Raw genomic sequence first — 72089 nt, forward strand, 5'->3', positions numbered from 1 at the left:
CCACCTCATCTTAAAGGATCTCAACGCATGCTGGGTGTGTCCACAAATGTGCAGCGTTAGAAAGTGCCTGAGCTGAATTACTATTTCGAGTTCTATCTAAAGCAGAGTTTGTCTTTACATTTCACTCTCTCCTCTAATTACGTGGGTCTTTCAGACATGTTTCCCCACAGAGTGCTTTCTGACAGAACAAAGTAGAAATTCTTTCCCCTCGGAGGCAGCCCTCAAGTGAGAGTCTCCCATCGTCTCTGCGTACAGAGAGGCGAAAAACTGTGGTCCTGTGGGGGCTGTCTGCAAAAAAATAAGTTGTACTAGCGAGTGTCTCACGCAGGAAGAGAGTACAGTTAAAAAAGAGAGAGAAAAAGGGTAGTGTAATAGAAAAGGACTAATTTTTCTGCTGATTGCTGACAGTGCCACCACTCCACTCATCTCCAGTCATAATAATCACACTAAAAATGGAGGCAAGTACTCAGAAAGATTAAGTTAAATGAGCTTGATTGAGTTAAATGTGTGCACTTTGTTATAGAAAATGTAAAGCTGGGACACATTATATCACCAGTGCATAAAGGAGGTTTAAATAAGGCGAGGGGAGCATCCATCGTAGGTCACAAGATGATTCTAACATTTATCCTTCATTCGCTGAGAAAATTATCTTGATTTAAATAGTACCATGAGACACCAAAACCTCCAGTTTTAGGCTCACCTCACCAGCCCTCTGCTAAGTCCTCTGCTTTGTAGTCCAGACATCATGAGGCTTGTTTTGGTGTCATGCTGGATAACAAAAGCCAGGGTTGGAGGGGGGACGATATTTAAACAAGCCGAATCTACAATTTTTAACCTTGCTGTTTGAAAAACACGGCTTGTGACGAATCCTAAACAGTTCATCGTTGCTGAAGTTTGGAAGTCCCCCATGAATCTGGATTAGTTGGTTTCACCTAATCATACACCCACCTGTAGTTCACAGGCTGGGAAACGACAGATGTGCTTTCCAAGTAACGCTCGAAGACGACGAGTAAAGCAACTGAGTGGAGCTGAGGTGAGTTTAACATAGAAAACGGTGTAAAGGCAAAAAGGAGGGTGATTAGAGTGAGTGGTGAGCAGATATCCACGTATTTACTGCAGACAAGTGACTGAGCCTGACTGTTTACTTAGCACAGCACACCTGAACATATAGTGTTGCAGTCACCCAGCAATGAATGTATGGGCACCTAACATGGACATAAAGGGTTAAAGTTCACTGCTGCAGCAGTGACGGCTCTTCCACTGTACGTGGTATTACTTCTGCAGGCGTCCGCCTTCATTATGAGTGACACAAAGACACAGCAGAGTAAATCTCCATCAGCAGAGTAAATGTGAATAAAACTACACAAAGTTTAAAGAGTTGTGCTTTCTTTAATGTGCAATTTGTTTTCCGTAGTGTCCAAACACGTTTCTTTGAGGCTTTCCTCCTCCTACATGACTCCATTTAATATAATTTTGCCTGTTGGTCTGGTGTGTTCTTTAAATTCTGCTCTGTTTATTTGTCTGGCTGTGTGTATTTATCATCTAATTCACTGTTTATCTCTCTTTCCCTCTCTTTTTCTTGCTCTGGCAGCTTCTGTAACTCTCTGTCTCGACGTACATCATTTCTATAGAAGTCAACACTCCCGCTCGCCCATCAACATGCCAACAGACAGCTGCACAGTCCGTGGATGCCACTTCCTTTGATATGGTAAAGCAATATTGTACTTCATCTCTCCTTTTTTATTTGTCCATTTGTGAAGGAGATGCCATTAGCAGTGTATTATGCTCCTCTGGCGAGGAAAAAAACATCTCCAAAAGGAAAGTTGGCGGCTGCCCGCATCCTGCAACGCCTCATTAGTGCATTGCCTTCGAACAAACGTATCAAAAATGTTCTGAGCTAATCAGCTTTTATATTCCCGGGCTATATGTAGAAAGAGACAGAGCTGAAGGTCACGGGTGCGTTTGAACGCAGCAAGTGGCTCAGTAAGGGAATGATTTATCTGGAATTATTGCTGTGCTTTGCTCTTGAGGGTGGGCTATTGATGTGTGCGGCTGAAATGGCTTCTTCAAGAGGAGGGATAGGGGGCTTTAGTGGTGACACACACACGCACATATCTTTGCTATCATCGGCCGAACTAAGGCACTTGCCTCTGCACTGTTATCCAGCTTGCCATTTCTTTCATGTCTGTTGCACACAAGGGTGCTCAGATATCGGTAGTTAGGAGGGAAAACTGCCCTGTTACAAAAGCAATAGGGGCTTAGGTGTATTTTTTATTTTTTTTTTATTTATCTGTGGAAGCTGTGCACCAATGTAGTTCATTTAACTGACTGAACGAGCAACTATTAATAAAGTGGACAATTTTATTTTCCTTCTCATAACTTTCCTTCAAATTTTTTTGTACTTAGAATTGGACAATTTTTCTCATATTTTGACAATTTTGTCTAAATTTTGACAGTTTTGCTTCATAAATATGAAATGTTTTGTCATAAATTTGAGAACTGTCACCGACGTCGGCTTTGGCAAAATGGAAAAATCTGATGCCCCAAGAATGTCTCAGCATAAAAGGGAACTTAAGTGAAAAATACAACATACTTAATTTATCCCATATTTCAGGCTATGAATGAAAATGAATGTGGTGTTTTAACAAATAGTGTAAACTGTATAATATAATAGCACCATAAACAACAGCTCTCAGCATCAAATTTATGCCGTCTCCAGTTACCTCAGAAGTCAGATGTCAGTCGGTGCATTTCAGTATTAAAGATAGAAAAGCGAGAACAAAGATTTGTTTTGCTTCATTAGCAAGGTTGAGAAATTCATGCATTACTTGTAATACATAATAATCTGTCATGGATGGAGCCTGGTTAGTCTTCTCTCCGTATGGCTCCGTAAGTCAAAAATCACTACCGTTTCCATTCACTGCTGCCATCTTGTTAAGTTCTGGTTAGTGGGGCTGCTCTGACTTTCCGAGTCGAGGGGGCACGCCAGTTAAAACTTTTGACTGGGAACTGAGAAATTCCAATTTACTTCAAAATACACAATTAAACAGTGGTACTCAAGAAGGAGAAGCAACTGACCCTGAGGTTCAGGATTTATTTAGCTCATGTGCAACAGATGCGAGCAACTAAAACAGCTAGCAATCCGGTCGTTAAGTGATGACGTGACGAATCCTACTTCCGGGCCTAAAGTAGTCTGCTTTTAATATGGCTTTTGTGTTGTTAACATGTTTAATGTTTTGTATTTTCTTCTATTTAATCTCAAAAAGCTCCTAAAACAGTCAGTGATCACTGTTAACCTCCCTCGGCTTTTATTACCGCTAATCATTTATTTAAGCTCAGTTTTTAAAACCTTAGGATGTAACTACTAGGGGTGCAACGATATTCGTATCGATATTGAACCGTTCGATACAGTGCTTTCGGTTCGGTACGCATATGTATCGAACAATACAATTTTTTTCAATTTTTTTTTTTCAATTTTTTTTTCAATTTTTTTTTTTTTTTTTGTGTCCCGTTTGGATCTATAGCCATCAGAATTGTTGTCTTGAGGCCAAGAAAGATGCCAAGAGGATTTATTTTAAGTGGATCATCATATTGGTCCATTTGATTGACCTTTATTATAATTATGAATTTATTTTATTTTCAGTTGCAAACGGGACAGACATGACTGTGGGATAGGACAGGGGGAAAGAATGAAAGAAAACCAAAGGGGAGAAAAAAAAAAGAACAATACAAAATTTGTAATTTATTTTATCAACTTTCCTTCTGACGATGCTGTCTGTGTTGAGCGCTCAGTGAATCTGCATTTGACTACTCCGCCTAGGCTCGAGAGTGCAGCCTAGGCGGAGTAGTCGAACGCAGATTCACTGAGCGCTCCACACAGACAGCATGGTCAGAAGGAAGAGCGCAGGGCAAGCTAGCGAGACAGAAGTGGACCTCCCCACCCTCATTCAGATCTGGCGTTTGGAATTATTTTGGTTTTCATGTGACGTATGACCCTGAAGGTAAGCGAGTCATGGACTAAAGTAAAACAGTATGTTGGATGTGCCATGCAATGCTCAATTACATGGGTGGGAGCTAGTGTGTTAGCGCAGTTAGCTCGTTAACGTGTTGGCCGTCTAGCCCCTCTGTATAGGGTAGCTCGTTAACGGAGATTTGCCGTGTTGTGGCGTTAAGGTTATTTCAACGAGATTAACCTGAAAGCACTAGTGGGAACACAACGAATATGACTGCACATTTACACCGACATCATCCTAGTGCAAAGACAAAAACAACAAGCATGCATGCTACAAACTTTAGCCGAGTCATTTAGACAGCTGTTAGCACAGGATTCTCCTTATGGAGACCTGATATGTTTAATATGCTGCTGAGAATATAGCCCAGAAGAAGCGGATAGTATAGCTTTTATTTTGGAAAGAGACATTTCTCTGTAATAAACTCTCTTTTCCAAAGATGAGTGATTCCTCAATCAGATACAGGGCTCGCAATATCGCTAGCCCGACGTCCCGGGGCTATCTCTGCCCTGCCTGTCGAGCTATTGTAGGAAGGAAAAATATATGTCAATGCTTTTGCATTCTTTCAGAAATGTAGCTGGGTAATTATGTCATTGGGTGAGCCACTGTCAATATGTGACATATTGAAATCGTGTTTGAATTTGCGCTTGTTTTTTTGCTTTCACTTTGCAATCGCGCGAACTGTGTATAGAGAGCGACAGCACTGATCTGTGAGTGATGATAATTTGTGCACCAATTCCTCTGACATCGTCTTATTAATTGTTAGCTTACTATGCAAACATGACAAGTGAAATCTCCCGCAGCAAGCTTAAACATGTGAGAGGTTGATCGCGCAGAGAATCGCTGAATGTGAGTGCGGCAGGATATATATTTCACTACGATGACCTGGATGATTGAGAACCTTCACAGACAGATATATATTTTAGTTCTGCTGAGCCAAATAAGACAGGTCAGGGTGAAGAAGTGACAGCCAAAGAAAAGCTTACCACAAAACGGAGAAGTTATGACAAATCAGACTATAAGGCAAAAAGAAAGTGCAGCTTTATGGTTTCATGGACAAAAGAATTTCTGTGGCTGCAATATGACGAGCTAAAAAACAACACGCACAAGGGTTAGGGTTAAATTTAAAAACTGTACTTTTGTGTTAAAATATATATTTATAATTTTAATAAATGACAAATTAAAAAGGCATGAACATTTTTTTTTTGTATCGAAAAAATATCGAACCGTGACACCAAAGTATCGAACCGAACCGAACCGTGAATTTTGTGTATCGTTGCACCCCTAGTAACTACAGCCCAGCCATGCAGCAGTATATGAATGACTAACCTCGTATTGTGGATGGATTATCTCAGTTGTTCTCCTGGCTGAAGTTTGGTCCGTTTACAGCATCCTGCCATGTGATTACATTTGTTCCTGACCACCGAGAACACTAATGTTAACTTTTATCGAGTGGAAAAAAAGTTAGCTTGTTTATATTATGCTAACATAGCTGTATCGCTAGCGGTCACGTAGCACATCATTAAATACCAGCTAGCCCAACTTCAGTAACCCTACAAACGTCACTGCTGTTTAGTTTTCTGTCTTCATTTATGTTGGAAGTGATAGCAGAGCTGTACGTTTTAATTTGTTTCCAAAAACCCTGCAGTCAGGACATGTTATATTGTATTTAGATAGAAACTAGCGAGCTAACTTCCTGCTAACTTCTAACTCTGTTAAATTTCATAAATTCCATTTTCATGGATGCCTGGATGTTAAACTCAATTGTTACACCTGGTAGAGCAGAACGCTGATCATTTTATTAAAGATGAAAGACTTTAGACAGTTTTTCAACTCTCAGTAATGCCATAGTGATCGTTTGATATATGGACCTGCAGCGGAGTTTAGGCCCAGACACGGCTAGTGACGTCAGACTTAACGACTGGATATGTCAACTTTCTGCAAGGTTCCATAAAACACAGCAGAGAAAAAAGAGGTTTAAACAGGTTTACAAGAAAACACTTAAACCCCCAGAGAGCAGCCATTTGGCGACGAGAAATCGATATCATGGAAACAGGACTTGTCCTTTTGTTGTGACGACCACAAGTTGTTCCCATCAACAGCACCTGTTGTTTGGCTTGTTTTTTATAGGAATTAACTTTTACCAGAAGTTACCACCATTTACCACTGTTGCGATTCAAGAATCCACTTTTTTGTTTGCTATCAAACGCAGATGCTGTCACATTGAGATTTTTTCCACTACAGCTACTGTATTTTTGTACATTTTTGATGGCAAAAACATTCAGTTTTAGGTATCACTTCCTTTTGAATTAAAGCACAACGAAATCTTTCGAAAACCACAATTTTCCGCCAATGTTAAACGTCATTAAGGCATCGACCGTGGAGGAGGCAGAGTTGCCCCGTCTCTTTGTTGGCCGTCCATATTTCAGTTCAACCCCAACATATGCTGGAGTTTGACAGAGATACAGCAACTGGAAAAATTGTCTCTGTCTTTTTTTTTAACCATCACTATTGCTCTCCTCGCCCACACACTTAACCCTCAGCTGAATGCAACAAGTTTATATGTCCTTTCTGTGGAAGTTGTTGAAAGACATGCTTGGAAAATGTAGAAAATCATTAACTGACATGGCAGTAGATATTTCACCACAATGGGGAAAAAAAAAATTGGCACAGAAAATGCTAATCGCTTCACAAAATGAGTCTCGAAATGCATTCAGCACACCCACAGATGAATGTTTAGTTGTGTGAGTCTCGCCACACTTAAGTGTAACTTCCTGTGACGCTTTACCTGCTCGCTCTACGCGAGTCGTCGTGGATACAGGCGTGAGCTAATTGCCAAAAATATAAATGTCTAAAGGCACGTCGCCCGTGTGGAGCGAGAGGTGCAAACACATAAAAACATACATCCCACTCCTCCCCTCCTGATCATTTGGAATCCACATTAAAATGCAATAACGAGCGAGGTAACAAACTAATTATCCCAATTAGCTCACTGTTCATGCAAGCGGGCTTGACTGTATCATCCTACTTTTCCAAAGGCGTCCTCTGGGGATTTGCAGAGTGCTCGTGCGCACCCCACACAGTCGTGACCGCGTTCCTGCGAAACATCTGGCCATGCACGATGGGACACCGAGATTTAAGTGCTCTTTTTATTCTCTCTGCCTTTATAGTTTTGAGATTTTTGCTTCTCTGCTATCAGCGGATCTGTTTTCCTGAAGTTGTGCCGGCTTTCAGGCGTTTTCCCCTCCTCGTGTTTATTTGAGCGTTTGAACGTGTAGTCCTGGTGGGATTGTGGAAGTTGGAGTACTGTCAGGTCTAATTGCCGTGTGGTGTTTGGTAGGGAGACGGGCCTGATTAGGGAGGAGGTGAGGGAAAACATCATGTCCCCACTCTCTTCTCTCACTGTCTCACCTGTTTTCTGTCTCTCCAGCTCTTTCCCCCCCCTTCTCAGTTTTCTTTCCTTGCTCTCTCTCTCTCTCTGACTCTCTACATGACTACACAGAATGATGGCAGTCCTGCATGGCTCATTAACTGGCAGAGAGAGATGGACAGAGACAAAAGGATGGGAAAAAGAGAGAGGTGTAGAGAGGGCAGCCCACAGATTTCTCAAACACAGGTTACCCCGGTGCTCACCTGGTGTCTGTTGACTACATCAAAGACTTTAGATGCCAGGCGAGGGGCAACGTGAGCTGCCAAATGAGTTAGGAATATAGAAGGATCACCAGCTACATAGTGGGAAGAACTACTGGCAATGAATAATGTCTGTGTATAATCTTTTTTTCTCTTTTACCATCGCTGGCTTTACCTCGTATGACTTTAGACCAAATTCTGAAAATCAGTTTGAGTGCCTGCACTCTAATTAGCATCTCCAGAAGTCATCACTACAGTCAGTGTGATATTATAACCAACAAAAAGTGTGACGTGCTTTAGCAGAAGCACCTTTGTAGTGTACAGAAGGTCACGTTGGCTCCATGTGTTATTGACAACTTGTAATTGACAACTCATGTAATCAGCTGATCAGCTGGTTGGTTCTGAGTTGGCTGACTATAACCAGTACTGGCGTCAGATATTTCCAATTCTGTGCTGGTCAAATCACCGCCATGCGGACTGCGACAGCTGCAACTGGTTATTGCACACAGATAATCCATTCAGTAATTTAACTCTAACATGTAACAGGCTGTCATTCTGAATTCCTTTTAATTCCGGTGCTAACACAGTGCTCGCTGACTGCCAGTGAGTACATTTGCCACTTCCTTGCCAATCCATGCGCACACTCGGTCTGTTCCCTCTCTTTTTGCTATTTCTGTTGTGAAGATGTTCAGCATTTTCAGCTGGATTTTATTTTATTTTTTTAAAAAACAAGTTTTGTCCGTAACCTCGAGCACTTTAATTTCACGATGTCCTCTAACCTTGTGCGGTTCTGGAGAAAATGTAGAAGTTATTGAATCGTGTTTTATGATGAAAAATTGATAAAGATTTAAAATTCAAGTCGGAAAGCCAAAATCAGAATCAACCAAAAGAAGGACGAACACCTCTGACTATTTAAAAAAAAATCACTGCAAAATAATGCTTCTCCAAGTATCCTCATTTACCCTGGTGTGACACCATGAGTGCCATTAGCTTAACACTACGGTCACACTGGGGAAAAACAGTAGTGTGAGTTTGCAGCATGACAAAAAATATTACGACCGTGTGTAATAAACTTGCAGTGTTGCTGCCTTTAAAAAGACAGGGGTCCGTTCTTCGTACCTCGCTAAGTAAGTTAGCTGGATTTGATTGTTGACGATTTCGCGTGATCCTGGATCGTTCGGTTCTCCGAAGTTCATCCGGGACTTGCTGTCATAGCAACAGATCCGTAAGCGTAAACCTGCTCGGGAGCAGGCTTAGTTTATGTAAACAAGATTAGATCGCGGCTACTCAGGTATGTCCGCTTCATTTATACGAAAGCAGCAGCGATATTTTACCACTGTTTTACCATAAATAAATATTATCAATGTAACTAAAGATAATGCAGTATTTGATTCTTTTATTGATTCCATACAGATACATACAGGTCATTTCCTAACAAAAAGGGAAATGTACTATTAATCATTCTATTTCATGTATTTGATTATTTCAGATGTAATTGATATTTTAGAGTAGTAATAGTAAATTACTTCATGTAATCAAGATGAGAGATCACGGCTATAAAAGCGAAGGTGGATTTGGGAAGTCTGTCGCAGCCATGTCCTGTCCGTTTACGCGAGCCACCCATTGCAGAAGGTGCAAGATTGATAAGGAGAGTTTTCAGAATTCAGCGTATATTGCGGGATAGACAGGATCCTTTAGCTCAGCGCGACAGTGTGCTCATAGAGAGATATCGATTTTCCCGTGAGGGTATTATTTACTTAACCAACTTGTTGACGAGGGGGTGCAGGACCACCACCTGTCTTTTTGTGCTCTGTCCTTTTCTTGGTTGCTGTTATAAACAAACAAACAGATTATTTCAGGGTCTCTTTCCAAGAGACGAAAAGCAATATAAGTGATAAATATTACCATTCTGTAGGATATTCTTATATTTCACTTTTACTTGTTCCCATGTTCTAGTGGGTCCTGTTGTGGCTCTAATGTGAAAGGAGATATAATGTAATATAATATAATAAATTTACCCTACCGCCTACTGGTGTTGGCCAGAGGGGCCGATGGCGCGATATGGCAGCCTCGCTTCTGTCAGTCTGCCCCAGGGCAGCTGTGGCTACAACCGTAGCTGCTTCCACCAGTGTGTGAATGTGAGAGTGAATGAATAGTGGCATTGTAAAGCGCTTTGGGTGCCTTGAAAAGCGCTATATAAATCCAATCCATTATTATTATTATTATTATTATTAAATTACCTACGAGTTTGATTTGTCAGCAACTTTCTGCCAGCCCTCTCTCCTTGCTTTTGCAGCCTTTGCAGTGTTCCCTTGCGTTTTAATTAAACTCTGAAACTCCTGAAATCCCTCAATCAAGAGTTCTTGCTCTGCTGCCGAAAAATACTGAGCGCGCTCCTTCGACATTTTCGCCGACCAATCAAAGGGTTGCCGATCAATGTTTCTACTATCGATGCGTAGCCCCTGTTAAGCCACCCAGTGATCTCACATTACTTCATCCAGCTATACTAATCGTCAACAACAGGTGTGTTCGGAGAACCGGAATAGCGAGCTCAAAGTTGGCGCGATGATTTGATCTTGGATGTGTCATTTGATCTTGGATGTAGTAAGCGAGGTACGAAGAACGGACCCCAGGTCTGCCACCAAAGGGGAATCAAGACAGTGATAAAACTGCAATAACACAGAGTCATTCTGCTGTCAGTCTATCAGTTTGTGATTTAATGTGTTTAAGCCGCCAGTTACAGACAATCTGTCTGTGATAACACAGTGATTAATGCTAAATTTACACATAATCACAAATAAGTGAAATCTAATCAAATCTACATGCACAAATTCACATTAACTACTGAAATTCAGACTCCAGCCAGAATTTCATAGATTTCAAACAGAAACTCTCAGACAAACAATCACAGACTGTGTTTGGAGACAAGTTGCCCTTAGTGGTTGCCCTGGATGTTGAGGTTATTGCACACTCTGGTTGGTTGCTGCAATTGATCTTTAAAAGCAAAAAAAATGAATCTTAATCAGGTAGCTATTCATCTTCCTTAGCCTCAAAGAAATTGCTGCTCTTTGTTAGACTCTATTGTGATGGAGCTGTGATGCATTATTCTAATGCAATGTCTTGACAGTCTGACCCTGTCTGAGTCTATGCCACAGCCTATACCAGCACATCTTACTTAAATATTTGAAGAAAGAAAAAGTAGGACATGATTCAATCAACAAGACTGAGAGAATCCTACTTAGAAAACTTGTCCCTTAAAGTAGTGGTAGTGCTAGCCTGTGTATAAATCTATAGTCTATGCAGATGATGCTTCACTGTTTCGTTTCATTAGTCCTGAATTCGTGTTCAAAGTTTACTGTTAAGACTTCAATAGGTTTCAAGGTAATGTTCTACAGTATTGAGTCAGCTCTCTGTTCAGTCATTTGTAAAACTCTTCCTAGATGAGAGAAGCCAAGAAAACCCACAAAGATGATATCAGCATGCTTGTGAAATAATCATCACAAGATCTTTTCCTGTTCTGCGTCATGGGGTGAAGGATAACGAGAGACAAACAGAGATGGAGAGGAGAGTGAGGAGGGTTCTGTGCAAGAGAGGAGTGGAAAAAAAGACAGACAGAGCAAGGCTTCAGAGACCAAGGGTGAAAGTCTAAATCTTTCATCCTCTTTCTGGGTTCAGAACGAGAGGAGAATTGTGGGATGGATTATCGGTGCTAAGCCACAGAGAGAGAGCAAAGCTCAGCTGTAGCTCTTCTCCTCTGTCCTGAAGACGAAGGAGTACCTGACTCACTGGCAGACAGAAAAATCTGCAATCATGACTCACTGGCCTGTGAATGGAGTTATTGTGGACCCTTGGGTCATTTAAATTGCCATTTCATTTCCTCCTTGAATAGAAGAATTGGTATCAGTTTCTCCTCCTCATCAGCAGCAGCGGCCCAATAATCATTATCATCATCATCGCTGACTCGCTGAAAACCTGAGCCAGGCAAGCTTTTGTACAAGGAGAAACACACTAATTTGGCGAGATTTTCCGTGCCGTTATCTGGATGGTCAGGCCGCCGATTCATTGCGGCAGCCATCTCGCCACGCTGCTTCTTCTTCAGCTCCTTCATGTTGACGGCGGCCTGTTATTCAGATGTAAGATTCGACACAAGTCCAGGAGAAAACACTTGAAACGCTATTAAGCCTGTAGTGGGTCTTGTGTATGCCAGTTGTAAGCCTCCTCTTGTCAATACGACTGTAGGATGCACACAAGTGCGCTGACTGGATGGAGAGGAAGAGAGAGGGAGGCGCGCTGCAAAAAGTGACGGTCCTAGCAAGCCGTTTCGAGACCCGATCTTCTTTAATCGAGTGAGAAATTATGAAAATAGCTTCAGTCATTGCGGCGGATATAATTTTGTGAGGATTTCTGAAGCACTTTTAGAGGTTCTGGGTCCAATAAAAAGGCAGATTGCCACATAGTTATCTTTCTAAGAAGTATAAAGGGTAAATAATTGGCGAGGAAAGTGGCATTTCATCACTTTAAAGGCATGTATATCGACTTGCTTTCATCAAATCTGCTGAAAAACATGACGCTGACACCCTATCCTGGGATTAAATAACCTGCGGTGATGGATATTTCTTGCAGTGCCGGGAGCGATCGAGTTAGAGAAGAGATTGCTTGTCAGGGCCCTGATTTCACCGTTCTCCGCTGATGACGATAATAATAACCATTCGCAGGAGTGGCGGCGAATGGGGAGGGGAGAGAGAGAGAGTGTAGACGTCTTTTTAAAGAGGCGTACACGCAGTTACTTTCTGCAATCAAAACACAAATTTCTGAAGACGACTCGGAGCAGATAGAGCACACACACATACACATACAGGCCCAGCATAGACCACAGTGAACACATCCTGTTGTTTGCCATTGATAGAGGATGTTAGCCTGGTATTTTTGTACGGTAATCAGCAGCCCCTCGACATACTAGTCTTGAGACAGAGACATCTGAGGAAAGATTGTCTGGTAATCAGCCTATGTGGTTTGGGGGGGTGGCTTGGAGAGTAAAACCTGGTAACTCCAATTATTTTCTAATGTTGTGAGGTGAAACATGCCCACTGTAGTTGGAAAACGATTCAAACCAATCACGGCGTCTGTATAGGAAGAACATCCTGTTATTACCAATCAAGGACCAAGACTCCTGACTCATACCTTGACATATCCTACGCATTGTATCCCTGCGTGTTTTTGCAAGCAGTAACTCCCCCTGTACAAACACGCATGCACACTCCACACTGTGTGACTGCATTTCCTGTTGTGCTGTTGCCTTTAGAAACACCCCCTTCCTCTCATGATCCCCCCCTTCTCCCACCGTCTTGTCATATGCATGATCACTCCCTCCCCCTCTCTCCTCCTCACTCTCCATCCCTCTCCTCCCACTATTCCCTCTCGATGCTTTTAATCTTGGGTTGATGATACTTGGTGGAAGCACTTAAGTTTCTGTGCCAGGTGTCTCCCCGTACTTAACATCACGGGCTTAGCTTCTCGTTTCTGCAGTTCCTTCGCCTCCCTCCCCTGGCTCCTGAACACACACACACAGAGGCATTAACATGTATAGCTGCTGATTCCACGCACACACACTCTACATGCACATGGAGGGAAGCGCTCGGATATCTCGCATAGATATTTACTTTAAATCATGCAACTTTTTTGCTGCTGCTCCTTCACACACATTTAAAAGAAAAGAAAACTGGTCTGAATATTTAAACCTCTTCCCAATTCAGTTAGTTTGAAATTAGGATCTTGGGCTGGAGCCTCTCCCAGCTGTTTGTTAGCCCTAACCCTATAAGGATAGCACACAGAAACAGACAACCATAATTCATCACATTCATACTTACATCCATTTTAGACTCAATTTATCTAATATGCTCATCTTTGGTCTATGGGAGGAAGCCTGCCACACAGCCACATGGAGAACATGCAGACTCTGCACACAGAGGCCCCAGATCCAATCAAAGCCAGGGCCAAACTGCTGTGAATCAACACACCAACCACCAAAATATCTGACAAACATTTTATCTTTGCATTACTTGGCACAAATAACCACCTCTTTATATCAGTGTGACCAGTTCCCTTCACTGCTTTGAAATTGATACTGATATCGGTGTTGGATCGATACTACCGTAATAGTTCAGTGTGTAGCCCACTGAACTGCCTTCAATTAACTTTTCTTTTAATTAAAAAATATAACTCAAACATGCACAATGAAAAATTTCTAAACTATTTTGTGTTGACTGTCACATTTATTATTTATTTTTTATTTATATAAGTGCTTTAAAGAAAGGCACATTTATATTCCAGATCTCCAAACAACCAAGTTTCAATATACGTAAAAAGCTTATCATGTAAAAAATCACAGTCATTGAAATGTTTTCAGAATTTGAAAACTGCTAACCACGCACAAGTATCAGTACTGGCCCAGTATTTACCTGGTATTAGATCGATACCAAAATTTGCAGTATCTTTCATGCATGCTTTATCCAAACTGTTATGCACTTTATATCTGTGTGCTTAAAAATGCATTATTATTCAATCTGGTCACTTAAGTCTCCAAAAACCAAAGAAGTTGATGTTAAACATTCTCAGTCTGAAGCTCATAAACCAATAGGTGATCTCCACCTTTTATGTGAGATGTGATCTTTTAAAAACACGGAAATGTCAAAAGGAATTTGGCTGCATAATGCAAGCATCTGCAGTTACAGCAAACATGCCAAGTCCCACAGCTACTGTAGCACTTGCTGAGTCATATATAGATCTCGATTTGCATCGAGTGTACAAAATGCTGTTTACAGCTAGCATATTGAGATTTAGGCGATGCGAGGAGAATTTGTGTGCTGAAAGAGTTTGCTTAGTGTTGCTTTGTTCTTTAAAGACAGACAGCACAAGAGGGGAGGAAGGAGACAGAGGCATGAAAATGAGAGGGAGATGGAGAAGCAGAAAGATAAAGGGAGCGATAGCTCTCATGTGTTTATGATATGTTTGTTTGTGCTGCCACGGGGACCTCTTTTCCCCCACCCCCTCCCCTTGTCTTCTTTCTCTCTCTCTCGCTTTTTTATTTTTTTTAGTCTGAATATTTTTTGCCTTTCTGTCATGTATCTGCCGCCTGTCCAGGCAGCGCTCTGTTTCACTCTCGTCTGATGTCTCAATTAAAATTAATGGGTTCAGTCTGCTCAGATAAAGAATAAAGAGGAGGAAAAAGCCTTTCCAGGAACAATGGCAGCTTCTTGCATATTGGTAACCAATCCTTCCATGTCTGGGCCCACGCTAATGCTTCACAATATTGACAGCTCTAATGGCACAGTTCCTCTAAAGGGGGATTTTTTAAAAATCCTGGGGCCAAAACGAGGCGCAGCACATGGATTTGAGGTGGCTTTTACTTTGGAAGGGTGGTTGATTTTTGTGACGTTTGGCTCAGATCTGAGGAAGCGCAGCCGTTGCCTTCCTCGGTGTGGGGTAGTCGGACAGAAGGAGACTACCCCTACTGCTCGTCCTTGAGACGTCTTCATCCCCGGGCTTGGCGGCTTGGCGGCGGCGCCCCTCTGCCCCTTCATCAGGACAGAATGCTGGTGTCAGCACTGCCGCTCTCTTCCTCCTCCCCCCCTTCCTTCCCCGCCCTCCTGCACCTTTGCCTTTATCTGTCGCTTCTTCTAAAGATGCTCTTTCCATCTCCTGTACCCCAGGGGTCAAGCTGGTGGAAGAACAAGCGGGAGGGAGAGATTTTTTTGTGAGGGGGGAGGAAAGGAGGAAAAGTGGGAAGCAAAAGCAGTTGAAGGGAAGAGGGGGAAGAAATGGAAAGGAGGGAGAGGAGCACCTGACTCGGAGGCAGAAAGATAATTTCGGCCAGGCGGCTCTGTTTAAGGTTAAAGCCTGATTTGCATTTCAAAAGCGGCGGCCGGTCGTGTTGCCACCTCAGGGACACCATCGGACCAACCAGCGTGTCATTTAATGTCACCAGGCACCGGGGCCTTGATGAAATTAATAGAGCAGCCCATGATTGATAACGGCGCCGCTCGTCAGCGCCGCCGTCATGACCATCCGCCTCTCTGCTCCCGTCTCTCCTTCTCCTTCTTCCTCCAACAATCCCGGACGTCCACCGCAGCAGCTTCAGAGATCCCCATCATCCCTGCGCTTTCCCTCTCATATCACCCTTATCTGAATGTGCCTGATCTGTCAGCGGCATCTCAGCGAGGAGATCATCTTCTGTCTGACAACAAGAAAATAGAGAAAAAAAAGTAAGTATCTGTGTGCTTTTAGGTAACCAGGGCAACCTCAGTGCAGTCATGGGATAAAGCACCTGTGCCTTAAGGCACCAAAAGCCCTGAGAGCTCCTGGTCTGCATCTAAAGCAATGTGTAGTATCTCACTGAGAAAAGGAAGTGACTCTCCAGAACACAGTTACGTTATTCACCGGCACAAATATATAACACATTCAGGCAACACTGTTGTGCACCAGTGACAGCATGCAGGTTCATGGACTTCAAGCATCCTGCTATGGTCCAGGCTAAAGGGAACCTATTATGGGGTTTTTTGTGCTTCCAAAAAGTAAGTTGGATCTTTTTAAAATGCTAATAGAATTGTAACCAAGTAAGTTAGAGCAGCTACACTTACTTATCATGAATTCAGAGCTCCTTCCTTCCGCTAATGGGTTTGCAGAAATCACAGAAAAAATCCCACACTACAATAACAATATAATTTAGACACGGGTGCTTTATCGATCTGATCAGCTGCTCACAGCACTTCCTACGTTGGACTATACATATCACGTAGTTTTGATAGGTGCCACTAACTGCAATGACAGGAAGTGACGCCATTTTCACAGGAATTGTAGCTTTTTTTTCCCCATCAACGCCTATCAAAACCCTACTGAAAAGCGATGTTTGACTTTGTGCTTTGTGGACTTATTACGTACATATTATTACATAAAGGTTGTATTGATGTATAGCAAGTTGAAATGCCCCCCCATCCCCCCAAAAAGGAAACCAGCGTGTAAAAATGTAAAGACAAGGTCTGGCTGACTTGTTCTACGGTACTTAAAAGGTTAAAGGAAGACTAGCTGAAGACAAATAAGGATTATTTTGGACTTTGAATCATGGTAAGCTACTGTAGCCCAAGGATCAAGATATGAAGCTAGAAGTTAGTTTAACGGGTCTCTTTAACGCTTTCCCTCATGAAGATTGGTAGTTCGATCCCTGGCTCCTTCAACCTGCATGACTAAATCTATATATAATATTGACTGCAGTGCTGTGAATATTTAAAATAATTTTATGTGAAAAAAAGCTTTTTAGCAATATAGCGTTTTATATATATATATATATATATATATATATATATATAATTTTTTTTTTTTTTTTTTTTTTTTTTTTTGGCCAACCCAGGTATTGTTATGCTTTGTGGAAGTTGAGGGGAGTAGAAGAACTGTCTCAACTAGGTGGTATTACCACCTAATGGAAAAACCTAAAAACTGAGTCGAGTTGAGTAGGTGCTGGTGGAAGGGGGCATTATATGATTGATTCTCATACATTCTTGTTGACAGTACTTTACATGTACCTACATATGGCTTGTTCAGATGCACAAATAATGGGCATAGCACAAGCCTAAACACCACATGTCTGGGTATTAAAGTCCACTCTATGTGCATATGCCCCTTTTACTTAAAATATCCCTGTGTGATCAGATTGTTACACTGAAATGACAAGAATCACTTTAACCTCCAACTACAGTGTAACCCCATTACTCTCTGTCTGCTCAGCTGACCGTTTGTCCGCCTTGGTGATTGGCAGCAATTAAAAACACACACCTGAAGCTCAGAGCAAGCCGAGGCCGTTAGGGAACAGGCTGGGGTCCGAGATCGAGAGGCCCAGCGGGAGGTGCAGGGATAAAGCTGTTAGCCCCCGCTAATAGATGTCCTGATCCTTGAGGCCAGTGGTCGTCGAGGTCAGACTCTCCACACATTACGCCTTCGAGACAACCCTCCAAGGCCTCTCAGTGTGGACAGAAGACAGACAAATCTAGAAGAGAGGCCGAGATATAGGGAGAGAGATGGAAAGGGGAGATGAAAAAAGACATAAAGAGCAGAGAGAGAGAAAAGTGCCGGACTGTGTGGGGAGAGTGTTTTCAAAAGAAAGGCCCAGGGAAGCGAGATGAGAGTGAGAGATCTGCTTGTCCTGAAATGACTTGATATGTTCTTGTCAGTCTTAATCTCTGGGCGTTGTGGAGGAGCGAGTGGGAGGGAGGGGTTCGCGGCGCTTAGTAATCTCCTTCACAAGCAACGTACAGAGCTCGCCGTTTCTCAGCCTCGCATTCAATTCCACAGTCATCTCCAATCCACTTCATAAGAGCACGTTATTTTGCACACATCTCCTCATGAAAAAGCTGGAACAAGAGGTAGACGAAAGGTGATTCACATCCTCCTTTCTCCTTCCCTTTCTCTCATTCTCTCATTTACATCAGCCATTATCTGTGTATATTGAAAGCGGTGAGATAAAGAGAAAAGGGAGGGGGGGGAAAGAAAACAAGTGCCAAGGAGGAGGAAAAAAGAACAATAAAAGGAGGCAGAGGAGGTGCAGCAACGTTTGAATCAATTACATCCTAAAGAATCTTTCATTTGCATCCGTATCTGTTCAAAACCTGAACAAATGCCAGATGCTTTTGTGTGTCCAGTTATTTATAGTGGATGTTTTTTTTCCTCTGGTAATTGTGCAGGAAATATCAAATTTGCATAGAGTGATTATTGTTGATTGTTTATCTAGCCGTCAGAACGTTTCAATATTCCAAGGCTGACAGGTTGTCAAGTACTTAAAACTCATTTATTTGGGGAAATTTGCATGTAATTTGGCGATAATGAGGGGGATGTCTGTGGTCATGGATTAGATGCCGGAGATGCTGCAGGGAAAAAGAGGGAATCTGGCAGACTGGCATTCCTCGACTTGAAACGCACGCTTTATCCTCGGCTCGGCTGCCGCGCGCGATGCTAACACTACCTAGTGCTGCTCACCCAAACAACAGAGGATTGTGTACACACGCTTGGCATAGCTGCGGACTTCTTAATAACAGAAGCAGAAGCGGGCCAGCATGCAGCGCTACACAGGACGAATTGTGTTGTGTTGTGTCACCCCGCAGGCCCTCAGACGGAGGCAAACACAATATGCTTGTAAACAGAGGACTTACAGTATTTCTCAACACAGCAGATGCTAACTTGTTTTGCCCAAGAATCTTCATATACTGTAATTCTTCAAATTAGAGGCCGTATGAAAATGAGGGTCTCAATACCAAACAGAGCCAGCCCGTGCAGCGCAGTGAAAAAAAATAAAGGAAATGTACAGTCTGTGGTTACAGTTAAACTATGATGATGCCTTTTGAGGAACAAACTATTAGCCTATTACGACCCACAGCCTATTCGACACAAAGCAGAGGTGGGGGGATCGATCCAAATATCCATAGCATTGATACCAACGCTGGTATTGGTATCGGATCAATATTAGCGCGATAGAATCGATACTTTGATCAGTATGTATCCCAAGAATATATTACAATAATAATTTTGGGGGAAATGAAAAATTATTCCTCAAACACGGTATGGAAAATATCATCTATAACACATTTAAACAGCAAAAGTTGACCCAAAGTGATTTAGAGACGGGCACATTCTAAGCCTCCACAAAGAAAGAAGAAAAAAACAAGTTTCAAAATACATGTAAAGATGAAAGCTGAGTTTTTTTGTTAGCTTATTATTGTGTAGTAATCATAGAGATGTGTTCAGAATTTTCAGATTAATGATGATCAATCTCATAAACATTGCTCTCCGCTATGTAAGCTGGTTTTGTAGGTTAAAAGTATCAGTGTTGACAATACTGGTCTTGTATTTACTTTGAATCAGATCAATACCAAAACACAGAATATTGCACAGCCCTCCGTAAACAATGGCACCTGCTCAGATGCGTCAGTCTGAACACGTTAAACTGGATCTAAAGCGTGCATGTGCTGGTGTTGCGGTAGTTCAAATTAGCGGCTGAATAGCTGAAATAATAAACGGGTAGTTACGAATGGTTTAAACAGCTGACTAGTCATGAGAAATGTTTAAGCTGAGAGTAAATGTGACGTAGCACAAGAAAAGCTGAGGAAAGCACAAAAATAAAAAATAAAAAATCCAAGCTGTGCACAAAAACTGCCAAGCAATGATGCAATCAGTATTCCAATATTTGGTTTATCTCTATATCTCCCAGCTGTGTCTGGAAACAAAGTCGTTTATTGAACAGTTTCTGACAATAAAAAAGGGGATGAAGTCAGTTTGTTGCATGTTAATGTGCAACTTCAGCAATTTTAGGAAACATAAAAATAAATACTTTTTTAAAATGTGTGCTGGAAACACAAATGTTCACCAACAATTCAGTTTCAGTAACCAGTTTCAAAAGTTTCTGTTGCAGAAACTGTGCATGTTTAGCGTTAGTTTTACCTCAGATGTTTTAGTTCAAATCAGTATGTTTGAAGGAGTTCAGGAGAGGAGGAGTAAAAGAATGAGTGTTCACAGCCATCTGTAACACAGGGTGGAGGCTCTGTCATGGTTTTAGCTGGACTTTAACCAGTGGTGTTGAAGATGTTGTCAAAATTGATGGATTTTGAACACAGAAAAGTACCATCAGATTTTGATCCAACACACAATACCATCTCATAACAGACAGCTTTAATTTTTCAGCATGACAATGATCCCAAACACACTGCCAGTGCAGTAAAAGCATACCTAGATAGAAAAACACACAGTGGAACACTATCAGTCATGGATCGGCCTCCCCAGAGCCCGGACCTCAACATTATTGAAGCAGTGTGGGATCATGTTGACAGAGAACAGAACAAAAAGCAGAAACATCCAAAGAAGAGCTTTGAATGTCCTTCAAGAAGCCTGGAGAACTATTCCTGAAGACGACTTAAAACTGCTTTTTCATACTATATTTCCACATATGTTTGCAAGTTTCTTTAAATCCCCTGTACCTACTTCCCATTTTCTTAGGAAAATACATATATATATATATATATATATATATATATATATATATATATATATATATATATATATACATACACACACACACAGTGAGGACCAGTGTTGCTGTCATGCATTACTCTAATTTGACAGAGTCAGAGCCTAATAATGGGTAAACAAAAATTAAAGAGGAGCAACACTGCCTGTTCTGTAATACTGAATATTTTAAACTCTGCATTATAAACAACGACAGAGTCATGTCATTTGTACAAAGTAAATCCAAGAGATTTTTTCATCTCTGTGGTGGAGAAAATGAAACTTTCTCGGTATTCAGCTCTTTCTGCTTACATTACCAGTCATTAAAGTTGTTAAAATCTAATCAAAACAAAATCCCATTCCCCCCCCCCCCCCCTCATAATCAGTGTTTTTGCTCTCATTGCAATCATTCCCAACTTGGATGGATAACTCACCTAAACCTTTCCTCGTTTCCCCGCAGCCCACCCACCAAATCCCACTTGAAAGCCTGATTAATTGTGTTCTAATAACACCCATTCCTGTGGCCGTGAGATGCGAGCTCCCAGTAGGGCTTTTGTGTGTGCTGTTTGTTGCTGTTGACTGCATTGTCTTTCATTATCAGTCCCCGGCTTCATCTTTCATCTAGTGAGGTACTGGACGTGGCGAGCTAATGAGTAAACATAGCTGGGGGCGAACGGGAAACGCACACACGCATGTGCGCTGAAATCCGACTTTGATGAGTCGCTTGTTTGCTCATCTCTGCTTGAATTTGAAATTCCAAAAGTCTGTTTCACCTGTCACAGGGAAGTTCAGACCTTGAGAAGACTAGCTCTAGCAGTCGGTAGTCTCTGGCTGGGATGAGATATGAGCCCGGGCTTCACACCCCACGGAAGAGCATGAAACTTTGAGCGCCTGTTAAAACATTCAGTGTGTTTTACCTTGAGCCCAAGGTCATCTTCAAAAAGAAGACCCGGCAAAACAAGCCGTTAGTTCTCAGCTCACAGACTCGCTGCCTGCCTGGCTGCCTGACTCACTGAGAACATGAGAAAATACTGCAGAAAGAGCTCGCCGACAAAGCAACTCCCACACCTCTGTGCCTCACTCAAAGTCACCTCAAATCCAAGGTTAAACGCTTACCGTATTCCCCTCTTAAATATAGATCTGTCCCCGAGTCTGGGCTGTAACCTCTGCAAATATGAGCCACTTGGCGAATGTATCTACTGTATGCGTGTGTGTGCGCGCGCCACTTTCATTCTCTAAATGTGAGTGGAGCATTTCTGTGTGCGTGCATGTGTGTTCATATGACTTTTTTAAAAGGGTGAGTGGGGATAATCAGCCCCCGGCGCACCGGACTAAAAGGCCGGGTCAGAGTTTTAAAGAGAAGCTATGTATTTCCCATCCCTGGATAACGGCAATGAAGTGGGCCCTTGTGACTCAACCTGAGAGCATGAAAAGGGCCTCAGAGGGGAGCCGCCATTGCCGTCCCTCTCTTTATTGTCCTAACGGCTGCCTGTTCTCTCTTCCCCAACTGTGGCGAGCGAGCAGAGAGAAAGGAGTGGAGTGGTGGAGAGCTCTCAGTGCTTTACCTACCCAGCAGCCACTCTCTGCCATGAAAGCACAGGTAATGTCCCCTGTTCAGCGTGATAAAATTTCAAAGAACACCAACCTTGCTGTGGCCGTGTGTGGTTTTTGTGCCTGTGTGTGTGAGTCCTGTTATATCTGCTACTGATATGGTAAAACATAGACTCTGGTTTAAGGCGAGTGGGTAATGAGCTGTGGTCAGTAATCAAGAGAATTCATGTCTAAGGCTTAGTTTATATATATATATATATATATATATATATATATATATATATATATATATATATATATATATATATATATATATATATATATACACAGTTAGCAAGAAAGTCTCTAGGGTTCGCAGTTTAAACATCAGCTTAATTTTCCACCTCATGGAGAGCACCAGGTACGTGGAAAGAGTTGTATGCTTAGACAACAAACAAGACGCTTGTATTGAGAGGCAGTAATTCTATCATCTAATCCACACATTGTGTGTTGAGGTTCTGAGTCATCCGGGTCATGGTCGTCCTTAGGTTGGAAGCTTGGAAAGAACTAGAGGTCTTTTAGTGTTTTTAAGACTTTTCAGCTCTTATGTGAGAAGCTTCTTTAGATCTAAAATTAATAGGTGAAAACTCCCTCTGGTATTTAAACCCACTAGTGGGGCTTACGACATCAACTGTGAGCCACCTACAATGCACTCTGGAGGTCCTTTACCAGGTGCCTCAACCTCCACCCACAACCTGTGTCAGGTGACCTCTATAGGTCATATAATAAGGTAAGGCAAGGCTTCACAGAGGTTTCACCCAAAGCCTCTGGTAATAATCACTCACGCTTTTGTCACACCTTGGTTCATGTGATGATGCACGTGATTAATAGTGGGTCAAGATCCTCCAAAGGGGACAACCCCCACTGGGGATTAAATACCTGGGACGCTTCATCTTTTGTTTTCTGAAGAAGCGTCTTTGATGAGAGCTGAAGAAATTTAAAGAGGTTTCTTTCCAAGATCCTTGGACTAATCCAGTGGTTCCCAAACTTTTTTTGCTGGGCCCCCCTTTGTTTTACAAGAAAAATGCCCCCCCCCCCCCCCCCCCCCAAACACATCCTCCAACCACACACACCCATATTTTGCTCCGTTGCGGTTTATTTCACACCTCAAACATTTAGTAAACAATTAAGGAAATACAAGTAATCTGCAATAAATTACAGGTAGTAAGAAAATAAACTACTAACTCTTTTACGCTATGTCCGCGCCTACACAGGTATTTTTGAAAACGCAGCTGTTTCGTCCACACGTAAAAGGCGTTTTGAATCGCCGAAAACTGAGATTTTTTAAACTCCTTTTTTGCATTTACGTGTGGATGAGGAATACAGAGTTCGTCACGCAACGTCAAAGGTATGTGCCTTTTTTCACGTCACGCTGTGCGCCACGTTATTGTTTACATGAGATGAATTGCAGAATGGCAGACAAAATACTGTTAATCTGTCTGCAGGTTTTACATGCAGTTACTGTCCCTCCATTTACAAAGGCAGAGGCATCACGGTGTGATTATTTTAGTCAGCCACCGATTGTGCAAGTTCCCCCACCTAAAATGATGACAGAGGTCAGTAATTTGCACCAGAGGTACACTTCAACTGTGAGAGACAGAATGTGAAAAAAAATCCATGAATTCACATGGTAGGATTTGTAAAGAATTTATTCGTAAATCAGGGTGGAAAATAAGTATTTGGTCACCTCAAACAAGGAAAATCTCTGGCTCTCACAGACCTGTAACGTCTTCTGTAAGAAGCTTTTCTGTCCCCCACTCGTTACCTGTATGAATGGCACCTGTTTGAACTCATCATCTGTATAAAAGACACCTGTCCACAGCCTCAAACAGTCAGACTCCAAACTCCGCCATGGCCAAGACCAAAGAACTTTCGAAGGACACCAGGAAAGTATTGTAGACCTGCACCAGACTGGGAAGAGTGAATCTACAATAGGCAAGCAGCTTGGTGTGAAAAAATCAACTGTGGGAGCAATCATCAGAAAATGGAAGACATACAAGACCACTGATAATCTCCCTCGATCTGGGGCTCCACGCAAGATCTCATCCCGTGGGGTCAAAATGATCATGAGAACGGTGAGCAAAGATCCCAGAACCACACGGGGGGACCTGGTGAATGACCTGCAGAGAGCTGGGACCAAAGTAACAAAGGTCACCATCAGTAACACACTACAACGGCAGGGAATCAAATCCCGCAGTGCCAGACGTGTTCCGCTGCTGAAGCCAGTGCATGTCCAGGCCCGTCTGAAGTTTGCCAGAGAGCACATGGATGATACAGCAGAGGATTGGGAGAATGTCATGTGGTCAGATGAAACCAAAGTAGAACTTTTTGGTATAAACTCAACTCGTCGTGTTTGGAGGAAGAAGAATACTGAGTTGCATCCCAAGAACACCATACCTACTGTGAAGCATGGGGGTGGAAACATCATGCTATGGGGCTGTTTTTCTGCCAAGGGGACAGGACGACTGATCCGTGTTTAGGACAGAATGAATGGGGCCATGTATCGTGAGATTTTGAGCCAAAACCTCCTTCCATCAGTGAGAACTTTGAAGATGAAACGAGGCTGGGTCTTCCAACATGACAATGATCCAAAACACACCGCCCGGGCAACAAAGGAGTGGCTCCGTAAGAAGCATTTGAAAGTCCTGGAGTGGCCTAGCCAGTCTCCAGACCTCAACCCCATAGAAAATCTGTGGCGGGAGTTGAAAGTCCGTGTTGCTCGGCGACAGCCCCAAAACATCACTGCTCTCGAGAAGATCTGCATGGAGGAATGGGCCAAAATACCAGCTACTGTGTGTGCAAACCTGGTAAAGACCTATAGTAAACGTTTGACCTCTGTTATTGCCAACAAAGGTTATGTTACAAAGTATTGAGTTGTATTTTTGTTATTGACCAAATACTTATTTTCCACCCTGATTTCCGAATAAATTCTTTACAAATCCTACCATGTGGATTCATGGATTTTTTTTTTTTCACATTCTGTCTCTCACAGTTGAAGTGTACCTCTGGTGCAAATTACTGACCTCTGTCATCATTGTAGGTGGGGGAACTTGCACAATCGGTGGCTGACTAAATACTTTTTTGCCCCACTGTAGTTGTTTTTTTCCTGTGTAATAAAGTTCAACATTGCTATCAATACATTTTTCAAAAAATGCCTCTCTTATAACAAGTGTTTGTGAACTAAAAATGAAGAATGTGGGATACTATTTGTCCGTGATTTAAACAGCCCAGCGCTGCTCCCGACGAAGGGAAAACCAATTCTGCAGGGGAGACCTACCTCGGCACTTGTGCAGGTGAAACCAAAGGGCAGATATGCTTCACCATATTTTCTAGTCTTTGGCTTAGAATGAAGTTGGTTTGGAAACGTATTCAGCGATGCTTCATCTCCTGCTTTGCGTTTCTGTGGGTGCCCCATGCTAGCAGTGTCCAAGCTTTTTGTTTTTTTCCTTTTCATACCGCGCCCCCCCTGCCATGGCTTTGTGCCCACCCACCCACCCCCAGGGGGCGGGCCCCACACTTTGGGAAGGTCTGTACTAATCGATCTATTAAATGATTTTTAGAACTAGGAGATAATCATTGCATATATCACCCTGAATGCTCCCGATGCTACTCTTATAACGGAAGCCCAGGGTGTTTGACTGCTTTAGTGTTTGGACAGAAGGCCTCTTATTAGGTACAACTGAATTTCAGGATGTACACCGGGTCTGTGACTCGATAAACCTGTCCCTGGGCAATACATTTTCCTCCAATGCTTCCACTGATGTGTTTGTAGTCGATAAAATGAGCTTAACCTTGCAACATCCACTATATCACCATCAACGAATCATGTGTTAGGAGTGGGATTTGGGTTGTGTTAACCTCCACCTCTTTTTTTCCATTTTTTCACTAGTTGTCAAATAGAGACTTCATTTGAAAGGTAACATCTTCCATTTTCTAGTTGTAGCTCTAAATGTTGCTGTCACCTGTTTAAAAGGTGTGTATGTGTAGACTAAAGCTCTGTGAAACGGTCAGTGTGCCTTGTATTAAAGTGCTATATAAAGAAACAATCTTTTTAAGGGGCATTTCAAGCCATTATCATACATGTTGTTTTTTCTGGCTTCCAGTGCAATTTATTCATCGAGTTTGTTTGAGTATAATTGTCTGCCTCCTTAATTATAATGAAAACAAACATCACTTACCCTGTGGTGTTCTGGGTACCAAGAAACACTTTTGAAAAACTCGGGAGCAACATTTCTTTCCAGAAATGACCTGGATTTTTTAAATACTGACGAAGCTTGTTTTGAGGAGTTTTGTGTAGGAACTATTTTCCATATCACCCTACAGAAGTGCGCACGATGAGACGGTCATGCTTGTGACAGCATTACGGGACATAAACATCACTGGAGTTCGCTTTGGCTGAGGTGTAATGTTGACTTCTGGAAAAAGACATAGCTTTTGAGGTTTATAAATACATACATGTAGTGTTTTGTGCAACACAAGTCATGTGCCATTTGGTTAAACTGTAGAAAAGAAGGGTGATCTCTCCAAAACTGGATAACTCACACCAAAGCAGTCCAGATGAATCAAACCGGACGCAGCACAAGAGAAGCAATGCAAACCAGAGGAAAAACTCAGATATTGTATGATGTGGTATGTTCAGTCTTCCCTGATTAGATTCATTCATACAAAAGGATCCAAATCATTTTGACCATGAATGAACCTTAGGTTGCTATCAACTTGTTTATCTATGCTGGATAGTTTGATAGCTAATGATTCAGTCACACCACAATAAAAGACTTCAGTAACTTCCGTGTCACTAGGTTGGGTGGTTTGTCCACTGAAGATTTTTGTTTGTCAGAGACCAATTGCAAGTAGTTGCGATAAGCACCTTCAATCGTAAGGTGATTCCACAGGTCGCCTGGTGGGAAGCAATCGCTTCCCAGTTCAATTGTTAATAAATTTATAAATGAAGAGAGATGTATCAAGATCACTTTCAAGTCTGCAACTGACTGCGGCCGGTCCCCATCGAACATGGCTACACGTTCACTGCAAATAGTTGGACAATTTTTTTAGTCATTCTGCAGTCCTCAGTGAGTGTTTTTATACCTTTCTTAGGAATAAAAATTGATCACTTGCAGTCATCTTTCAGCCTTCCTGTCCAACACTGGCTATCCGAGTTCTCATGGGACAATCATCCAAGTAAGTAGATGTTGCTAGCAGTCCATCAGCACTTGTCAGCACTACAGCTTTATTAATTTTTATCGTACAGCGTGTTGACAGCAAAGACAGGGAAATGTGTAAAAGCTGACACGGCTGACACGGCTGACATCGTGACGGGCTGACAGAGATATGAAGTGGAGGTTTGTGTGCATCACAGATGATCTATAAATAAAAGGATCTATAAAGAGTGTGCGCCCCATTAGTTTTTCCCTCTTTTTATTCTTTTCTGGGTTCTGCCTTGCTGTTTCTTGTTTCCCTTTTTTTGACTACCCCCCCCCGCGCTTCTCCAGGATCCATCTCTCTCTGGATGGCTGCCTACCTCTGTGCCCGTGTCTGGGAGTTGGCTGGGGCAGAAATAAACCACAGTAATGGCTTTGCTTTGCTGCTAATCTTGTCATAAGAAGGTGCGGCCCTGGGAGGATAGCTCCTCGCGTGTGATATCCTAATTTAAACATCAAAAGATTCCATCATTAGGAAGCGTGCGTCTAGCCCCAGTTTTCAAGGGAAATTATTACATCTTCCTGCTGCAAAAGTGTAATGCAAGAAGACATTTCTGTCAAGCACACACACATAAATCTCACCGGACTTGATGTTTGTGCACTTGAAGAAAAACATCATCATTAGCAGCTTTCTCTTCTGATAGATGGAACGATGACTTTTTGTGTCGCAGCCCGCCATGGGCTCTGATAGCCTTCATTTGGAGTCGCTGCTTGGCGTTTGAGATTTAAGAAGGGGATATATGATCTGCTTAGTGGGATCTGGCCTGTCTTCTGACGGCTTCTCTAGTGTGTCTCGCTGGGTTTCAGAGCCATCACGAAGAATTTGATGTATGTCATGCAGCAAGGAAACATCAGGCACTACCACACCTGGTTAATGTTATCATATACTACACAGCAGGTGTACATCAAAGTGTGTTCACAGACAACACAAGAGCAAAGACGCCTGGATATAAGTTTATAGTTTAGTAGCAGAGGGCTTCCTACCATGAAAAATTGAGGTTATAACCTTGGTGTGGCTTATTTTGATGGTGAAGCCTTATTTCACTTAGGAGGAGCCACTGCAATAAGTTAAAATGTTAAATAGTATGTCAATTTGGGTAAATTTGGTGGCATTACAAGTTCTTTCGAGTACAGAAATGACAACACTTGATAAGGTCAAGGTTCAAATTCTTGTTCATTTTGTTGACACATTACAGTCGATTTTACAAATATTTTTTTGCACCTGAAAATTCATACAATAAAAAGTATGTAAAAAAGGAAACTGTCACATATATTTGGTATGAATCCCAAACTTCATGGACAAAAGTCCTGTTTTTGGTCACATCGTTTTTATCCTCATCAAACCATTCAGTGAAGCTCCGAGTCAAATGCACTTTTGTATCGTCAGCCTCAGAGAGATCAGTTCATCCAGCATTTCAAATCAGAAATGTTGAGGCTGATAACTGAAAAGGACCCAAGCCATGCCAACAAAATGCTCCCCACGGGATTATCGTACCACGAGATCAGGGTTGTGGTGTTTCCTGCATATCTATGGTAGTTCAACTGCTGAATGCAAGTTTCTAATCAGCCAATCACATGACAGTAACTCAATGCATTTAGGCATATAGACATGGTCAAGACAACCTGTTGAAGTTCAAAGTCAGCATCAGAATGGGGAAGAAAGATCACTAACTTTGTAAACCTTGGAGAAAAGATCCAGTGAGCGCTTGTTTTTTGGGTAAAAATGCCTTCTTGATGTCAGAGGTCAGAGGGGAATAGCCAGACTGCTTATCTTACTCCCTAGTGTTGTCGCACTTTACTTGCACCTTAACTAAACTAAACTTAATCTAATGTGTAATTAATAAGTGGCTAAATGCAGAATATAAAAAATCAGCCCTCAATTCGCCCTTCAGTCTGAAATAAGCTGTTTTAGTTATTTGATGTCTCTTAAGTCAGTTTAACCGTACAGCACATTACAATGGATGATGGTAATGTAAACAGGATTAATTCAAAAACAAAAGAATATTAAAACACAACTTCTAAGCCAGCTTTCTTACGATTGGCTGCCCCTCATAAACAGAGGGTGGGGCTTCTGCACCTGAGATGACCACATTGGAGAAATCCCCTCTCAATCACCTCATGCAGAGCCAAGAGTAGAAAAAATACCTGAAACCGAGTGTTTAGTGCAGTTTGAAGCTTGAGCTTTTGCTTTTGGGATTTAGTTGTACATATAATGACCTGATGCACACTTATAACAGTGTATGTGTTATAGAAAATAGAAAATCATAATAGGTCCCCCTTTAAAAACAGTTGGGTATTACCCCAAATTTAAAAGCCCCAACCTTTCCTTTTAAATTGGAAGTCCCTAATGAGTGCAGCAAAAGGCTTAACACTGCTTTCTTAATCTGTAGAAAAAGCCTCGTGTCATTCCAATACTAAAGGGATTCAGCATTTTTACACACACAGACTTTTATTCGCCAGCTTTTTCTTTTGCCGTTTCTTAACCAAAAATGAGTCTCGAGCGGCCCCACGATATCAAAGTAATCGGTTAATTTGAGACGTTATAGCAATAAAAAATGGTGCTTTGAATCAAAGTCTGAAGTTGGTTAATAGGCTCTCCGACGGTTTGGTTCGTGTAATTTGAGCGTTCACAGGGGACGGCGCCTGGTTTATGTGATCTATTGCTTCAGAGCAGCACTTAAGTCGAATTATTAGCTCGACTGATGATGGATTTAAGAGTAAATCAAGAAATACCATGTTCCATAAGAGAGTGCCATCAAAAACACCAAAGAGGTGTTTGCTCTTTCTGTTTCACTTTCAACTCTCTCTCGGTCTCTCGCTCTCCTCTCCACTCTCTTTGCGTCTTTGTCGCTCTCCCGCCTTGCCTCCCTCTCTCTCCCTCTTCCTCCCCTTCTCTCTTCAGGAACACGACTACAGTAGATTTCAGTCGGTGTATGATTTATTCATTGTTGTGTTTTTTCCTTCTCCTTGAATGTTTGGTAGAGAGGACAGGAAACTTTGAACCAGAGTACAAAGCAATGTATATTTGGGTCACACATTTTTCGCATTTCTTCTGAGAGCCTTGTGTGTGTGCGCTCCCTCTCTCTTCTGAGAGGTTGTCTGGTGACTGGGTCGACTCCTCTCCTCTCCGCCACGTTCGTCCTTGAAGTGAGGAATCAGTGGGGTGCCCCGATCCAAGGGGAGGCAGGCGGAAAGGGAAAGGAAGGCGGGAGAAGGCGAACAGGGCAGAGAGGTTGGGAGCTAAATAATGGATGATTTCTTATTGAAATAAAGGCCTGGTGATAACGGAGGCATGTCATTACCTGTGAAACGGAGCAGAATGCTTAATCCTAAGCGCCACACAGCGAAAGCAGGCCACAACAAAGCCCCGCGTCGGCGGGATCGTCTCAGTGATGTAAAATTCACTGTGATACCAAGCCTGTTTTTTAGGTGTCATCACAGCAATGCAACACCTAATGTCATTACGTCAGTGCGCAAGGCTGAGCCAAGCCCGAGCGGCGCAGCAGCTTCCCCCCTTTCATGTTCTCCCCGTGCTGTGACTTTGACCTAACAGCAGCTCGGCTCGCGCTGATTGACTCAGCAGTCATTATCCCTCCTCCGATCCCTCCGCCATACGAAACTTGTCTGGCCTTGAGCCAAACCGGTAAAATATGAGCTGACACTGAACCCATGACACCACTTCTTCCCAGATACATTAGCGCCACTTCCCGAGCCTCACCTTCACCGCAGACGGCCTCGCAGCACAGCGTGACTTTTAAATCCTGTGCACCGAATCAGCGTATTTGCACCTGACGCAGGTTGTATATTTATCTCTGGTGTGAAACCTGATAAATAACTCATTTGGGTGTAGAGGAGCTCAAGCGAAACCCCGGGGGTGGGGGGCATTGGGATCGGACTGTTCTGTCAGTAGCTAACCTCAGATGTGAAAACGATCTCTTTCCCTCCATGCATGCCACACTTTTTGCACAAGTTCCTTCTCACGACTTAATTATTCCCGCCCCACATTTTCTGCTGGTATTTTGAATTATGGATTTAGAAATGAGCAGGAAAGTACAAAACAAAATCAGGCTAACGATGTTAGCTGTAATTAAAATGGAGGAGTTGCAGGCTGCCACACTATTGGCTTGGAGAGAGATGTATTAACCAGGCATATGGTTATGATAATTAATCCCAGGACTACAGAGAAACAAATAAACACACGCTAAACAAACAGGGGGGACCAGATGAGGGCTGCAGGCAGCGGTATTTGTGGTGAAGAACCCAAAAAGGAGGGGGGCGGGGGAGGTCGTAAAAGTAGATCCTTATCGTCAATGCTGCACGCACGCACTGAAAAGTTAAAAAAAAATAATAAAGGAGGCGGGCGGTGAGGGAATGTGGAAGAACACAAGATCAGGACTTTTAGAGTTCATCATTTTTCCTCAGGTTTGATTCCAATTTCAGCCCTTACATTCACACATTTGTGCCGAGGGTCACCCACGGTAAACCCTCCAACACCGAGCCTGCTTTGACCCGGGCTAACTAACCATGCTACGTGGTAGTGCAGTACAGAGGGATGTCCGCACTCTTGCAGATGTGAGTTATGTGTGATTAATTCAGGATTGACCACCAAAATTAAACGCATTTCATTGAATATTTTTTACATGTGACAACAATCCCACAGCTTACCTTCCTTTTTAGTTAAGGGACCATTCAACAGCAACAACGTGGAAGGGCTGGATCGGTCAGGCCACAAACTCCCCTTTGTAGACCACAATTTAACCCTACAACACTAACTTGTGACTCTGTAGCACTTTCAGTAACACTGGGTGTATTTTACCCAATAAAACATACTTGACATTAAAATATATTAAAGCACAATTACATGTGGCAAACAAAGTATTCTTCTTTTACACAAACAACATCAGTGTCATGGTGGGGGCCTAAAAATGCTTTAAAGCAACACAATGACAATCTCTTGATTACAATCGTGTGGGCGAAAATCCCCCAACGTTTGTGTTCTTGGTTTAATCTCACAGAGAAAATGCTCAGTCAGATTACAGTGTTTTTCCCCTTCGCCATCTACATTGACCAGTGTGAGATGCCCAGTTTTGGAGACGCTGCAGAGATGTCTGCCTTCTGTTTAATGCAATGGAGCTCTTGTAGCATAAAGTATGTAAAGTATAAATGTTTATTTACAGAAATTCTGACCTGGTTCAGAACAAATGTGCAAACCATGTTGTTAGCAGCTTCATATACTTCTTCCTACGTAAGTAAACAGATAACAGCCACACTAACCAGTATCTTGAGAACTTGACGCAGAAACTAATCAGTTGGATGTCCAGTACTGTGCAAAAGGCAATTTAACACTGATCTATGTGTCATTCATATCAGAAAGGTGATTCCCAAAGAGCTATTAGCTCTCAGCATGGTGTGTTTGATCCACCATTTAGTACCACCTAGAATACATCTGATTAACAAAAGTTTCGCTTTTAATCATGACAATGATCCAAAAACACTGCCAGTGCAGTAAAAAGTGGAACACTATCAGTCATGGATCGGCCTCCCGAGAGCCCAGCCCTCAACATCATTGAAGCAGTGTGGGATCATGTTGACACAGAACTGAACAAAAGGCAGAAACATCCAAAGAAGAGCTTTGAATGTCCTTCAAGAAGCCTGGAGAACTATTCCTGAAGACGACTTAACAAGAGAGTTCAGACTGTGCTGAAGAATAAAGGTGGTCACACCAAATATTTACTTTTGAATTTGTGCACACTGGTTATGTGTCTACCTATTTAATCTACTGTTAACGTTCCCAGGAACATCCATACCAACATCCAAGGTTAGTGGTTCTTTTAAGGACTTGGACCATGACCTCCGACAACTGTTGCAGCTATGGCTTTCACATGTGTTTTTTCTGATAACTACAGGTAGTCTAGAAGGATAAATAGGGCTTTGAGGGTGCACTGTCCCTTTAAGCTTCGGCACTAAACTCAGCAGTCATATGCTGCTTTACCCCAGCAGTATACTGTATCACTGACTCACTAATATGAAGCTATCAGTGTTGACGGCATTATCCCTTTTTTTGTTTTCCACAATACAAACGAGCACAAAAGAACCTCATCTTCTTACAGGCTTTGAAATTAACAGCCAACCTTTTGTATGGGCTTATAAATAACTGGAGATGCTGCTTTCTTCTTCTTCTTAGTGTGATTCAGGGCTAAGACTGTGAAAGAAGGGAAGGGAGAGTAAAGGATGGATGCGGGGCCGTCCAGGCCCAGTGGCATGTGAATAGACATAGCGAGGGTTTGTGGTGAATCAGAAGAAGAGACGCCAGGATAATGCTCTCTCTTTCCCTCTATCTGCTCCCAGTTGGAGGATGAGGGAGACAGAAGGGAATAGCTGCTAATAAGGCGTTGGGTGAGAGGCTTTGGGGAAGCTCCCCGTGGTGCTGGTCTGTAATGGAGATAAGCGTTGCCGTGTTGTTGTCTCACAAAAATCAACAAAGGGAACATGCGATGGGAGATTTGCGGGCGCGTCCCCAGTGAAAAGCAGGGCTTTCACAGCGATGTAATGTTTAGCAGCATTAGAAATCATTAGGCCCGGCACCGAGGAGGCGAGCGTGCCAGACGCCTCGTGCCCCAGTTAACGCTGTTTTGAAAAGCCACCCGTAACCCATTCCTTAAACTTGTTTTCTTCCATTCACCTTCAGATGTTGGCAGATCTGACAGGAAATGCAGTGGGGAGAAAATGACGACTAAGTGTGTTTGTTTGTTTTAGCCGAAGATTTAGTCAATCTACATCCCTGCGCCCTGTGATCTGCAGAAGCGATAAGGCCGTGGCCTGGCTGCAGTTAGAGTAGCAGCAGGTGCTTCGCCAGGCAGTGGAGGGATACAGAGGATGCTGATAAATGGGGCTGGTTTCCCGCATAAAGCACAGCACCCTATGGAGGGGAGAGAGATAATGCATGCAGAGTTCACAGGCGCTGTGGGTAGCTGCTGCAAGGAGGGCGGACATCTTTGGAGCCAAAATGATAGCTGCATCGAGATGAGGAGACTTTCAGGAGGTTATTTCAGCCGAGTTGGAAATAAGGAATGGACTCCTGTGATCTGGTGGATGAGAGGAGGCGTAACAAGGCAGGAGTGGGTTGTTTTTTTTTTTTTAAGTGAGCTACGTAAGCAGCACATATAAAGGTCAAGTTGAGATCCTAAAAGAGGCGACTGGCAGATAATTCATTGCTGCTAAGGAGTGAAATATATTTAGAGCAGCACTCTCTTTATATGGTCAGGTCTCCACATTTCATAGATTTCATTTGTGAAACTTGACCTTCTGGCTCTGTGGACGGCCAGTCTGTCTTGGCTAAGGGTGGGTATCTGTTGCTGTCATTGTGTTGCTCTTAATTGTTTAATTGGTTAATTATGAAAACCAGGACCAAATAAACTCAAAATCAAAATTTTAAAAACTCTATGTGCCCACGCACTTATGATTTCAAGACGTTGGTTTATGATTAGTTTCTGAAAGGGTTTATTTCTCCCTTCTAAAGTGGATTCAGATTTGAAATCTTACCATTGTTTCCTTCCTGGCTGACTAAAAAGTTGGAGAGGGAAATATTACTAACATGACTTATTATTGGATAGCAGGTTGACTAATGTCCTGTAAACTAGTATACTTATCTAGTTCCTTTTTAATGCAGTCATGAGAAAAATGTCTATGCAGTGTGTTGACACCCCATCATCAGTAGCTTGTAGAGCCAATTTTATTAGTACTCATTTTCTTTAGGACTTTTTCAGTCTCTCAAATTGCTGTGGGGAATTTTAGGCCACTTTTCTTTGCAGTGTTGCTTCAGTTCATTGACATTTGCAGGCACTCATTCATGCGCAGCTCTCTTAAGGTCCCAACACAGCATCTCAGTCAGGTTGAGGGAGCTTGACTGGAACATTGCAGCACTTTGCTCTTCTTGGATCATCATCCTGTTGAATGACCCAGTTTGGTCCAAGCTGTATCTGTCAGACAGATGTTCTCAGATTTGACTCTAGAATACTTTAATATTCAGAGGAGTTCATGGTCGGCTCAGTGACTGCCAGGTGCCCAAATCATGACCTCCCATCACCATGCTGACAGCAGGTATGAGGTGTTTGTGCTTCATGGCCAAAGATCTCTACTTTGATCTTGTCTGTCCAAAGGACATTGTTCCAGACGTTTTGTGGTTTACATACATGCACTGTGATGCCCACTATGCAGATAGCATTTCCTTGAACAACGTAAGACTCTGCTGTCTGTTTTCTTCCCAAAAATTCCTTTCGTTTTTCTTTCTTTAAGACACTCCTTCTCCCTATATTCTGCTACACTGCTACTCAATTCAGCAACTGCAGCATTCACATACCTGTAAGTCCAGCTAACAGAAGTCCCCATGTGCCCCTGTTGAGTCATCTTTAACCTCCTACCTGCAGTTAACTAGCAGGAGCTTTTCACACTAGCGGTAGCTGCTAACCAGCTGGTAATGAATGCACTGGGCCTGTAAGGTCAGGCCTGGTTGTCTGGGGACCCATTAGCAAATGCGAGCAAGCCCTCTCAGCCCTGCACTCTCTGCATCCCTCCCTGCATGGACCCTGTGTCCTGCAGGCTCCAGCTAACCCCAGTATAGCACCAGAGGCTGGGCCATGCTCTGTCCAGGGACCCCACCTCAGTGAACTGTCATTTGTCTCGGCCATCCCGCCAGCGCTGCGGGCTACATTAAGCCTTGATCTATGGGGCACTCCAGCCTACTTTTCCCTGGGATTCATATGTTGTATCCACTCTGCTGGGATGGGCTCAGTTTTTAAGTATTTACTTCTTCCTGGTGTTTCATAGTGGACTTGTTTTTTTTTCTTAAAAAAGCACATATTTTCACCCCCTAATCACAGCCATTTTTCATAAAAGTGCTACGCTACATTTCACCCTCAGCGCAACACTATCTTTTAAATCAGACAAAGCTGTCGAGTGAAGGCCTTTCTCTGCCGGCTGGTTTACACTATCTCCAGCCCTCTGTGTCCTGAATCTGGTGTCTCTTCGAAGGGTCTGTGTCGCTGTCAGCACTCACACTTTCACTTCTCAGCGCCGGATTCCCTCAGATGGCCCTTTCCATCCACCCTCCCCTCACCCCGAGGTTTCTAAACATGCTTCGATCTCGAGCGGGGCTTGAGTATCTCATCACCGAATGCTTTGTTTCTCTTGTTCCCAGACTCCGTGGTGGTGTATACCTCTCTTCAAGCACAACGTCCCTGGAGCCCGGCCAATCGCCAGGCCTCAACTAGAGCTGTCAAACCTAATTCTGCCAATGTCGGGTGTTGAAAGCTGGCATGGCAGACACTGGAGAAGAAAAAAAAAGCTGGCGCGTTGCTGTCACATTACTCCTCAGTTGTGTGCGAGTGGGGGGAAGTTGCAAGTAAGATCATTTTGCAGAAACACTATAAAAGCCACATCAAGACGAGGAGCCACAGTTGCTCACTCCCAAGCCTGGTTTCTGGAAATAGACAGTGGGCATTTGCATGTTTCCTGCTTAGGCAGTCTATTCATTAGATTAGTGTTGTGGTAATGTGAGGACTAGCCAGACTTAAATACAGGATGTCATAAATCATAATGTTCATTTTAAGCTCATCCACACACACACACAAGTACTTGCACACACGCACACAAACACATGCAATTACACACTTAAACAAGCGGAGTGGTTGTGTTCGGCGCATGTCGGAGGTGGACATCTTCCCGTCTCTCCGGCTTTTTTCTTGTGGGGCTCCCATGAATCATTGCCTCTTATTCCTTTCTCAGTGCGGGGGAAATCACATTAAGTGGAGCGCCGTGTTTGGCTCGCACCAGTCTTGTCTTAATAGCTGTAATTTGGAGAGGAGAGAAAGGACGGGAAAGAATGGAGAAGAAAGCTCGCTCACAACACTAATTCCAGTCAACAAAAACACCCCTCTCCGATCCCACCACATTAATTTGCATTAAAATATCCAACAGCTAAATATGTAAAGACAAAATAGTGGCATGCTATTTATACCTCTCCTGCCATGCGTGTGCTGTGGCAGCAGCAGTAGCAGCTGCGTGTGTGTGTGCACAACCTCCTGCAATTGTGCCGTGCAGAGCAGACCTCCCACACCAACAGTGTAACCATTCCACTTTCGCACAAGTTAGCAAGAGCGAGGAACGCCATGTGGAAAGGGGAGAAATGCAGCATATTACGTCCAACTGTTCTATATAGGCTGGTCGCTCATTCACAAAGACCCAATTTACACTTGGTATTCTAATGGTTTCCAATTGTTTTCTAACAACTCAGTCAAGCTCGAGTAATTATAGGATATAAACTTCCACGTGACTAGTAAACATGACAGGGGGTTGCCCCGTGATTACATTGAACTGTTTTGCTGTCAGAGACTGATGCAAGCAGCGTCAGCAACCAGCTTTGCACAGGTCAGGTGATGGGAGGCAACCTGTCTGCAAACAAGCTCAGTCCAACTTGGACCGACTGCAATCACTCTCAGGTGAACTGTCAAAGGTTTGCACATAATTCTTCCTTTATAACAGATTGGCAACAAGTCACAATCATTCTGAGTCAATTTGCACTGAAGGCTGCAACTCGTCTGTGAGGAACCACATTGCAGTAGAAAACTCGAATCAACTGGTTCACAACTGGTTGTCCTCTGTTTACATTCCCATATAAAAGCAAAGTTGCTGAGCGCCTCTCATTTTACAGAGAAATTCCCATTCTGCAGCAACTCAGTCCCTGTTTTTGGAGGAATATCTGCTCATGTATATATATATAGTAACTAACACATTAACCATCCATTATTTATTCCATTATTTATCCCAACGTCTTTGCACTCTGCACCATTGCACATATAAATATAAATGTGCCTCACGTGTTGCTGTTGTTGGTATTGTCCGTTGTCTATTCTGTTACGTCCACTGAGAGCAAAGAAATAACTGGAGTCTAATTCCTTCCGCGTGTACACACGCTTCGTTAATAAAGCTGATCCTGAAATGGATGCAAGTTCTGGCTGGACTCTGAATAAAATTACCCGACATTTTGCCTGTCTGTCTTGATTTCAGGCCCTTTTTGCACCCCGACGTAACACAAGGACTGTAAGTGTTTAAGTTTGTTCTAAACAAGTGGCAAGTTACGCACTCTGCTCACAGTCATGACTGACTGGACCTTTTAAGCCGTTTACTGAGTGACATAAATTATACAAAAGAAGCAGGAACTGGTGGAGTAAGGCCCAGTCAGTTTCAGTCAGTCAGCCTCATAAAATCCTCGTCAGTTTCACATTTACAGGCATTTTTTGATGGCCTTGTAGTAACTTCTGAGTGCCTCGAAGTAAAATTTGACCCATTATGAGGATCAGATATTATATAGACCATAAAGAAACATCCCGAATCCTGTTGTCTTTCTGCCAGCAACTTAGAAAAGTGTTTAGTGCTGCGTTTCAGGACGGGAGAAGCAACAAATATATAGATGGGGAGGGTGTTCGTCCTAGCGATTTTTTTTTCATCTCGGATCATCCTCTGTTAAATACCTGTTTACTCGACGAGACAGGGAAACGTGATGACTCGTAATTCAAAGATTTGCCGTCAAGTTTGATTCTTCGCAGCCCAAGTGCCTTTCTATATCAGGATCTCATCTCTTTGGGTATAATACGACGATTTAATGGCGATTTCTCCGCTGCCGAATCCGTGGAATTATCCATGCTAATGCTTCTGTCTAATGCTACTATCACACTGATAATAGCATTATCTAATCCTGCCGGTGAGCGTTTGTACCTCTAGCTGTTGCAGCCATGATCCGCATAATTCCACTAACTAATGCACCAGTCACTCCCCGTACTTCACAACTCCTCCACAGCACAGATGAGCACCTCTCATGACCTCGAGCCTCCCAGAGCACCAAAATCAATATCCGGGCTCTAGTCATGGTCTGGCTGTAGGGCACCGTCTTTTTTTTCTTTTCTTTTTTAAGTGTATTTGCAAAACACAATTAAATGTATTGCAAAAAACAAAAACACAACAGAACAAGAACCTTTAAAAGATTAAAAAGTCCAGGACTTGTATCAGATCCAGTGGGTACATTCAGTTCCATACCTGGCACAGTGGTTCGTTTATGGCTCGTACGCGCTTACAGTAACTATTTTCTGTCTTTGCTAACCTCCTCTCCCCAGCGATTGCCACCCACTCTAACATTTCCACAGTGGCTGAGTAATCTTTGGCTTCCCTGCTCTGCGGTCACCTATGCAAACAGCAAAGTCTTGGACAGAAGCCCCCCTCTCACTGGCTAAGGTGAGGGAAGGTGAGTGGGATGAGCAGAGAGTCTCCAGAAATGTCTGGAGAAGTGTAAACAAAATAAATAAATAAAAAATTTCCTGTTTAGAGTAACTCAGTCAGCTAAATTAACACACAATTGCTTGCCTGTGTTATGCGGTGTTTGGTATAGCACCTCACAGCATCTCGGTGTCAAATTCTTTCGCACTGGGTGGCCCCAGGGAAACCAAAATATTCTGTTACTCTGGTGTTAAATTAAACACCTTTTTTCTTCGTCTAGTGATTTGCATGAGTATATTTGGAGGGAACAACTCTGGCTGATTGCTCGAGTCCTCATTTTTGACTTATTACAATGTCACTGTCACACCTGCTGGAACAAAAAAGGGTGTAAATGTGCATGGGTTGGGGAAAAAGCTGATGCTTTCTTGTTCTGTTCCATAAAGGTGGAGTTTCTAGTGCCATATGGTATCTTATGTGGCTTTCTTTATATTCCCCCTTAAACGCTTAACATCGGAAAACATATTTCTGCCACACAAAAGGTTTAGAAGTTACGAGGGCTGAGATGGAAATGGTGGTTTAAGGTAGTAACAGTTCGTTTTCACCCATCACCAACAGCATAGTCACTCTGGTTTATCCACACATGTGTATGGCTTCTCTAGGCTCCAGATGATCTTCAGATACCTGCAGTGGTGGATCGGGTCTGTCTCTTTTGTGCCCATCGAAAGACGGGGGGCGTAAAAGCACGGTAAGCACAATTTACTGAAATAAAAGCTCAAATTACAGGTTAAAAACTGCCAAATATTGAAGAACTTAAGATTTGGCAAATAAATAATGTTATTAAATGATAGGCAAACTGCAGTTCTTTTTGTGGTCACTAGATGCTGGTTCGAAAATCGAGTTAATCCTCATAGACTTCCGTGTTAAAATGCCCAACTTTATGGCAAGAAAAAATACATTTTCCCTCCGTGGCAACTTTTCAGGAGTGATTTTTTTTAGCTTTCTGCTCAGCTTCACCTGATTCAATTGACTTAACTGAATCTTTTAACCAAGAGAAGACTGGACTCAGCTGGTTATATTCTTATATAAAAACAAGCAGAATGCCTATGTCATTTTATAGTTACACCACCATCCTGCAGCAAATACGACACTATTTGTGGAGGAATTTCTGTTTCAAATCTATGAGTTTCTGGCTACACTCTGAATATAAGCACTTAAAGTGAATTTCTGTGTATGCAGATGGCAAAACATCTGGCAATTCTGGCTGTTGACACAGTTAATCTGTATTATCACATGTAATTGCTATTTTGACCCCATTTGATTGCAAACTTGTAGTCGACCGACTCCGTCTTGTGGCCATTTTATTGCTGCCTAAAGTAAGACGACAATTGGCTGCAAGTTGTTGCTGACCTGGTCCCTGTCTCACAAGTAACCATTTCAAAGTTAATGAGACTGCAAGTTGTCAGCCCATGGTCAAAGTAATTTAATAGCATTGCACTCTCCAACCACAGTTCTCCCACATGTGACATGGTACGTGGCACAAATTAGCACTCAGACAGTCAATGGATGAAACTTTCTAACTGTGCCCACCTGTGTTTGTTAAATCATACTCGTTTAGTTTCACAAACAACGATAAAACTGCAGCTGAAGCTTTAATGTGAGTCTACAAATCAGTGACTGATGTCACAACGCCTACATCTGTATCTTAGAGACAGTGAAGAGTCACTGTGACGCCAACAATGAAGGTCAAGGTGAAATGTTTAACCAACTGAGGCACTCTTGTCCCCCGAGGCCTAGTATGCTGCTGTGAAGTTTGAAGACGATCCATAAAACATTATGAAGTCTTTACTGATTTTGCATATCTGATGTGACCTTTACTGGGTTTTCACCAAAATTAAACCAGCCCGAGCTGTTATTGGTAACCACCATCAAACAAAATTCAACATAATATCTTGAAAACTGTGACTGCGACACCGCTAACAAACTGACAAACAAACTGAAGAGATTACATACTCCCTCCCTTTGAGGGGAGAAGAAAAAGACAGCCCTCTTAAATTACATTAATCAATATTAGCATTGGCATTCTTTGCGGCAGCACTTGAAATATATTGAATGATGGCATAAATCTGCAGTGATGGTCTCTGACTGTGATTGCTGTAAAACCCATATGGGAGACGTCCTTCTAATACAAAAGGACTTCTATAGTCATGTAGGATGTCTGGGGAGTGCATGGAGAAATCCTTACACTCTGCCAAGCCCAGATTCATGGCCCTGCGTGTTTGGCTAGCCATTTCCTGGTGCTGCACTTGCTATTTTATTTGGCCCGCTTTAGCCCCAAGCATAGGGGGACAGTTGTCTTCCCCAGCTCCTGAGCGTGGAGAATTTCCTTGCTTACTTTTCCTCGGCTCTGCGGGAGAAGAGGGAGTATGAGGAGAAAGTTAAAAGAGAAAGCTGGACGTCGGCCGTGTTTGAGTTATTAGTTAAGAGCGGGAGCCAGAGAGGGATGAACGCAGAACCAGAAAAAGATAAAGAGGGGCAGAGATTGAAAGAGAGGGCTGGGGTTGGGGGGCGGTTGCTGGGTCTTTCTTTCTATTCTGCACATCGAGTTCTCACCTCTCTGTGCTTCTCAGAGTCGAGGAGAAAAAAAAAAGGCTGTATTTGGCTGACACCAGCTCTTTGCCCCTAAAAGGAGGCTTTGATTAAACTGCCTCAATCTAAACAGATTCCTATGTGCAATATTTACCCACAATGCTTTCTATGGTGCCACAATTTATGTGGAGAGACACTGACGGAAATTGCAGAGTGAAGGATAAAACTATCTTGGGGGGCCACGCTGGAGCCCCTATGTTTTTTTTTTCTCAGCTGGAATTATAAGGTAGAAACACGGCGCGCCCGAAACACATTTTCACATTATGCTCAGGTGTTTGTTTGCTTTTGGCCCTCGAAGAGTAAAGTGTGTGTAATTTGTGTGCTCTACAGCCTGTAGGACATTCACAGTGATAGTTTGGCTGCGTTCCCTCCAGGTGCGTGTTACACATTGAGAGACGGCGAGGCAAAGCGGGACAAACAGAAAGGGGAAAAAGACAAAGAGGGAGAGGTGCACCTGGCTCTCCACTACACCTGGGAGGAGAGCTGGATGGTGAGGGCTAATGATGTGGTTTGAAAGCTTGCTAAATAGAGCTAGCGGCACTCGCTGTTCCTAGACGGCCTGTGGTTGGTTAGTCCTCACCACAGAGGTGCACATTCCTCCCTGTTCCCCGGTGTCAATCTCTCCTAACCTGTCCTGTTGTAATCGCACACGTCTGCACATTTCATGGGTGTTAAAGGCAGAGTTTTGATCAAAAACACTCAAAAAGAGGAAAGTGTTAAAACTATTATAATTCTAGCCTGAGTGATTTGACAATGATGAATCAATATTTTAGCTCAGAAGACGCATTTAAATGAGGATGTTTTTGGATTAAATCCCCTTAATAAGAATGAGAATATGCAGTAAATGTCTCTCTGCTGGGAACAAACTCAGTGAACTAGAGTTAGGGTTCTATACCAAATGTTGTGACGTCAATCGCCACTCCAGCTAAAACTCGACGTCCAACATGGCACCCCTCATTTCTTTATGCTTCCAAGCAGCTTTTACTTTTTTCTTAAACCAGTTCTCCAGGCGTAAAGGAGGTCTTATAAAAATTTTCTTTGGCAAGTGGCTGCTTTTTCACTCATTTTCAGTCCAATCCTTGTACCTAAACATAATTAAAAAAATGTTGTCAAGTGTCAGGTATCTGAAAGTTATGTCCTTAAGAAACAGAAAAAAATCCAGCAAAGAATTAAAAGGATCCGAAAGACGCATCTTGACTATCACTTGATCCATCTACTGTTCAATGAAGCCTCATCAGAAATGGTCTCAGTGGTAGGGTGGCTGTCAAGGAGCTGTTCTTAAAGCTGGGAAACTGGGAGAGAAAACTGAGGTATAAAAATTACACAAGAACTGGACTGAAAACCAGTGGAAACAGGTCTGGTGTAGTGATGAATCCACATTTTAACTGTTTAGGTTCAAATCATCGTCAGTAGAGAGGTACAACAACCATCTGTAAAACATGGTGGAGGCTCTGTCATGGTTTTAGCTGGACTTATAAAATATGAACACAGAAAAGTATAGTCAGAATGTGATCCACCCTGAAATACTATCTGGAAATCATCTGATTGACAACAGCTTCAAGTTTTCCGCATGACAATGATCCAAAAAACACTGTAGATGAAGTAAAATCATTGAACACACACTGCAACACTATCAGTCATGGATCGGCCTCCCCAGAGCCTGGACCTCAACATCATTGAAGCAGTGTGCGATCATGTTGACAGAGAACAGAACAAAAGACAGAAACATCCAAAGAAGAGCTTTGACTGTTCTTCAAAAACCTGGAGAACTATTCCTGAAGACGACTTAAAGACATGACAAGAAAGCTGCCTAAGAGAGTTCAGACTGTTTCAGGACTGGTAAAACGTTTGGTATGCACTAATGTCTGCAACACTGCGTTTGCATATCTCTCTATGAAGTGTCTGAATCAAAAAAAAAATGGTAGTTTACTAATTTAGTGCCAAAAAACTGCAGTTCCTCTCGTGGCTATTTGAGGCTGACTCCAAAAATGAGTCAAGCCCTCTACACTCCCATGTTAACAGCATTAAAAAGCACGTTTACAGCCTATTAAACTACAGCCTGTCTTCTATCTGGTACTAATTAGCAGATACATGTGTGTCTATTGTACCTGTGCAGTTTACTGCTAACCAACTGTCAGTGAGGCTAACATGTAGCTCACTAAATCATTTGCATTGTTGCCAGCGACATCTTCAATAGGTTTCTGTTTTTTCCAGGACAGATGAGCAACGATAAAAGTTATACCACTATAGTTTCACGCAGTACAGCTCAAGCTGTTTGACTGACAGGGAGCACCTGACACCATATATGTCACACAGTGCAGGAATCCTGCCGTTAATCATTTGAAAAAGTCAAATCTTTTGATAGAACCTCTCACCAGAATTCACACACAAATCTCTGCTTTGTATAAGTAGCTACTGTACGCTATAGCTTCTCCTTTACATCCACCTCTCGCCTTCATCCAGCTTTGCTACAGTGTTCTTCATCCCTGTCTAATGTAGCTGATCCCTGCACATATTCCTCCCCCCTTCTCCTTCTCTCTCTCCTTCTATCCTTCTTCTCTGGCTTTTGTGAGAAGAAGAGGTGAGGGGATATGTGTCTTTAACTGAGCTGGAGCTCTGCTGCAGCTTACCTCTTACTGCTAAGACAGGATATGTGCTCTGCTTTGTTACTGCTAACCTGCTTGTTTGGGGTGAGCTCAGTGTGTTTGTGTGTTGCTGCTTGTGTGTACGTGTGCAGAAGTACTGAGAAATCCCATTATGGAGCCAAGTTGCTGCCACGCTTTCCCCATACACACTGTGAACCCGGTGTAATCCACTCACACACTCACCATGCATCCTTGTTTGTGAGCGCACGCTCACACAAATACACAGCCTATACCCTCTAGACTCGGTGGTGAGCTGTGTATCCCCACGCACTGTTGTGTTACCTACCGTGAAACATGACAGCTAATGATATCGAAAGCTTTCTAAAGGTGTGTGTGTGTGTGAGAGAGAGAGAGAGAGCTGGATTTCTTCCAGACAGACATCGATTAGCGGGGAAAGAGTGCCGGCTCAAAGTGAAAGCTACAAAGTCAAAAGCTATGCTTTCGTGTATGAAATTAATTTAATTTTACACCCTTTTTACCTATAAATCAGGTTACTTTTCAAGCTAAATTAAGCCAATGAATGCTCATATTTGCTAATCTGTCAGATCGATTTCTTGGGCTTATGTACTGCAGGTTGCATTTTTCTCCCAGCGAGTGTGGATTTGGTCATTTGCAGAAAAGCTATCCGGGTTAAAACAGTATGTTTATGCGGCCTGTAACTCTGATTTCAGTGACTTTTATTCACAAACCAAGAACCTGCTTCATACTATAATGTAACAATTTAAACATTTTAATACACAGGACAGTCATTAAATCCTAGAATTCATATTTGATAATGACAAAGGAATCAAAGAGCTGCTTATTTATATTATTATATTATTAGCACAATAGCATGTGCTAATAAAAACAATACCTCAAAAGTAAAAACTGACAGTTAAACCAGGAAAAAATAAGCATCTATTTGTCCAGATGTTGATGTAGTTTTGAAGATTGTGAAGAGCCGTTAGAGAGCTGAAGCAAGCTCATGAAATATACACTGTATATAGACTCATAGTCGGGCTTTCTTTCTTTCTACAAGCTTCATTCACACACTTACAGCCGTGTTCAGTATCATGACCAAAGACACAAAACCAACATGCAGGTTGGAGCTCTATAAGAAAAGATGCTACTTTGTCACATACAAACTGTTCCGGGTTCCTTTATGGTTGTGACCACCTTCAGTAAATACCCAAGAATACTTAAACATGCATGCTAGAGGAGCTGGGGATCAAACTACCAACCTTCTGAATAGTAGATGACCCAATCTACCTTTGTTGTATCCCACAGTTATATAATGGCTTCATGGTGTAGTAGTTTACACATTTGCCTAACAAGCAAAAGAGGGTTTCCTCTCAGGAAGGACATCTGGTGAAAAACGGTCAAATCAAAGATGCAGAGCTTCCTGCTGTGGTAATCCTTTATGAATAAGGGAGATGCTGAAAGTAGGGATGCACTGATATAGTGATTGGACATTGGTACATTGAAACACTGCTGAATGATAGCAGCATATGAACAAATAACACTCTGGTGGTTGATATCAGAGGCCAATGCTGATATTCATTTATATGGCACTTTTCTCCCGTGACCCTGAATTAATTGGATGGATGCATTTAGAATACAAACCACATTTTTTACATTACACAGGATGTTGTTCTCCAAGGCCAATTTAGAATCACTATTTAACCTAACATGTATGCCGTTGGACCGTGGGAGGAAATCCGAGTACCTGCAGGAGAAAGGTACAGCACTGTCGGTGAGAAAGAAGACTTTCCATCCATGTGTTTCCTAACAGCTTATCCAGCTTTTGTGCCGCAGGTGGGCTGGATCTTATTCCAGCTGTCATAGAGTGAGATGCATGTTACACTGTGGACGGGCCGTCAGCCTGTCACAGGACTAATGAAGGTTTTTCTTCAAAATTAAGGACCCAGTACGATAAGCTGAAGTTGAAGTAAACTACAGCATGTACTTAAACAGGTATGGTAAGAGTGGTAAGAGTCAGAGTTCACAGAAAAGACTAGCTTAACTAAAAAGTTGGTATTTGCAATCTGATTAAAATAGAATTGCATTTTAAAAGAAAATGTTTGCTCTGATAAAAGAAATCCAGATGTAAATAAATGCTGATGAGTATAATCAGAGATCTAAAATACAATATCAACTGAATATGGTTAGAATATGTGATTAAATACTGCCTAAATAATCAATATGCATGTCCAGATGAACTCTAATGCTAATTCTAATTAAAATAATGGATATTCAAGAACAAAAGTTGAATGAAACATCATGGAAATACAAAAAACCCCCAAAAAAAACCCACCAAATAAACCTCAGAAAACACATCGGAAGTGTTTTTTTCGGGACACAGTAACGTGACAGAACAGCTGCAGAAGTGACAGAAACCAAAACGTGAAGGACTGAGACACATTTAAAAGAAGCAGAGGCGTTGTGAGGGAGAAAAAGATGTCAGGTAATGTGTGTTGTAATCACATTATTCATGTAATCCCCTAGATACATATCTGCTATTAGCCGTTAACTGTTAGCTTGTCACTTCCGCAGCTGGTCCGTCACGTTATTGTCTCCCCAAAAACACCTCTGGTGTGTTTTGTGTGCTTTTACTTGTTTTTCTTAAGTTGCACTGTGTTTGCGCTCCTAGGTCCACTGTAGTGTTCAGGATTTAACCTAGAAAATATTTCTCAAGAATTATTTGCTCTTCTGCTGCTCAACTCTTGATAGGTTGACCATAAGCACATCCACTTGGGGGTGGGGAGGTGTTCCACTCTTCTTTCATCACTTCCTGCCGGCTGAGCATAGGTGGCGCTGCATGTGCTGCATTGCACCTGTGAGACGGGCACAGAGGGGAGCCTATTTGTCACCAGGCTGTCTCTCTGCCTTGCTGTTGAGTGCTCACTCACTCTGTATGTGTGTGTGTGTGTGTGTGTGCATGGTTGACAAGGGAACGGGCTTCACACACATTCTCCATCCCGTCCTCCTCGACTCTCTCTCCCTCGCTCTCTCCCCCTTTGACCCCAACGCCATCTTCTCTGTCTCATCCTTTATGCACACTGACAGCGAGCCCCTCCGTTTATGGCACTGCATAACGTTCCCTCATTACCGCCCTGGACTCAGAAACCCAAACGCAGCAGCAGCAAGGAGAGGAGGAGGTAGAGGAGAGGGAGGGAAGGTAGTGTATGTGTGTGTGGGGGGGGGGGGTGATGTAGAGAGGTGGAGGAAGAGGGGAGAAGTGATGACATTCGCTTTGGCTAATATTAATCTGATTCATTTGGTACGCCAGGAAGCATCACTTTAACTGTTTCCGTGCTGCTCCGGCGTGTGCGCTGATGACAGGAAAGAGGGCGCGTGTGCAATTAAACTATACACTGAGATGGAAAGCAGACAAACAGGAGACGATACACTCATTGAGCAATTTGTCGCTCATGCCCTCTGATGATTTACATTTAGACAAATACGCACAATACCCGCTGTATCTGCACAGTGCACACCCGCATTTATCGACGCATGGACTAATGCAGTTAACGCATGCATACGCATTCTATTTTTAAGGCTAAAAATGGCATCCACACACAAACAATATCAACTGTCACCCTAGTCTGCTGTGCACACACACTCACTGATCCCTATAATACACACACATACACACACACAGATATACACATCAGCTGGTGCAGAGCGCGCAGGCAGGTCGCAGCAGCTTGTGTTGGCTGTAAACAGCAGTGCAGGCAGTATGGAGAGCGGCGGCTGTGTGAGCGCCGGGCCGGCCAGCCAATCAACCCCTCGATCTCCTGTCCCTGCCCTTCCATTGATCCCCATTAAAATGCTTAGCAGATGCTTGGCTTGAGAGAGACAAGCGCCTTTCTCTGCTGCTATTTTCATTTGTATGCTCCTTACCGTCGGCCCCTCAGTCTGGAATAGTCATTTTGCCAACTGGGATGCAGGCCCACTTCCCGACAGTACAGTAGCTATCTATTCACATGTAGCAGCTAAAGCTAGCGAATGTTTAAATGTTGAATCAATGTTGTCATGCACCAGCTTTGAAAAACTGTGGTGAATGGTGTGCCAGAATGGCAGAGATACCATCTGTGCTCGCGTAGCTGGATGTACACCTGCGTTGTTTTGTCTCATCGGGACTTCATCATCGCTCGTGAATGGTTTTCTTCATATTCGCCTGGACGCATTACACTAAGGATGTATTGTTTTAGAAAGAAATTTCTTTTTTTTTTTTTTTTTTTCAGAAAAAGAAATTTCAACTTTATTTTTTACTTTGTAGTTTTAGACACCATTTTATCCATAATAAGAACACTATAGACTCCAGACATGGGGATGTTTTGCTTGTCTATCTCGTAGATTTCAGTCATTTGATCGTCCCAGAACCCCAGAAGTCAACAGCACATGCCTGTCTGTCAGCTTTCCATGTGTTTTAAAAACATTAGTATGAATATAACCTCTCAAAGCAAGAAAATTAAAACATGTTATGACACAGTCACGGGTGGTTAGAGACCGCGACATGACCCAAATTATTGCAGCTGTGTGAGATGAACTTGCGATGTTGTCGAAACTGCTGCTTCAAAGGCCGCCGACCACTCACACTTTCGTTCTTTAAAGAGAAGATGAGGTGTGGAAGAGATGGAGGACAAGATGGTAAAGCTAACTGGGTAATGTTTGCTAGCTTTCTAGCACTAATCCATCGGTCAATACAGATAGTGTTGCAGGACATTTCAAACTTTTACTACTTTGTAAAGTTAAACTGTCAAAAACATATTTTCAGTCAATTCAGCTGACCCACCATTGTTGATTTGGTGTGGAGAAGGACAGATTGGTGCGATTTAGCTAATGTGTTTGTATGAATTCTTTGCTTTGCTAGCAGCTGTTAACAAACTGAGTTGGCTGGCTTTAAGCGCCACTGTACCAACTGTCTAAAATAAAGCTGGCAGGCTGTGGAAGAGAGCTTTGTTTTGCCCTAAAGGTGGGTGTTCCTATTATGATGTGAAGTTGGATGAACATTATGAATAGTTATGGTCTGAAATTAAGTTTTGCTCTCACAAGGTCTTCATCGGGGCAGTGTGATACTTTTCCTCTTTACAGATCAACTTGTTGGTTGGACTTGGATGTATATAAGTGGATGTAATATGATGAGACACAGTTCAGTGTTGTATTGAAAGCTTATGATCAACATTTCTGGTGCATTCTCCTTACTTTTTTTTTATACCACCTTATTTTCTTTTGGGGTGTGAGTACAACAACACTAAATTAAAGACTAGTTGGAGTAAAAACAAAAGTTTTCAGTTGATCATAAACAATTTTTTGTGGAAATTTGGTAAATACTGACTGCTTCTTGCTATAATTCTGTAAATACTTCCTAACACAACATCTCGTCTGTGACATAATCCTGTAAGCAGCGTGTGTCTGGAGCATGTGGGCCAAAGTATACCAGGATCAGGACTGGCTTCTGTTGTTGTGCCAGCAAGTGAAAGAAAGCAGCTATTGTGTGTGTGTTTGCATGTTTGTGTTTGTGTGTAGGTACCGGCTTGCATGCCTCCACATAGTGTACAGTATGTGTTTGTTTTGTGCACGTATGCAATCGTGGTGTGGGCGAGCGCGTGGGACGCTTTCTTGTTTGAATGCATACGTGAGCATCATCCGCGCGGCTGCATGGTAACTGAAGCTGCTGTCTTCCTGTTACTGTGTCTGTGTGTGGCGCTTGCCCCTGAGTACATGTGGCGTACACTAGCTGGCTTTGTCTGTTGGGGCAGCTGACGTACGTCCATGGATGAAGGCCTACACTTCAGGCCATGTCTGTGAAAGACCAGCTTTGTTCTTGCGGCCTGCCAATCACTCCCTGGCTTGTCGAAGGGGAGGAGAGGCTGTCCAGGACTTAAAGTTCTTCAAGCATGGAGAAAATGCATATCTGCGTTTTATTTATTAACTTATCTGGTTTGATGACGAAGCAAAAAAAGTAAAGATCCAGGATCCGGTGGTCAGGGGGTAGAGCAAGTAGAAGGTTAGACCTCTGAAGGTTTGTATCACTGACATGTCCATAACCTCTGCAAACTCATGAACTGTATCCCTAAAAATGGGGAAAAAAAACATAATGTCTAACACACACACTGTATAAATACAATACTGTTGATCACGAGGTAGAGCGGGCCATCTACCAATCAGTACTTGCCTGGCTCCTCTATCTCCTTGAGCAACAAGCTGAATCTCGTGTTGCCCTGGATGCAGACTGTTTTAGTGTGTGAATGTTAGGTTAAAAGCGCTTAGACACAGAAAAAAAGTGCTTGTATGACTGTAAGTGAATGAGGTGAATGAAACTTGTATTAAGAAAGCAGTCTGAGTACTCATTTAGCATAAAAATGCATGATATAAGTCTTAGTGATTGGAGGTTGCCAAGGGGTTGCTGACTGGTCTCTAGGCCTTAAATAGTGCACACTAGTTGAGATTTGCCATTTGAATGAGATCAGACTGAAGCAACAGAAGGTGTAGCATCATATAGATGAATATATATACAATAAAACAAGAAAAAATAACTACAATTCCAGTTTTGTTAGCGACTGCGAGAGAAACGCTCTTTCACTCATAATTTCAATCCACCGAAATCCACCTTTAAAGAACCTATTAAAACATCCGCTCATCAAAACCTCAAACAAAACCAAACACACATCCAAAACCTATCCACACTTTCATCTTCCTTCCTTCTAATAATGTCACAGTGAAGGGACACACTGACAGTGCTCCATTTAGTAGACAGGACAGCTCTGACAACAGCCTGAACAGCGTGCTGGGAGTTGCTGTGACACACAGAAGACATGATACGGCCTTGAGGAATGCTCGCCGAGGAGGAGGGAGGTGTGCGGGGCTGAATTTGCGATGTCATGCGCCCGATTAGGCAGCTAGTCTATCTCGCCAGCGTCAGGGGGCCCCTGATGGCGGCACCGGCGTCCTACCAATACATCGTATCCATCACTCTCCCTCCTTACCAACACGCACACACACACACAGACATTTTCTCTGTTTGCATCAGGAAACATCATTCCCTTCTGTGTCACCTGCTCGGACCAGGAGCATGAAAAATGGTTGTCACGCCAACACCCAAAAATGATTGCTGAAAACGAGAGGAGAGGGAAAATAAAAGTGGAGGGTAAGCGGGTGAGAAGGAGGAGGAGGTATGGAAGGTGAAATTGGAGGAAACTCTCACCAGATTAGGTGCGGGTTAAGAGAATATTGATCTGTGTGCCGAGGACTGTTGATCTCTCTTAGCAGCTCAAGACAAATGGCAGCAAACAGAAAATCGAGCGCTCGCCTTTTCTCCAAGGACAGCTTCAGCTTCTCCATCTGCCTTTCTCCTCCTCTGCCAGTTTTCCTCCCTTGATTCTCCTGATTTTGAAGCACTTCTTATAACAACATCAAACTTCCTATAGCATGATAAAAAATGTTTAGATTGACCACTATTGCAGGCTACTAAGCTAACACTTTTTTGTGCAGGTTTTTTTTCCCCAAGTGTCCTCTCTGCCTAGGGATGGGTATCGAAACCTGGTTCTTGTTGAGAACCGGTTCCCATTGTTTCAATTCCTTCGAATTGTTTGCCATTTTTGCAAACGATTCCCTTATCGATTCCAGTTGCTCCGAATGACGTCACCACGTTGCGGAGTGACATTTACCTGGCAGGAAACAAGGCGCCTAAGTGGCTTAAACGCTCAAAAGTTTGGTTATACTTTACGAGAACGGATGACAACAGGGCAACTTGCAATACTTGCAAAGTAGATATTTCATTTAAGGGAGGAAACACTACGAATATGCAAAAGCATTTGCTCACAAAACACGTGATGACCTTAAATGAATGTCGTGTTTTTAATTCTGCTCTGGACTCGTGAATCTCAACCCAGCAGCAGCGGTAACGTTTGCACGTCCTCTCCCGTTAATGCGCCAGGTAAATAATAAACTAACAGTGCATATTATGTTAGTGCGATCTGCCTTATTACAAAACCTGCCATTACTGTGCATTTAGGTGACCATGATGAGAGAGACAGACAGAGTCTGGCTCAGATGCTGGCAGCTCTCGCTGCAGTCTACTGGTAGCGTCTCCTTTCAGGCCAGGATAGACGAATGTCACCGAGCAGTGACTAAGTTTGTGGTAAAAGGTTTGCACCCATGTACCACAGCAGATGCCCTGATTTTCGGTAAGTGAATGTGTTTAATTGTAGGCAGGGACATTACTGGATATTCTTGTGTAATTGCTACAGAATAATTTATGTTATACTTTGTTATTGCTACAGAAGAATATTTATTTTATTATTTTACATTTACAATTTTTTCTCCTGGGGACCCTGTGACACCCCATTGAAGAGCCGTAGGCTGGATCTCTTAAGATCTCACTGTTGGGTTTGTAAGGCCATGTTACTCCTACATTTCTATCTTGTTCAAAGAGAAGATATAAAACAAAGTTCTAAGCTAATCGACCTTAGTGTTCTCCTTTTAAAAAAAAAAAAAAGAATCGATAAAGAATCGAATCGTTAAACAGAATCAAAAATGGAATCGGAATCGTGAAAATCTTATCAATACCCATCCCTATCTCTGCCTGTAATATTTGCCTCCTTTACCAGCAGCACATAACCTTGCAAAATAAACTCTAATACACACCTAACCTAAATGCTAAGAAGCAGGAGTTTGTATGAGTGTTAGACATTTCTGAGCGATGCTGAAGGTTGCCTCGATAATTAGACTTTTTCTCCCATTTGGAGTGTACGAGGGGGTCCGCAGAGGCGCCGTGTTTGATTAGGGCCACAGCCTTGGCCTGGCACCCAGCCGGGGTGTTTGATGATGGGGGAGCCAACTCTGGGTGGGGGCTGAGGCTCATCCGTGCCGGCTCAACATCAAACAGCCAGGAGCAAAGGACTCGAGCCCCGAGGGGACCCCTCCAGCACTACTGCCTGGATAGGTAGATACACTCCCAGTCAGATGGAGAGGGGGAGAAAAGGTGGGGGGAAAAAATCAAAAAAGAAAAAAAGGAAAAAAGGCAAGGGGCAGGTTTGGGGTTAGAGGTAGAGGAAGGAAGAAGAGAGTAAAAAGGAGTGAAATTGCAATGAAAAAATTCTAAAAAGCTTAGAGGAAATGGCTAGAGTTAGGCAACCCCTGAAAAGTTTCATATACACAAAAAAAGAATGAAAAGTGAATTTAGTTGACAAGAAACTCTGTTTTATTTTTGCACATGTGGATTAGTGTTGCACTCACATTATCAATTGTTTGAATCTGGGAGGACTAAAGATCTTTTTGCATCCATCGGTTCTCAACCCTCTCTTTTATTAGGAGTTTATAACATAACAACCTCAAAATATCTTTTGAGTCCATCAGGTAAAAATGGTCAACAGCCTTTTTTGTGACACATACATTGGTTTCTGTTCTTTCCATTAGAATATGAAGGTGCTGGTTAATTTCGCCTGCCTTCTTCCACCCTCTCAGCAGGCTTTCTTTTGATTGGCTGCTTTTCACAATCAAATGGTTTGAACAGAAAGTGGGAGGGGCTTCCGTGATCAGTGCCGGAAATTAACCAACCCTATGTGCCATTAAATGTGTATTAGAATCAAAATAGAATTTGGTGTTGGCCAGAGGGGCCGATGGCGCGATATGGCAGCCTCGCTTCTGTCAGTCTGCCCCAGGGCAGCTGTGGCTACAACTGTAGCTTGCCTCCACCAGTGTATGAATGTGAGAGTGAATGAATAGTGGTATTGTAAAGCGCTTTGGGTGCCTTGAAAAGTGCTATATAAATCCAATCCATTATTATTATTATTATTATTATTATTATTAATAAAAATCATTTAACTCTTTTAATCAACTGAAACTCCTCTGGAACCACGAGCTTCTCTCCATGATCTACGGTACCAAGTCCTGCCTCTGCTCTGATTGGCTAGTATTCATTGCTTCATAGAGGTATGTTAAGATAACTGGTTAGGCACATATGACAGGGCCAGAGTCAATCAGAGGCAGAGTCGAGGCAGGTCTTTTGAGGAATACAGCTGTAAAACAAGAGACCAAGAGACCTGACTTGCATGAAATTAAAGATCTGTTGATATTTGGTGCTTGGCAAGTGTTTCCAGGTACAGTACTGGTTTTGGCTGCATTATAGCGGGTCTTAGTCTGCTTGGCTGTGTTCATAGTCCATCATGTGTTTCTGTCAGGCCTAACGTTGGCGAGTTCTTAACACTTTCCCCTTTAGACGCTCACCAGAGGTAACCCTTGTCTGTCTTTTGTGAAACAGTGGTTTCTGTCATATTTCAGGCCTGCTTCTGAAACAAAATGACTGGGTGTGTTAGATGTTAGTCTCAGTGATCTCAGTGGCATAGACCCAAATGATTAAGCGGTCACTTGTGGCCACTGTCATGTAATCTGACCCTATGACTCTTTTGCCATCTAATTTAAGCCTGCTTCCTTCTTTTTCTCGTTCTTCCTTCCAGTGTCTTATCTCCCATCTAATTCTCACTTTAAAGCATCCTTGATCTTTCCTCTGTCTTCACCGTAGGAGGTGCAGCTCATAGACGTCTACGTGTTTTTTTTTTCCTTTTGCTGTATTGAATTTTTATTGAATCAATGTATGCAGCTTTGACATGTCTCTCTCTCTCTTCCCCCTCCTCCCCTTTCATCTCTCTCTGTCTCCAGGGTCGGGTACCGGGTGGTGGGGCTTGATGTTCCACCTTTTGCTTGCCTGTTCACCCGTCACCAGTCATGTTTCATTACCAGGCCTCAGTCCTCCACCTGTCGGCCTGTCTGTCTTCCTGAGCGTGGACGTCCTACAAGGTTAACGTGGACGTGCGTGCTCGGATGTAGCGCGGAGCTCAAGGTTTAAAGCGAGCGTCAGTCTGATTCGTTCAGACGGACGCTTTGTTCAAATGGTGTTAATGTGGCTTTTCCAGGTACAAAGAAAGATTAATGTGTATACCCAGTACATGCAGATGCAGCTCACTTTGTCTCTGTTTATAGGACATGACCAAGTATCTGGACACAGAAACCCACTGGCATAATGGACTGGTGATAATGATGCACTCTGAATGCTTTCCCTGCACCACTCTGGCTCTTCTGCTCTCTTGTAAATGGTATGAATTTCAATTTCTACCATTAGCTTTTGTACTTTATGTTGTCTCAGTGAATTCTGTTCATATTTGAACTCCAAGGAGTCTTTACCTGGCCGTTTGTTATTCACAGGGTGATGGCAAAGCGCTGATGAAGGATAATGATGTGCTGCTAGCCCTAAGCAGAGAGTAAAAGTCAAAAACTGTCAAATCTGTTGGTGTCTACATGCACAGAAACACACATAAAACTGAAATTCACATTAAGAGCTCAGCCAGACAGGAACCAGAAATTCTAAAATGCATCCACAAATAGCGACGCAGTTTCTGCAGGACGACACCCTTCACTGGTTGGGGCCTCTCCCTGAGCCTGGTTCTGCCAGAGGTTGCTTCCTATTAAAGGACGTTTTTTCTTCCCACTATCGCCAAGTGGTAATTGTTGGGGTTTTTTTCTGTATTATTGTAGGGTCTTTACCTTACAACACACACCTTACCCAATCACACACACATCCAAGCTCTATACCTAAGCACATTGTCTAACATTTGTGCACACACTCACACTCTGATGGATGCATTGTGGAAAACTCAGGGTTCAGAGTCTTGCCCAATGGACACTTTGACATGCAGACTTAAGTAACTGTAGAATGGATCCACCGGCCTTCCAGATGGTAGATACCTCACTCTATCATCCCAGTATCACATCGAATGCCCCTAGAGACTACGCCATAGTGGGCAGTGTCACCGCTTCTATTTATACTTATGTATCAGCCATGATGAGTGAGCTAATCAATGGAGCTAATAAATCCTGAGCAACAGTTACTTATACTGATATGCAGTACTCGTTATTACATCAACATAATGAGCAAGCTAGATGAATTTACAGCCTGCCACATAGGATCGCTATATTGTGATTGCATGGTTTGTTACTACCCAACAAACCCATCACAACCATTTAACAATTCGTTTCCTTTCTGGGCTAGTACCGGTATAAATCGGGTGTACGAATTCTTATCTAAACCGTGAGAAAACAGCACTAAATGTGAAAATACTTTTATATCTTATATCATAATTTCAACTTGTGTTTGTGCTTCTCAGATATTTTAGTGATCTGAGTGTAATGCACTTCATCAAAGCAAAAGCAAACCAAAAAAAAAAAAAAAAATCAATACTGGCAAGGATGCACGGCAGCTAATACTGTAGCCCACGTAATAAGATGCACCAGGCAGAATGCTCCTCAATTAGTAGAGCAAAACTCCGGAGAATATTTACAGTAATCAATGTACAATTCTCCAGTCAACATTTTTTAATTAATTATCTTCAGCAATTAACTCCCTCAATGAAAAACACCCACAAAAAAGACCTTTCTTTGTGACATTAAACTTATTGCCGAAGCAGGCTGTCTCATTACCCTTCTTGGCTGAAACAAACGAGTGTGTGTTTTGGGAGTGTCGGAAAAGACACACACACACACACACATACGCGCATGCTTGTGGCTAAAAAAACAACCAGGCTCTAGGTGTATTCGCTTACCGTGGATGGATTTTTAAGATAAAATGGGTCAACCTCGCTATTTAGTTTTCAACTGCAGGGATCGAGTTGCCTACCTCTCCTCCCACTATCCATATGGGCTCATGCATATGCATGCTCTCTGGACAGGTACGCCAAAATAAATAAATAAATGAAATAAAAAATATGATTTTTTTTCTTTTACTTCTTCTTCTTATCCTAGATTCATAGTTTTGTGGTGAAATCTAGCTTCTGCGACAACCTGTCTTTTGACTCTTTTTAGAGGGATGGCATCGAGAGAGCGAGACGTGGTGTACTGCAGGAAGTACACACTATTCTGCAGACAGAGGAACAAATGGAATAGTTCATATCAGTCGGAGGAAAACAATAATCCGGGGCTAGATTTGCCGTCGCCCATAAACGATCGTGGCAATTACGCTCATATTCTGAGGCAGGCAAACAGAATTACAGTGAGATTTTGCCTGTGATTGGGGTGTCACCCCCCTCCATTATTGTTGTGAGTCCTGATTGATCCTCTCCCTCTCTCACTCATCACTCTCCTCTCCCTTTCACTGCCTGTCTTGTTTCATCTTTTCCTTTGTCTCAACCTGCTCTCACTCTCTCCTTCTACCTCAGTTTTTCTCCCTGCTTGTTCTCCAGGCTAATGAATCTAAAGCTGGTGGGAATAGTCTGGTCCGATGAGACCCCGCCACCACCGCCACAACAGCCACAACAGCCACAACAGCCATCACCTCCTTCCAGCCTGTTCAGGGCCTTAATTTCTGCTCCACAGTGTCTTCACACCCCGGTCAGCCGCGGGAATACAGCTGTCCATCACTCTTCCACTTCATCCCTGCTAACACTTTTACTACCTTTAAATTAGCCACTGTCACCGCCAACCATGCTTAGGCTCTCCAGATGTTTCAGGCTGTTATTTTTTTTTCTTTCCCCAGCGCCGCTGCAGTAAATCTTTGCTTTCTAGAGTGGGAAGAAAAGAGAATGGCCTAGAGGGCGACCGCAGTTCACCTCCTCCCATCTGTTGGCTCATGCAGCTTTCGCACGAAGGCTCGTTCTTTGTGAAACTGAGGAGGAGCACATCAGTTAGACGGAGACAGGCTCGGGTGATGCAGAGGATGCATTGTATGTACAAGCTACTCTGCACTGACATGACATGCCATTTGGGGGAGAGGGGTCAAATTTGTAGAGAAGAGTTATTTATTGTTGCATACGAGCATGATAATGCAAACTGGACTGAATATTTTTTTGCAAAAGTGCCAAAATCTGCCCAAAAAAAGTTTTCACAGTTTTTGGCACAGAGACATCAAGTTTCTTAATAAAGAGCATCAAGAGCAACTCTGGACCTCCCTGGTGTGTCTAGAACTTTCCTGGTGGGCTGAATCTCCTTTCTTCCAGAATATTCCCTGAGCAGTGTTTTTCAGTGACGGTGACAGAGAACACATCGTTCCAAAATCTCCCACTGTTCAGCTGTGGTAGCTGAAGTCCACAGTGAATAAATATTAAAGAAGCACCGACTGGAATTTTGGCCAATTCTGATTTTCTTTCTACGAACTGTTGTTGACAGCATATACTAGCAAAACTCAACTTTTCGTCAATGCAAAAAAAAAAAAAATTCAAACTAAAATTGCTAATGGTTGTGTTTTATGTCATGTCTTTTATTCTGTCTGTGATATTTATTGTAGTTAGCGCCGCCCGGAAGGTTGTGGTTTTGCGTGCATACGTACATACGTGTATGTACAGGTTTACATACGTGTACGTATATAAACCTGTAAATAAACCTAGCACCATTTTGCCCAAATCCTTGCCCAACAAACATCTTTGAGGGGAAAAACCCCGCTTGATGCGGGCGACTGTTTTGCTTTGGCCTTCATGGACTGTGATCAATCAACAGTTTTGTCTTTAATCATTTACTAATTTCTGCAAGTGGATATTTATCTATTAGCATTGTTCATAAAACAATAAAACATTAAAGAAAGGAAACAGTTTGAGATCTTGAAGATAAAATGCGGTGGTGTCACCAATATGGTGTCACCTCGTGAATAAGGGACCAGTGAAAAATTACTCTCAAACTTAAACGCCACAAACCACATTTGTACCGTTCTAGGAGAAAAAAATAGAATCTGCTGCTGTTAGTGAGTTAGCGACTAGCTCTGACAGAGTGTCCTTGTCCAACAGGCTGAACATATGGGATTTTTTACCATTATAGGTGAACTTTCTGGATACTTGTAGTGCACTTTTCAGTATGAATGCATGTACAGCAGTAATTCACACACGGAAGTCAACACTTTGAGACGCAGCAATCACTCTGCTCCCTCAGAAAGATCTACAGCATATTTAGCAGCGAAACATTAATTCATCTGATTTCTGAGCTAACACTTTTTCAATTTACACTTATCTCTGTATTAGATGTTTTCTTAATCTTCATCCGCAGTGGGTTTTGGTGCCTAAACTTGAATAATAATTGATGTTTAAATAAGTCGGTCTAAAGAGAATTCACCAATCAGGGTTTACCTTGGCTGTTTTTCTGTTGTACTTAACGTGAGGTTAATTATTACCAGCTTAAATAAGTGTAATAAATGATACATGCAGGTTTTTAGACAGAAAGGATGAAACATCTATCTCATGTGTTGGATGGATAAGTCTGGATTTTGACCTTAAATTTCTTTGGAAAAAAAAAAGTCCACCTACTTGTGTTCTTGGTTGGAGGCCGGTTCATAGGTTACTGCACGCTTCTACATTATAAAGTAGTACAAGTTGTATCTTTGCAGTTGTACTTGGAGATTTTTGGCAGTATTATTGCCCTGAACATACTGTACCTCCTCCACAGCTGTGAGGGTCAAAATAAAAACCTCATGTTGCAGCCATGCCGATGGGGCTGGTTTTCCAAATGGATCGTTTGGGCAGTGCCCGCTTTGCCACATTTAATGCCATCAGAGCAACATTTTGACAATTTAAATTTGGCTGTAACTTAATATTTCGACTGTGTTACTTGGAAAAAACAGTTGGCATGTAAAATGTAAAGAAGGCAATGACTTGCAGATTATTTAAGCCTGTGTTTAAACAACAGTATAAGAATATATCAGATGTTTAAACTGAGGATTTTTTTTTTTTGCTTGAAAAATATGTGTTTATTTTGTATCTGATGTGATGTTGTATCCCCTCTTCTTCCAACAACACCCAAGTATTTTGGAACTAAGGAGAAAAAATGCTGTCGTTTTAGAAGCAAAAACTTTTCCAAGTCTGACCAGTTTGGCACCTCGTTGTCATGGTTTTCTTTTAATAATATACCATTCGTTCTGAACTGAAGGTAGGCCAGTGTAGCACCCAGACTCTATGGGACCATGCTGTAGACCAGCGGTCCCGAACCCCCGGGCCTCGGACCAGTACCGGGCCGTGAGTCGTTTGGTACTGGGCCGCGAGAGTTGAGGCTCAGGTGTGAAATGTATGGTTTTCAGGGTTTTTATCGGTTTTCAGCGTTATTTTGTTATCGTTTTTATCGTTAACTTGGTTTTCCTGGGTCTTTTCACGTGTGTTATGAATAAATCTTCTTTTTTTTCAGTACCGGTACTAGTTTTATTTTGTTGTATTTACCCGTGACACCTTAAAGGCCAGTCCGCAACACCCAACGTATTTATCTCTGAAAGATTCAACCTCTCCCAGATTTTTATACCCAATCAGACTTTTAATTCACCCAGTTAGACTCCCCAGTTGTTATCCTATACCAGGGCCCCCCTTTTCTTTTCTTTTCTTTTCTTGTTTTATTGGTATTAGACAACTTTTCCCATCTACCAGTGTCCCTTTTGCAGTTTTTATGAAAATTACCTAAAGAAAACCAGCTTGCTTTTGTATAAATTTCAGTCCAGCATAGGGTTTAAATAAGGTACTCTTGAAATACTTGTCCGAGGAGCCTGAAAAGATGAGTAAAATCAGCTCGGTGCTCAAGCTGTTTAGACTTTGAACTGGAAAGAAAAATTCCTCAGTGACAACCCGATTAAAACGGTTTATTTGCAAAAGCAAAACTAAGTTCAGCAAACACGAAACCCCAAATTTAATGAGCTGATAGCATCAAAGCATCTGCATCTCTTTTCCTCCTCTATCTCTTGTATCTCCTCTCCCCCCCCCCCCCCCCCCCCCCCCCCCCCCCCCCCATTCATTCTCACTGTTCTCATTCTCTGGCTCCCTCACATCTGCATTTCCACTCTGTCTCCTCCTCCCCTCCATCCCTCCTCCTCCTGCATCCATTCATCCAATTAACAATAGCCCTTCAGTTTTGTGTAATTTAGAACAGAACACAGCGGTTGTGGATGTTATTAGAAGCGGTATCAATCAGGCCGGGGATGGCGAGGAGACATCCCTCATGCCCCATCTCGAAGCCAAGCTCCCGTATTTTACGAGCAGGGACTCCCCCCGCACGGCTGGCATTGCCCGGCCATCAAATAATAAAATAAATCAAAACATAAGAGTTTTGTCTATTTGCAATTTCCTTTCAGGTCTATCCCGAATATGAAACCAGATGTTTCCGGCATCTCGAAGATGCTTTTCATCTGCTCCTCTCTTCCTTTCTTTTTCCCTTTCTCTGCCCCTGCCTGTGTCTTTCTCGTCCTGTGTTACACCCCCTCTGCCGCTCCCCTCTGCTTTCAAAATTAATGTAAGCCCAGAAAAAGAGAGAGAGAGAGCGAAAGGAAGCTTATAAAAAGTGAAATGTCCTCTTTGCCCAAGGAAGTAGTCTGTTTTGCATTGATAGAGAGGCACAGGCAGCCCCTGGCCATCTGAGGCTGAGCCTGTTTTTCCTCTGCGATATCCTGCCGCCACATCTCTGCCTCTCGAGTACGCCTCCGAGTAAGGCGGGTGGGTCAAAGCAATAGCGTCCCCCCCTCGATTCCAACCCCCACCCCCCCTCCTTCCCTCCACCCTTCCATCCCCTCTTTCTCCAGTCCTCTAATTGGAGGTGCTCAGGTTAAAGAATGTCCTGGTTATCGCAAAGCCAGCAGAGAAGCACAATTCAGCACTATAATTCTACTGATGAGTGACTTGCATTTTCAAATATTTAACGTCGGGGTGTTTACACAAGCTGCACGTTATTATCTCATTCATGCACATTCAAACACTGACACGAGTTTATACGGGACAATTAATTCCAAGTCAACCCGAATAGGATTTTTTTTTAATAGATTCTGGATATATGTATAGGAATTCATACCCGGCTCTAAAGCGCAGACACTGATACCGTGTTTGTGTAATTCTCTCGGCACAGTAAGTGTGGTCCCAGTCATCTCCCTTGTATGAAGAGGTTGTCTGTTTCATGCCTCTGGCCTCTGTTCATTTTGACAAACCATGCGTGTTTTCTGCCAGTCACTTCCAGGCAACCACAGCTACAATAAACACCACCCCCCCATTTCCAACTCGAGGCCGAGGTTTGATCCCGAGCAGAACCCCGGCCAGCTCACTTCCTCTTGGGGCTTGGAAGCGGGGCCAAGCCCAAACAAACAGGAACTCCAGCGTATGCTGCAGCTCCTGCACCTGCACAGTGTTATGCTGGCCTAAACGGCTCCGGGGCCGGCCAGACGGGGTTTATCTCTGCGAGGATGGTGCTGCCGAAATTTGCAGGAAATGCAGAAGAGGTTGCGCAACCAGAAAATGCTTCATCTAAGATGATTCATAGACTATCAGCACAGAGGTAATCCCGATGTAGAATAGAAAAAGGCAAAAACGTAACACTTAGACAAAACTGTGGAGTCAGTTTCACTGATTTACTCCAGCCCAGTCAAACATTTCAACATAGTGGCTTTTAGTGGCTCTAATGAGGGTCATTAGGCAAAACTACTGAGCCACCCACATTTCTTTAAGAAACAGGTAATAGGTGCAGTCATTTACTGAAGTGTGCAAACATACATGTAAATACAGTAAATAAGGCAAAAGCAGAGTTTTCTAATGAACTTGAAAGTCAATATTTGGTGGGACCACCTTTATTCTTCAGCACAGTCTGAACTCTCTTAGGCAGCTTTCTTGTCATGTCTTTAAGTCGTCTTCAGGAATAGTTCTCCAGGCTTCTTGAAGGACATTCAAAGCTCTTCTTTGGATGTTTCTGCATTTTGTTCTGTTCTCTGTCAACATGATCCCACACTGCTTCAATAATGTTGAGGTCCGGGCTCTGGGAGGCCGATCCATGACTGATAGTGCTCCACTTTTTGCTGCATTGGCAGTGTGTTTGGGATCATTGTCATGATTAAAAATGAAACTTTTGTTAAACAGATGATTTCCAGGTGGTATTAAATAGTGGATCAGACAAACCAGGCTGAGTTTTCTGCTAATAGCTCTTTGGGAATCATCTTTCTGATTTGAATGATTCATAGGTCAGTGTTAAATTGCCTTTTGCACAGTACTACACATCCAGCTGTTTAGTTTCTGGGCCCATACTGGTTAGTGTGGCTGTTATCTGTTTACTTACTTCAGCAGGAAGAAAGAGTATATGAAGCTTCTAACAATATGGTTTCCCTGTCCTCTGTGTTCATAAGTCATCCGTTTTGACAAAGATCTCTAACACCACCAGCTGAAATGTATCCCAAACCATGACAGAGCCTCCATCATCTTTTACAGATGGCTGTAGACACTCACTCTTGTACCTCACTCATTACATCACCTGTACAGACTAACGGTGATTTCAATTCATCGCTCCATCAGATCTGTTATCATTGATTTTCAGTCAAGTTCTTCCTTAATTTTGCATACCTCTGCCTTTTCTTCCTATTTCTCTACTAGCTAATATCGATTTGAGAATCAGTAAAACAAGCAGCCATTGTCCACATAAACACTTAGAAAGACCATTAGAAAGTCTGGAGAACTATTGCTCTAGAGCACTTTAAAATTTACAAGAAAGTCTGGCTCCTTAGGAGCAAAATATAAAGTTTTGCACAGTACTGTAATCTGCTTTTACTGTAGGTGTTCAGCACTGGAGCTAGATGACTTTGGTTTCGCATCAATAACCTGGAAGGTTTTTTGATTTCAGTGAGGTAATGTAAGCACATTGTTATTTGAATTCTTATACTGGATCCTACATTTTTCATGTTTTAATTTGGTATTATGCAGAGGGATGGGGGGAGACTTTGAAAGAACAATCCTTAGTACCTTCTTAGTGCTCATAGGTCTTGAAAGGTCTTGACATTTATCCTCAGCAACCACAGACAGCAAAAATATCCGTCATGTTTACAAAATTGAAAGCACATTCCTTCTTCCCAGGGCTCACTAAAATGCAAGTGCTGACAACTAACAGCATTTTACGCCGACTGTTAAATACACGAGTCCAATTATGCTTGTCCTCGTTAACGTGACAAGATGTCAAACAAGCACTTCCTGTTAACTGCCTCTTATCTTAATTGGTCTAGTCTCAGAGGAGGGTCCGGCTCTCAGTGCGACTATGGTCACAGAGTCTGCTTCTCGTCTGGCTCAACCCAACGTGGTCTCATTTTGCTGTCACCGCAGCCCGCTCGACGACGAAACCACTCTGAAATGTTTTGGAGATGTCTAACTTCATCCAAAGTGCCAGCCGTACAAACATCAGGAGGTATCCGTGCAGAATTTCTAACAGGGAGGTGGGAGTCGAATCTTTTACAGAAATATATTCTCACCACCTCGCTCGGTGTTCTCTTTAGGGTTCTCGACTACGACCGAGAGCGGCGCTCTTAATAAAGCCCAAATGCAATCTCCCTCTAACCCCAATGAGATGGCGGGGCTCCTCAGCTCTTCCATAATGCACAATTCATGCTTTTTATTAATCTCTTTTTCCTCCAGCCATTTTTCAAATCACTCCTTTTGTTTACTCATGAATATTTTTCTGCCTTGTTGAGAGGGGATCTGTGTGGTGGGGGGAGGCAAGGTAGGGCAGAACAACAGGGAGGGGGAAAAAAGAAAAAGGCCATCAGCAAGGCGTAGGAATGGCCTGGTGGCGCTTCATCCGTGGGTAATTTGTGGCGGGGAAGCCTTGTATTTCATCACGGGATAATCTAACCTTAGAGGTGTTTTACAGACTGCCTCAGAGCCCAAAATAGGTCACTTAAGCAGGCTTAGCCAGCGAGGCCAGCCTGATACGAGGGCCCCGCACCCCAGGGACACCTATCTACGGTAATTGGTGGTTATGGCCTGGGGTTTTTATAGGCGATGAACAAAGTTGGCCCTAATGTCACATTTAGGACAGCGGCAGTTCCACGCCGGCAATGGCGTGGGCTCATTAACAAGCTCCTAATTGCAGATTGAATGAGTGAGAAGACACCTGTATGGAAGCTGTATTGAGGGAGGAAGGGGGGAGCAGCCATTTTTGATTTCTTATTAGTTCTCTGATGTTTCTGGCCGAGTCACAGCATCCTACTCTGTGTTTTTGATACAAAGGGATAGTGATCATAATAGGCAGTCTATAAAAAGTACCCAGCATTAGGCTAATCTGTCACCCATTTCCATTTTTCTCATTTTTTTAGATCCAGCATGAGATGGAGAGAGTGAGGATGCGCATTGGAGGGGAGGAGGGTGTGGAGGGGGAAGGCATAATGAAAACGGCCTAAATGACAGTGGGTTGACAGTGGGATTGGCTGGTAAATGACTGCGGAGTGGCTCGCCTGCGGAGAGGGGATGGAGGAGGCTCCCAGTAGGCCTGATTAATTCCACTCTCGGCGGCTGCCAGGGGAGAGCCAGGGTTAGCGGCTGCTCGAAGAGGAGCCTATTACCAGTACGCCACTGAAACTGATATAATCAGCTGCACAGCGACCCGGCCTTCCCCGAGACAAACTTTTGCAGGACTCGCTCCCCATTCATTCCACAGGGGGACTTAAATACGGTGGTGAGGAAGAGAAAAGGGGAGAGGGGGCTGAGGTAAGGGAGGGCGCTGGGTTTGGAAGAGGGGTACAAAGGATTTTCTTTTTGAAAGATGGTTAGGGGAGCTTTGTAAGAAATCCTCACTGCTCTTCTGACTCCACTCTCCCTCGCTGTTACTGTACCTCTGTATCTCTTTATCCCTATCTCTCTCCCTTCTTCTTCCCTCTCTGGCTGATTTCCTGCAGCTTTGATAGTGACAGACCCTCCCGTGTGGCAGCAGCTTTAAGTCTGGTCAGATATGAATATGTCACAGCTCTTAATCCCAGACGCTTCTCTCACAGCTTCACAAACCGCAGAAAGTACGGCACTTTTTATCTGATGTGTGCTCTACAATATGAAGCGTCCGCTCCCGTCGTTCTCCTGAACCCCGCTCCTACTGTTTTTCAAAGGGTTGACCCAGAATATGAATTGAATATAGGATAGCATAGCATTATCCAAGTGACACGTGTTCATCTATCTGCAGCTAGAGTCACATCTTTCTGTCCAGTGAGGATTACAGGATTACCATGTTTTTTTTCTTTGGTTTAAAAATAACAGACTTTCCGAGATCCCGTCATGTTACAATGAAAGTATCTAATGAAGCAGAGGCTTGCATACATGTGCCACCATATTGAAGACATTGTTGGCTGTTGATGGCCTTGACGTGAGCGGTTTTCATTGGAACTACTTTCTGCAGGAATGGGCGCTTAATAACTCACTTATGTATTTGCATTGTTTTGTGCTCTGGAATACATGTGCAGCAGAAACTTTTACAAACTTACAGTTTTCGAGATGCGATAACAAAGCTCTGTTACTTCGCCCATCAAAGCATTAATTTAATTTTGGCTGTTATACCTTTCAAGGTTATTTTATTTAGAGCACTCCTTGGAACAGGGGCGTTCCCAGGATTTTTTTTTTTTTTAAGTGGGGTGGCACAGGAACAAAGCAGGGGTGGCCCGTGGGAAATCAGAATATTTAATCAGATATAAAATTAGTGTAGAAAATTGACATGGATACATTATAGGCGTGATCTCTGGGCTCATGTGAAGCCCCGTGTCCTTATTATGACATGAAAAAAGGTGCTGCACAAGAGTTATATATAGTTTAGTGTTAGATATTTGCTTTGCCAACTTAAATAAAAAGTATTTAAAGATTGCTGTACTTAACTGTGTTTATTATATTCTATTACAGTCCTTTGTAGTACTGTTATTTATTATTTTTTACTATTTTTAACTTAAGTAAACATTATCAATCCCACTTACGCACCTTAATAGTATATTATATATATATATATCATAGTAAGCCTACTTATTATGTAGAATGGCACTTTTCAGAGTCATCCATTGTTTTAGTGGATCATTTTTATTGATTATTTGATGTGAATTTATCTCTCTGTTGTAGCTGTTGATGATAATGATGATGATGTCAATTATTTCCGTATTGCTGGGTAGCTTAAACTGTAACCATACAATGTGTTTGCAAAATAATAAGTAACTAAAGATTTTAAATGAAAGGTGTGGAAGAGAAAGTATAATATTTCTGTTCAGTATATAGTAGAGTACAGGCAGAAAGTAACACAATGTCGAAATACTTAAGTTTAATTTGATGCAAATTAAACTTGTAATTAGATTCCAACTGGTCCAACTTAATGTTCTTATTCATTAGGGGAACAATCCATGGGCCGGTGCCACCCCATGCCCACTTCTGGGCATGCTCCTGCCTAGAGGCGCTGTTCTGAACTTTTGCACTCAGCCTCTGCACCTTCACAATGGACCTCAAACAGAATCAACGTTATGCTAGCAATATGCTAGCAACCTAAGCTATCAAAAGGAGGTTTTTGCCAACGGGGTGGGGAATACTCATTTTTCACTCACAACCATTGGTTGCCAGATGGTTGCAGATCATTCTCTAGGCCTGAGTGACTGGGGTCTTATTTACTTGATACACTGTCACCCTGGTCACATGTCCAAAATGGTCAACAAGTTAACATCACATGGTTAGCGGTCACATGTCTGCAAAACCTCAATAGGCACAGAACTTTCTGGTTGTACTTTTAATTTGCTGTCCTTACTACAATACTACGCCACTTTTTAAATATTTACAATCACACCCTTGTGAAAAAAAAATCCCCTATAGCAACTTCATACAGTTCGCACGACTGCTCAACTTCCAGCTGCTGGACAGCTCCGCGTGAGTTATCCAGCTCATCAGAGCTGCCCTTGAATCCGTCCTCTATGCAAAACTGCTCCACGAAGGTCGGCCTCACTCTTAGTGTTTTTGCAATACCCGCACTTCCATTTAAGCAAAGCGCAGATACTTCCACTATCTAAACAATATATTACTATAGTATAACGCATAAATTAAGTACACATACAGCAAGAAACAGTAGGTAAAAACTGGATCTCAAATCTAGAGGTGTGGCAAAAGTGAGAGAGCAGTTTTCCTTTTTTGTAACTTGGGTGAAGCAGCATTTTAACCACGTGCCTCTTGGCTTGTGGTTATGCTGCGACAGTCAAGGATGCAGCCACTCTCGTACACCCACACATGTACATGCACACAGCCATTTGTGTCCATTACACAGTCCTATTCATGTCCCATATAGAGCAGGCCTCCCCCTGCCTCAGTCTGAAAAATGTCAGCCCTCCACTCCATATTTCCCACCCATCCCCGCCTCCGCTCCATGCCGATAAAGGTCATGAATAATACATATTAAGCACTGTACTGAAGGCCGAAACTGAACTGTTAAAATATTGATCTTGGCCAATCATAATAAAGAGAAATTACTGAAAGCGATCCATCACCATAAGCCAAGTGTCTGCTACTACTCCGGGCTTAACTTGCTCAATTTCCCCACTCCGCGTAGCGCCACATTATGGCTCAATAATAATAAAGATGATATCAGCGGCTGCAATTGCCACTTGTGTGCGCAGTGAAAGGTAGTGTGTTGTCATGCAAATTAAGCAACAACAAATCCATAACACGACTAAATATATTTGGAGGATTACGTCCCGTTCATCTGTGGAAAGAAATAAATACTTTCAGTATTTGCCAGTGCTCGCTCATCTCTGCTCTCCAGATTCCAAATGGTGCATGATATTTGGATTGTGGCGTGTGTGTGTGTGTGTGTGTTAGATGTGCATGAGTAGGAGGAGTGTTTGTGTGTGCATGTACTGCGTGTGTAATTCCACATACAGCATGAGGTTTTTGGATCGTGTGTGTACGTGTGTGTGCTTACATGAGAGTGGGCTAAGAGTAATCTTTCTCGTGTGTACACGTGTGATTCCAGATTGTAAAATATTGGATTTTATAGCTGTGTGTGATGTTTGATCACATTTCAGGCATCTGTGACGATGCCAAACATCGCATTTGGTTTTACGTGTGCAGGGCAAAGCCTGTGTGTGTATGCGCATGTAGGTGCGGAGAGAATGTTTTCTCAGGTGAAATGTGGGAAACTGACGGTCGGAGTCACCTTAAAGCGGCTCTGATTGGATCAGCCGCTCCACCTCCAAACCTGGAGCCCTCGCTGACATTTCACACGGCCGTTAATAGCACCTAAAGGTGATCATACGAGGCCGCCTGCCCAACTGAGTGCAACGTTCCCACACTTAATGAGTTTTTAAATATTAAAAGCAGCACACATCGTCGTCACTATTGTGAGCTCTTAATTTACCAAGCAATTAGGCGCGGGCCCTCATTTATCAGCGTGTGTTCATTTGCTGAAAACCTAGTCACTTTTTATTAATCGATGCCACAGAAACAGCGAGGTGAAATTAATGTGCGCCCAGCGGAGGTCACGCCAAGCCGTGCAAGCTAGCTGCAGCTCAGTGGAACAGGAGATAAATAGGGAGCGTGCTTCGCTAGTTACACCGGAGATATGTCGAGGCGTCGGCGCGGCGTACGCCAGGGGAGCGGCAGTGGTGGCTGGAGAGATGAGGAGCGGTGGAGAAGCGCTGCTTAGCTTTGCTGCGACCATCTGTTTATTCTTCTGCTCTGTTCCCATGAAGGAGGAAAATTAAGCAAATGCCTTTAAAAGGAAAAACAATTATAGCTTTAACCTTGGTGCTGCTGTGCTTTCTATCACACTGCTGCTTACTATTCATATAGAAAAGTGGGAAAAGAAGCTTCTTTGAGAGGAATCCTAATGTTCTGTTCTTGTATGTATTGCTTTTGTCTCATACTGACACTATGATCCATCCTATACAGTGCTGTGGAAGAGTAATCGCCCCCCTTGTTAAATCATGAATTAACTGTGATTAACCACATTTTTTGGAACGCCGAGTTCAGTTTCACGAGCCACACTCAGGCCTGATTACTGACAGACCTGTTGAATGAATAAATCACATAAATAGAACCTGTCTGATAAAGTGAAACAGGCTAAAAGATCTCAAACACCAACACATCAGGCCACGATCTAAAGAAACAGCTGAGAAACAAAGTCAGTGACATCTATCCGTCCGGAAAGAGTTACAAAGTCCTTTCTTAGTCTTTGGGACTCCAGTGAACCACAGTGAGAGACATTATGCACACATGGAGGAAACTTGGAACAGTGCGGAAGCTTCCCAGGAGTGACCGGCCAACCAAAATTACTCCAAGAGCTTCGATGGCTCATCCAGGAGGTCACAAAAGAACCACAACAACATCTAAGGAAGTCAAGTCTAAGGCCTCACTTGTCTCAGTTAAGGTCAGAGTTCATGATTGAACAATAAGACAGAGACTGGACAACAAATGGCATCCATGGAAGAGTTCAAGGAGAAAACCACTGCTGACCAAAAAGATCACAAAGGTTCGTCTCACATTTACCAAAAACATTTTGATGATCCCCAAGAAAATGTTCTGTGGACTGACGAGAAAAAAAGTGAACTTTGTGGAAGGTTTGAGTCCCGTTACATCTGACATCAAACTAACAGCATTTCATAAAAAGAAATGGTAAATGGCCTGTATTTGTATAGTGCTTTACTAGTCCCTAAGGACCCCAAAGCGCTTTACACATCCAGTCATCCCCCCATTCACACACACATTCACACACTGAACATCACAGCAACAGTCAAACATGGTGGTGGTAGTGTGATGGGGCTGCTTTGCTGCTTCAGGACGACTTGCTGTAACTGATGCAACCATGAATTCTGCTCTCTACCAGAAAATCCTGAAGGAGAATGTCCAACCATCAATTCACGGCCTGAACCTCAAGAGCACTTGGGTTATGCATCAGGACAATGAGCAGAAACACACCAGTGAGTCCACCTATGCATGACTCAGAAAAACAAAATTATGGTTTTGGAGTGGCCGAGTCAAAGTCTGGACTTAAATAAGATTGAGACACTTTGGCGGGACCTGGAAAACCGTCCGATGTGTCTGAATTAAAACAATTCTGCAAAAAAGAGTATACCAAAATTCCCCCACAGTGATATGAAACACTGATTTCCAGTTATCACAAAAACTCTATTGCAGTTCTTGCTGCCAAGGGCGCCACAACCAGTTATTAGATTCAGGGGAAAATTACTTTTTCCACACAGGGCCAGGTAGGTTTGGATAACTCTTTTAAATAAATGATTTAAATAATTTAAAAACTACATTTTATATTTATTCAGATTATCTTTATCTGACAGTAAAACTTCTGATAATTCATCTACATATACAGAATTTGTA

At 42.8% G+C, this 72089-nt stretch overlaps 1 long non-coding RNA gene across 1 annotated transcript; it reads left to right on the plus strand.

Annotated features, from left to right (window-relative positions):
* The first annotated feature begins 3883 nt into the window (after positions 1–3883).
* On the plus strand, positions 3884–56016 carry LOC143415178 (uncharacterized). Its single transcript, XR_013095811.1, has 4 exons — positions 3884–4001; positions 39637–39764; positions 40396–40481; positions 55672–56016. It is a non-coding gene; the product is annotated as an uncharacterized LOC143415178 (long non-coding RNA).
* The last annotated feature ends 16073 nt before the right edge of the window (positions 56017–72089 follow it).

Source organism: Maylandia zebra, linkage group LG23, assembly GCF_041146795.1.
Source record: "Maylandia zebra isolate NMK-2024a linkage group LG23, Mzebra_GT3a, whole genome shotgun sequence".
NCBI classification, from domain to species: domain Eukaryota; kingdom Metazoa; phylum Chordata; class Actinopteri; order Cichliformes; family Cichlidae; genus Maylandia; species Maylandia zebra.